This window comes from Hippoglossus hippoglossus, chromosome 16, assembly GCF_009819705.1.
Source record: "Hippoglossus hippoglossus isolate fHipHip1 chromosome 16, fHipHip1.pri, whole genome shotgun sequence".
Lineage (NCBI taxonomy): Eukaryota > Metazoa > Chordata > Actinopteri > Pleuronectiformes > Pleuronectidae > Hippoglossus > Hippoglossus hippoglossus.
Window position 1 is genome coordinate 12,914,982 of NC_047166.1, and position 63,387 is coordinate 12,978,368.

At 42.2% G+C, this 63,387-nt stretch overlaps 2 protein-coding genes across 5 annotated transcripts; one reads left to right on the plus strand and one right to left on the minus strand.

Annotated features, from left to right (window-relative positions):
• The first annotated feature begins 1,374 nt into the window (after window positions 1-1,374).
• twist1b (twist family bHLH transcription factor 1b) lies at window positions 1,375-2,761 on the plus strand. Its single transcript, XM_034612019.1, has 2 exons — window positions 1,375-2,063; window positions 2,235-2,761. The coding sequence occupies exon 1, from the start codon at window positions 1,519-1,521 to the stop codon at window positions 2,029-2,031; it is 513 nt and encodes a 170-aa protein (XP_034467910.1). The 5' UTR covers window positions 1,375-1,518; the 3' UTR covers window positions 2,032-2,063; window positions 2,235-2,761.
• Window positions 2,762-27,313: 24,552 nt separating this feature from the next.
• On the minus strand, window positions 27,314-50,931 carry hdac9b (histone deacetylase 9b). Of its 4 annotated transcripts, XM_034610395.1 has the most exons (12): window positions 50,448-50,540; window positions 50,155-50,240; window positions 43,248-43,489; window positions 42,716-42,884; window positions 41,243-41,375; window positions 41,008-41,129; window positions 35,359-35,490; window positions 34,794-34,909; window positions 33,186-33,308; window positions 32,057-32,231; window positions 31,744-31,958; window positions 27,314-29,481 (listed from the first exon to the last, which is right to left on the minus strand). In XM_034610395.1, the coding sequence occupies exons 3-12, from the start codon at window positions 43,416-43,418 to the stop codon at window positions 29,134-29,136; spliced, it is 1,704 nt and encodes a 567-aa protein (XP_034466286.1). In that variant the 5' UTR covers window positions 43,419-43,489; window positions 50,155-50,240; window positions 50,448-50,540; the 3' UTR covers window positions 27,314-29,133. The 4 variants fall into 4 exon arrangements, with proteins under 4 accessions (XP_034466286.1, XP_034466284.1, XP_034466282.1 ...); XM_034610393.1 differs by lacking the exon at window positions 50,155-50,240 and having other exon boundaries at window positions 41,243-41,366; window positions 50,448-50,931; XM_034610391.1 differs by lacking the exon at window positions 50,155-50,240 and having other exon boundaries at window positions 50,448-50,930.
• Window positions 50,932-63,387: the final 12,456 nt, after the last annotated feature.

Genomic DNA, 63,387 nt, shown 5'->3' on the forward strand with positions numbered 1-63,387 from the left:
CCAGAGGGCTTTACCCCCAGAGCTGCCCCCTTTTCTCATTCCTGACTGCAACCAGCGGGGAATAAACACGTCTTGTATTGTTTTATGGATGAACAAAGAGACACAAACTTTATATCCCAACAGTTTACATACATTTTGTGGTGTATTACAGTATAGAAAACAAATGCCCTCTGGTGGGGGGACATCATTAGAGCATGCAGTGCTCCTCCAAGGAAAAGTTTGAAACTTTGCAGCACTGGCTACATGTCAAAAATGTAAGATTGGGATCATGTGTTGCCTATATAAAAGCCTTTTGATCTGACTTGGTTTAAGTAAGACTAGATGGAAACATAAATCCAAAATCCATGTGGGTTAGGTCTGCGGAGATGTGCCAAGTTTGCATAATACTGGGCTTAAAAAAGAAGTGTGAGCTGCATGCACTTACTGGAAATTACAGCAACATAAAGCAGTGATATGAAGGAACAGGCATTTTATTTGGATCCTGATTAATGGATGAAATAATAAAAATATGCATTGAATGCACTAAGACTTGCTGGAAAGAAATGTAATCATGATCTTTTAATTTCAAATTTTATTTGCATGGTTTTTAAGGTGGTTTTGGTTCAAAAAGTAATTTTAGCACAAGTGTAATGAGTCAATGTACTTTTCGATTTCCCCTGTGAACTCATAACGGTCAGAAGTGAAAATATTTTTTTTTACTAATAAAATGTATATATAACACAAATATATAACATACATATTGGGTTTTTTTGTGAAAAAAAAAAAGTGCAATGTCAATACAAATCTTATTATAGATATAGGAGATATATTGAGTATCATTATTATAATAATATAAAACATATATGTATATATATATATATATTTATATTAGTTTATTGTAAAAAAAAAAGTTATAGTATATAAGTGCAATGTCATGTCAAAGCAATTTAGCAAGAATCTAATTGGAGTTAATGGTTATTATTATTATTGTAGTATAAAAGTATATTCTTTCTGTAAAACAGTGTAATGCCATGTTTAAGAAGTCCAACAAACTCTATATAGTAAAATCATTACTTTTATATAAAACTATATTTTAGTTTATAATGTCATGTCTAAGAAGTCTAATAAAATGTAACTGGAGTTAGAATTACTATTATCATACAAAAACATATCTCAGTTTCTAATGTACTGTCATGACAGAGCAGCATTCCCTTGTTATCTCTCCCTCCTCTGATTTATTATTAGGAGGGTTTCTGATGGTTCCTTTAGATGCTCCCACCCCTCTCCTCGCGTAATTCATCATCTTGGCCAATCCTGTCCCTCCCCAAAAAGTTTACGCCGTGCAGCCTATAAGAACTGCCTAAGTTTCTCAAGTATCAGAAAAAGTCTTGTCCTCCCAGGAACTCTATCTATGGATACTTTGGTTTCCTCCAAGCCGCGCACTGCACCTACAAGCGGACTAACTCTTTGACTCCATGAGAGGGAAATAACTCTATTAGGTGGGGGGACACTTTCAGGCCGCCATCTGCCCGAGTGGAGATGTCTGAGGAAAATATGGGCGAAGAGTCTAGCAGCTCTCCAGTTTCTCCCGTGGACAGTCTGAGCAACAGCGAGGGGGAGCAGGACAGTCAGCCCAAGAGGTGTGGGAGGAAGAGGAGGCCGAGCAGGAAGAGCGGAGAGGACTCGGACAGCCCGACCCCTGGGGGGAAACGAGGGAAGAAATCCAGCAGCAGCGGCAGCCCGCAGTCCTTCGAGGATCTCCAGTCGCAGCGCGTCATGGCCAACGTGAGGGAGCGCCAGAGGACCCAGTCCCTGAACGAGGCGTTCTCGTCGCTGCGTAAAATCATCCCCACGCTGCCCTCGGACAAGCTCAGTAAAATACAGACGCTGAAACTCGCTTCCAGATACATCGACTTCCTTTACCAGGTGCTGCAGAGCGACGAGCTGGACTCCAAGATGTCAAGCTGCAGTTATGTGGCGCACGAGAGGCTGAGCTACGCCTTCTCGGTGTGGAGGATGGAGGGCGCCTGGTCCATGTCAACATCTCACTAACATCTGGAGGAAGACTGTTCCTCCCGAAGATGGTACGAATGTCTTTGTTTAATCGAGAGAACTGATTCCACTCTGGGAGAAATAACACTATAAGAACAAATATTTCTGTGCGCCCCAATGCAGCCTGGTGTCTATTTGGCGCAATTGTGCGTGATTCTCCTGCAGAGCTCAGAGATAATTGGTGCCTCGTCTATAACCCACAGGTGACTGCTGAATCTACTTCATCACATTCTGACGGGACAAGCCTGGAGTCCAATGCTGGATACATGGGATCACTCTATTTAAAACCAAAGACGACAGGAAAGGGTCCGGGGACGGTGGTTTCTTTTTGCAGAGGCCCGACACCGTGTGCTCGCTCCACACACCTCACTCTGATGTGTTTCCCTGTTGTTGACGACGAATGTTGAAAATACCATGTGTGTGTTTTGTTTTTTTTACTGCATGCCTTTGGACTAATTTCTGCAGAGGTCAAAGTGCATTATTGAAGCAGTGTTCTTGTGTTGTGGGGCTTTCAACTGGTGGCGAAGCTCACATTTCAGACTGTGTGGATCTAACCTGTGCAAAAAAACAAAAATATTTTCAGAAAACATTTATTTATTTATTGGGGAAACGTGTAACATTGAGGAATGGATCCTGTGTCTGACAAAATGCAAACACATTCCTTATTTTTATTATCGTTTTTTTTGTAAATGTTTGTATATTGTTTTCCATTAAAGACACTTACACGAAATTGCCTTTTTTCTGTTTTTTTATGTCACTTTTTTGTTTTTTTATATATCAAAATAAATATAACAAATGTGAATTTTAAATGTCAACACATTGCTTCAACTTCTAAAACAACGTTAATGACAAAAGCTTCCACAATATACCGCCAGCAGTCACTTGGGAAAACAGATGGAGTTTTTATTGGCTCCAGTAAAAGCGTTAGGAAAACATGCAGCTACGTTTTTTTTACTTATAGTAAAGTTACACATTCCAAAAATAATATATAAACCAAGATTTGATAAAACCCTAACTCCTTTTAAATATACACAACTGTTAAAGGAACTTCCATTGTTCACACGTACGGTTATATAAATGTGAAGATTTCTGCAAAGTACAAAAATTATAAAAACGTGGAGAAGAAAACTCACAGTCAGACTAAAATTATATTTTTTAATTAAGATGAAAAAAACCCTCTGGTTTCCTGGGGTTGTTTACAGTGAGATTAAGGTCTGGGCATGAAACTCAACATTATGAGTAAATAAGTACAACTGGGGTCAAGTCAACCTGCAGTTATAAATCCATGCTGAACAACCAAACTATTGTTTGTCTTCAGTTTTTCATTTAATATGCAACGCCCCCTGTTTGTGTTTTGAAAGGTGCTATAAGAATAAAGTTTGTTGTTGTTATTATTATTATTAGTGGTGCATTTTATTCATGATACTACAGATGTAGATATTATATCACTAAAGAGGTCATATACGAATTATTTTTATTCTTGCACTTTTGCTGCAGATAATTTCCAACAATACTGAACCTAATGGGATAATGTGATAGATTATAGGACCATTGACAATAACTCCCGAAAGAGACTTTGTGCATCCGTGTATTGTTTTCATCACTAAATAAATCTTCCCCACTGATGGATCTCAGAGGTGCTTCTCACTGTCCAAATCAAAGTGTGCGTCCGTTTGAAGGTGTGTAATTGGCTTGCGAGGCATGTATGGAATTCCCAGATGTCTATGAAATTCAAGGAGGCCGTGAAGGTAACGCAGGCTGCAGAGGCTGTTCTCACTGGTGAGTTTGGAGAAATGCTGCACAAACACAGTCCATCGGCCTGAAGATCAATAAACACATTTCCTGAAAACGTTATAAGGTTTTCACTCGGCGCCACATCAACAAACAGAGGCTGCATGAGAAATAAAAGCTGCAGCATCCTCGTGATAATCACAAAAAAACAAGTTTTTCTTCTGTAAAAAAAGAAAAAGAAATTGGAATCCAGTCCTTATGCAACGCTAAATCCTTCAATAAGTTCCCTCTGCTCCTTTCTGCAGAGGAGAGGAGTTGGCAATGGACGCGATGCAGAGGCACAGAATGAAACCTATTTAGAACAGATGTTAGTATTTTTAAAAAAAGGTCACGTGAAATGAGCAGATGTTCAGACGGTGCAGGGACTCGGCGGTGCAGCAGCTCCGCAGACAGACAGAGAGCGAGCACCGAGCAGAGCTGCTCTCACACGGACACGAAGCGAGAGGCGAACCGAAAGGCCACATCCAGGATCATCCGGAGCAGGTCTGATCCAAGCGGATTTAAAAGAGGGCCACCCCGCGGGGAACAGTGTGGATCAGGCTGAGGATGGTGCTCAGACAAAGGTGGGTTATATTATGAAGCTACAGACAGTCCGTAGTGGGTCGGTTGTGACTGTGTAGGCTTTATTATTTAACTGTAAAATCATATGTGAGGATGTGTTTTAAAAGCTTCAAACACTGACAGGCCTGCACCGTCAAAGTTTCTGACCACTTTAGAAGTGTGTGCGTGTGTGTGTGTGTGTGTGTATGTGTGTGTGTGTGTGTGTGTGTGTGTGTGTGTGTGTATGTGTGTGTGTGTGTGTGTGTGTATATGTGTGTGTGTGTGTGTGTGTGCGTGTGTGTGTGTGGAGGGAGGAGGCTCAAAAGAGGGCAGTATGAGAAATGAACGAGAAAAAGAGACGTGACACGAATAGAACTGTGCATCAGGCATTAAAAGTAAAAGTTAATCGAATTAACTTATTGCATTGTGTGTAATTTTTTAAAACTTTGTTCCACTTTTTATGGCTGAAATATTAAAATGTTTGCAAATTAATAATTTGCTCTTATGTGCGGCTCAGACAGAATAAGGTTAATTTAGTACATATGTATGTTGTATTGATTAATAGTTATTTAAATTAGTTTTTGTATAAAACTGCTCAAAATCAATCAATAAACAGATGTTTGAAAACTTTTATTTAAAACATTTACTAGGGCTATTATAATATTATTATTATTATTATTATTATTATTATTATTACTATTATTATTATTATTACTATTATTAGTATTACACCTTTTTAACCACAATCCATTCACATGGCTCCTGCAGCTAACAGGTGATAGATCATTTCTCACACGTTATTCATTAAACTAGATGACAAGAACAGACTTTTCTACTAATTTTGCCCTCTTTTAAAAAATATTTCAAGTTTTGTCCTGTATTACAGTTAAAATAAATTATAATAAATACATTCATTTTTTTGTATTTATAAAAGCTGAGCTTTTTTGCAAGCACAGCTTAAATAAAACAAAATAATATTTTTACTCATACGTTATTACGTGAGAGCCCTGTGGAATGACTTTGATAAATTGCTACACCAGATACATAAAATGTTGTTTTATTTTGTTGCTTAAATTAGTTTATTTCTGAAGGTAACAGGAAAAAGGAGCAGGTGCAACCCTCACGGCCTGTTCAGTTATTTTAAATGCATTACCAGATTTTACATTTAGAATCTAAGTCCCTCCTGTTTGTGCAATTGAAATGTTTTTCGGTTTGATCCACATCTTCAACAGTGTCTCAGAAAGTGAATGTTAAACTCAGGAGAAGTTCAGCTGCACAGAGACAAGATCAGGCAGCATTGCTGCACTTGAGGCAGGGAAGTGAAGAGGGGAACTAAACAGAAACAGACAGTGCGTTCCTCCTGCATCTGGACTCTGTTGATTATTGAATACATTTGCATCTCTAATGCAGCTCTTTGTTGAGAGGGCATTTTATCCATCACACATGTGAGAAGTCAGATCAGTCGCTGCCCACGAAGAAAACTTACATCAAGCTGAAACCACTCGAGCAACACGTCATAAGGATCTAAATGTCTGTGCCTGGTCTCTCATTCTACTTATTACTGTGGGACTTTATTTATTATAGCAGCACTGACTTCTTTGCCTGTAATATAACTGGGAATTAAAGTTGATTTAATTTCATCTATTATACAAATGCTGAAGTAAATTAATTTGAATTATAAAAAACATGATTTTTAAAAATAGACCATAATTCATGAGTGTTGTGCATCTCTCTACATATGGCAGCACCTGTTGGGTCCAGTGACCTTTACTGCTGTTGTGAATGAGCAGCAACCTGCACTAACTTCAGATGACAGCACCAATGAATAACTGTCATAGAAAAAAGGACCTAGTTTTATATTCCACCAAATCATATATTCATTGATACAACACAGAAATCTTTCTAAGTTCTTGTGGTACATTTTTATTTTTCAATTAATTAAAACCAACCCAGACTTATTTCTTAAAGTCATCATAGATTACCAGCATCAGGTGATAATGCAAACTAACGGGAATCTGACTTCAGAGAGATTTTCTCCCTAAAATAAAACAAATATACAGTAATTCAGTTTAATCCGAGACAGCGTCTGTAACCTGACAGAAAACTGAAGATGTGTTCACGCCCCAAAAAAACGTTTCGGTGCAGTTTAATTTGCATTTGATGTTTAAAGACACCTGTGATACACTGACTAGGTTCAGTCAACACAGGGATGGTTGGTTATGTGGTTTGAAAAAGAAACTGGTAAAAATTATCGACTGAAATTTCTTTTATGGTTAATTTTGTGATTTCTGCTCATTATTTTCTCTTATTTCTCTCAGAAAAACTTCTCTTGATCACTTATTTTTACCTTTAAAATGTCTAAATAGATTTACACGGATGCTGCAGAAGGAAGAACAAACACACTGAATGAATTGTCTCCTTTGTTTTAGAGAAACCTTCATTTGCCAGATTCAAAGATTCCGATCCAGAGATTATATAACGATATAAAGCCTTGTCTGAAAAGCTAAATAAGCCTGGAGGTAAATAATCAATGTCAGAGCCTCAGCCATGTCAAATTATCTCGAGATATTTGGATAAAAGTGGATACGAACGATCGCACGCTTTTGGCTGTTGGAGAAAATGTTTAATGGTTGTTTAAAGCTGGTTGAAGGCTTGTGGACACACACGCCATGTTTAAATTGGCACATTGAAGATTTCAAATGAAAATGCAAGGTCAATGCTTCATCCCAGGGAAAGGTAGACTGGTCGTGAAGGATGACGCCACGAGCCCGGCATGCCATCTGATTGCGTGCAGGACCAGAACTGTTCCTTGAGACGTGTCCAAAGGGCAGAGTCGAAAACGTGTGCACCTTGTGTTTAACCTTTTGTTGCGTGTGATGCGTGCCACCCAGGCAGCAGACAAGACACGGATCAGTTTGTTTTAGAGGAATACACAATGATGTCACGGACAGGAAAGAGGCTGGGAGGAGGGCTTGGCACCTTTTGGAGTTGGCTGGATCCCCATTGGCTCGGCAGAAAGAGTGCAATAATAAACAGGCAATCAGGAGGCAGCGTGAGCGTACACAAAGGCATCGCCGAAGTTTGCAGATAATAACAGCAGGTTTTTCACTGCAGGGGGATGATTATTTGTGTTCTTCAGTTGTCCGTAAATAGAGGGCCTCTCACAGGAAGTATAAACATACAGACGGAGTGGAGGGCGGTCAGAGTCCAGAGCAGTGATTTCAAACATACCTGTTTATGTTCAATCAAGATGGAGAATATATATATATATGTGTGTGTAGACAAATATATATGTATATAACTGCAGCCCGAGCTTCAGCCTCGAAACAATAGATTATTGTCTGAGGGTCGAGGAGAAAAGAAAACCTCACTACAAAAAAAAGTAAACTCTTCGATGAGTGTCTCACTTTTTCGGGAATTTGAGCATCTAGTGAAGCTTGTCCTGCACATTTATTGACTAAATAAATGTCCTAATACACTGTGGAATTTTAAACTTATCTACATTTTGGATTATAATACTATAAACATTTTCCTGACGCGAGTCTCGATATAAAAGTTGTAGGAAACGTATTCAAAGTAACCTCCTCTTGGATGTGAATGGAGTCAGAGTACAATTTGTCCCTTATTGAGGCCCTGAGTGAAACATGCGGGTCCCTGGTTATCGCCCGGGGGCTAATAGAGCTCTAATGATGCAGGGTCCCTGCTCCTGTCCCTGAGGGCGCTCCCCCCCCCGGGTTTTAATCCCATTGCCTTCATTAACCTGGTGGCCCACTGGTCCCACCAACACTGAATACCAGTACACTGATAATTGATGTGTTGTTACCTCGTGTCACAATGATCTCCTTATTCCCCCCTGTGCCATCTCAAACGCTTTATTCTCATCCACTTAAGCCGATTCTTCTCATGTAGGGTGTTTGGCCCATCACTGAAAACCCTTGTTCTTTTGCAGACTGACTGAAGGGGGAAATATAACATTCTTCAGTTTTATGTGGATACTTTGTTTTATGCAAAAAAAATATATAGCACCACCCCCAAAAATTCCTAAGAGAGTTAAGTGTTTTCAAATGAAATCTGTCTGATGAGGTAATCATGTGGCGCGAAGTCTACAATGAACCAAATCAATGGATTTCTCAGCAGCACAGAAAATGTTTTATTATTCAAATGTCCTTCCTGCTTCTTATTCGACCTGAAGACAACGTCTGTAGCCTCAGTTTCTGAACCAAAGTCCAGAGGATCATATCTATTTGGCTGAAACAAAACACAAGGAGGTATAATGACACAGAAATTGTGTTAAAATCAAACATAGTTAAATGTAACTAATTTATAGAACTGTAAAATATTACAGGCGCAAGTTTCGAAGTTTATGCAACTAAGACTGAATCCATCTTGTATTCTCTGATCAAAATACTCGTTAAATCATCTTGTCCTCTTGGTCGTAAACAGGGTTAATTTTAGTTCGTATAACTTAATGTTCTCTCCTGGCTTTAATGTTTTCTATAAGTTATGACTCATCACGTGTTTCCTCATGTCCCAGCAGGAGCGTCGTTGCAGGACACAGACTCTTGATCAGAAATCAGCCAAGACAACGACGTCAACAACAGCAACGACAACAACAACAAGGGCAACAATATGTGTGTGTTTTTTACAATAACTTCTGATGCGTCTTATTGTGATTAACTGATAAAGGTCAGAGTTTATGTCAGTTACTGAAAAGCAATGTGTCAGAGTGAGGTGTATGTTCTAGATAAATTGTACTGTACAGTTAATATGCATAATTAGGATGTGCACAAATTAAAAAATCAAAGAACAAAAAACAAAACAGCACGTTAAAAATTTGCTGTCGTAACTTTCTTCTCTTTTTTTTCTCAAGAAAATGACTTTATTACTTAATATCAACCAGTATATTTTAATATCATAAGTAAAGTGGATAAGTAAATTCGAAAATGACGCATTTTGAAAGTTCATATACATGCAATGCTGTGACTTTCTTTGACCTTAACAGTGAAAAAATACAAAGGTTTGCAGTTCTCTATTTAACGGTCCGAGCTGTTATTAGGGTTTTAACTGTTGACAACAGCGTGTGCCTGTTTGTACACATGCTTCCAGTCGCAGACATCCATTAAGAGAGACATCCATTAAGAGAGACCCCATTAAGAGCCCAATGATAATCTCAGCGTAGGACAACGTAAACCTCCTCTTATCTGCTCTTGTCTCCGTGTCATCGTGGTGCTGGCTTCAGCCTCCTCAACAGAGGAGCGGCTGTTTGTGGCCTCAGCGCTAAATCAAGTTCAAAGAGGAGCACTGGTGTTTGACAGATAGTTTTACACGAGGGCAGAGGGAGAACAGTGTGTTTGGTCAACCTCTGGCTCCCCCTTTGATTCGCAGCTCTCCGTGACCCCCCCCCCCCCGGCAGAGCGACACCACTTAAGGCCATTCATTTAGGTCGCACTGGTCAGTCTGATAAGATCTGGGTGATAACTGACTCTACTTTCAGTCTTTGTGTAGTTAACTAAATTATTTGTATTAGTCTGCCTTTCAACACAAACATCACGTCCTTTTTTATGCACGGTTGCAGGAAAACCATAGAACAGTCAAAACAGTTAAAAGTAAAAAAGTAAAAGTTGGAAACCAGAGGACCGAGCCCACTCTGTCACTGAAAGAGACATTCACTCAGACCTTCATTAATTACAGCAGAGTTTAGCTTATGTGAATGTTAACAAGTTTAACTTCTCATAGACAGAAATAAATCATATTCTGCTCCAAATGTTGAAAGTTTGTTTGAGTTTCAATCCACTTGTACCTGCGACAACACTCCAGCGCGGCTGTATAAAACCATCCTGTGCACAACTCACTCCAGGGGCTGGCACATGTTTCTCCTGTATTTATCCCACGGATGTAAAAGAGGAAATGAAGCTTAAATCTCTGATGCAATGAATCAAATCTTTGTTTATCGTTTCAAAGACTCACTTTGGTGCAGCTGATTGGCAGCCGTTCACTTTTCCCTTTTTAAAATATATGAACAAGATGTCAGAACCACAGCGTCTCGTGTGCGAGAGCGGCCGTTTAGTCTGGGCCGTGTTCTGCTGTTTTTGAACCAAACAGTCTGGTACCAGCACACATGATCCAAAAGCAAAGAAATACATGTGGCACATTAACTTTCCACGGACACGACTGGAAACCCATCAGGAAAAACAGCTCGGAGTTTATTCTGTGTTACGAGTCTATTATCACATTATAAGAATGAGTAATGTATTGTGATTAAGCTGCTGTTTTCTCAGGAGAAAACTCAAAGTAATAATAACACGGAGGACGGTGAATTATTTCACAATGCGTGCACTTTCCTTACTGTGCTTTTTATTCACGTTTGAAAGTAAGAGAAAAAAGATGAATTTGTTGAAATCGTGCGACACTTGCAAGACAACTTAGATTTAATGTAAACCTGACAAAATGCTGCAGAGAGCTGGAGCTTACACGTCCTTGGGAACATATGTTTAAGTAAGTAATTCAAGAAATGTTTAACAGAAGAAGTGCCCATTCCATGTGTTGCAGCGAGTTTCCCACACACACACATGCATGTGCCGTGTTGTATTCATATTATGTGTTATTTTGGTTCATTTCCCTGACCTTTAACACTTGCCCCAGAGAGATGCAAATGCCCAAAGAACATAATGGCTCCCTTCCTGTGTAAAAACAAGGCCGTAAAGGAAGATAATTGGGGTTGTCATGACAACAGGGTCCAGAAGGCTGACGGTGCCGTGTTCGTTTGCAGAACTTCAAACGGTATCAAAGCTCCACCAGGGCCCGTGCGCGAGCTCTGGTTTGAATTAGGGAGTGACTTCCACAGCCTCTCGTCAAATTCAAGATCAATATGGAGCACCCCCTTCAGAAAAGGAGAAAAAGGAGAAAAGGGCCCAGCGAGACCTGGTCCAGACGGACCGAGAGATCTGGATTTCATTAGAGACAATTATCTTATCTGTTTCATCTCAATGCTGCCCCAAGGGTTGGCAGGCAGACCAGTGGGCTCTTTGCAGTTTGGGAAAGCCTGCAGCCAGCCAGAGGCCTGCGGATCAGGTCATTAAAACACTCCTGCCCCTGCTGCTAGTGATAAAATATTTTCATGCTTTTGTAAATAGATTTTCTTCTTTCAACCCCACAGGACACAAAAAACACAACTTTCCTTCTCTGGCTGTCCCGGGATAAGGATGCCCTAAGTTTTGCGGGGAGTCAGCCAAAACATTTGTTAGCTTTGCTCTTAGGTGAAGCTGCGTGAGCGTGTCTGTACTTCATCATCAATATGTAGCCTGGACGCCTTGTTGAGGCTGTGTCATGGCATTTGGCAAGGACACCTGTCAAAGCAGCATATACAGTACAGACACAGTTTGAACTAAAAAACTCTGCTGTGGAAAAAATGTCACATAGTTATGCTCACCAGGAGGCACTATTAAATTTAATTTAATTAAAGGAAAAGCACTCAGTCATTTTCTGGATGAGTATTAGCTGAAAAGATTGATCCTCGTCTCTCGTCCCTCCATTTGACATGAAGCTAGAGCCCGGTGACGATTAGCTTAGCTTAGCACAAAGACTGGAAACAGAGGGAAACTGCTAGCTTGGCCCTGTCCAAAAGTAGCAAAACGTTCTTTCCAGCCGCTCAAAAGCTCGGCCTGTCACCTAGACGTTATATTTACATAAAACACAGACTGTATGTAAAGATGGACGATGCGTCTCCACTTAAGAAACAAAGCTAAAATATCCTGGATATGAAACTGTGCAGCAGCAATCTGGGATGGCGCCACGGTAGCGAAGTCCTGTCGATACACGCGCTCCACCAATCGTAAGTCAGCCTCAGCTGTCAATCAGAAGAACCATCGTACATGATAGAAACCGTCTCTGAAAAAAACTGGTTTAATGTTTACTTTAATGTTTACATTTTAGTTTGGTTCATGTTCCATCCATTAACATGGAGGAGGAGGGACATGGAGGGGTGATTGAGACTTTTGATGCCACTTTTGGGGAGCTGCCATGTCGTCCATCTTTATATACATTGTATGATATGAAGCAACAGCAAATTGTTTGTTTTAAAGGAAACATTGTGTTGCGGATGTTATCTGAATAATCTTTTTATCAGCATAGTTTGGAAACATTGTTTATTAATGTATCTTGAAAGATAACAGTTGTCTGCTCATGAATCACCAACAGCGTATTTGTGGCTAAAGCATCATTGAATTTTGTATGGTTATATTTAAGCACTTGCAGCACTTTGCTTTTGGTTTAACACTGAAACCAACTTAGTTTAAACATTTAACCTGAGATTGTGACCTGGCAACTTTATGGAGGCGACAAGACCAGGGTTTGCCAGATGTCTCCTGCTGTTTCCAGTCTTAGTGCTAGAGGCAAAGCTACAAGTACAATCATCTCTACAAGAAGGAAAATAAGCGCATTTCCCAAAAATGTATTTAAACTACATTTTTTAAACAAAAATATCGAGCATGGTTCAGCACTTGATCTCTATGAGAGGGCAGACGGTGCAGCTTAGGTAATCTGGTACAGTTTGGCTCAAAAGAAAAAAGAAATCGCTGCTTATGCAAGGCATGGATGCCCTTTGTGGTTGAAAAGTGGGGAGGGGGGTGGCAGAGCACTCAGAGAGGGATATGAGGCCCACGCTGGACCCGGAGCTGAAATCGAGAACCCTCCTCATCAGGGGTTAGGGATCATGGGCAGAGACTTCCCTTCATCACAGCCAAGCTGGGAAATGCGGAGGACAGCATGGGTCAGCTCAGACAGCCCGCTGTGTGCTGTTACCGTGGCAAACATCCCTAGGGCCAAAGAAAATAGATGACAAGCGCAATAATATGAGGTGTAATCACGAAGGTCAGTTGCATGCAATGTCTTTGCCTCTGCTCTCAAGGCCACATATTATCCAATAGTCAAAGAAAAAAAAAAGTTGGAAAATGATTCGGTAATTTGGTCATTTTTCCTCCATCTGTGCAGAAATCAGGAAACCTTGAAGGACATGCTCTAGAGACTCTCCACGAGCAGCCAGTGAGAGATTCCAGTCCACTTCTACGGCGAGATATTTGCTTTCCGCCTCTTTGTGCCGGGTGCCCTGCAGATGGAATCTAGCATCCTCTTAGAGGGGAAATTTTATGACTTATTAACTGTCAACAGTTCATAACCTCCAAGGAGCTATTAAGCTTTCTCCTGTGGTCACACTAGAAATGCCCGTGTTGTATTTGGCCTGGAAAGATATTTGAATGTTTCTCCTCTCCTCCACCCTGCATGCAAGTGCAACAGAATACTCCTCGATGTCAGATCACGGTGTCAAGATAAGGATAATAATGTGTTCGCTTTGGTTTGGAATTACAGGAGGAATAGTGTGGATATAATAGAGAGAGAGAGAGAAAAAAAAAACCAAAATGGAGACGAATTAAGCAAAAAGAATTCATAGCGATCATCCAACCCATTAACATTTAAATCATCAATAAGCCGTGCAGCCCAAAGAGAATAGCGATAAGATTTTTTTTCCTCCTCTATAATTTAATAGTTCTCACAGCTGCAGGTGAATTACTGCAACAGTCTTATGTAAAGACTACAAAAAATTATTTTCCTTTCTAACACATTGAGCTATATCATACTTATATTTATACTTGAAAAATGGTGTCAGCAGTGTGACTAAATCATTTATCACTGGCCAAAAACAACCCGGATGAATAATTGGCTCCAGATGTAGCTGATTCAAGCGAGATACCAGGGTTCATTTCCTCTCTGTTCTTTGTAAGACAACCTATTACACCTCCCAGGCAGCTGCTGGGTATACTGGCCCAGCCTGAATATCAACACTCCTCAGGTGTCAGGGCAGGAATCACACAACACACACGCAAACGCTAGGCCCACATTTTTTAGGTCATACATTGTTGAATACGAGGGGATTCTGTGTGAACTGTGTGTCCTATTTTAGTCCATTCAAATTATACTGTGACCTCTATTGTAGAGTGCAACTAATACCTGCAAGTATGAGGTACTTGTACTTTGAGTATGTCCATTTGATGCTATTTTATAGTTCTACATTTCAAATGCAAATATTGTACTTTTTGTTAAACTACATGTATTTGACAGCTATGGTTGCTTAAATATCAAGATGTCACTAAAACATTATCAGATATAATGTATTGGTACAAATTACACTATTAAAAGTTGAATAAGGCAGTTAAACTTAGCTCCAAGGAAATGTATGTTTATTCATTTAAAAGGCACAATGCAAATTTAAATAGATACTTAAGTCCAACATGTAAATGAGCCAGAATTGGCCATGTTGGCTAGTTTTCATCTGCAGTCGCTGGCAGGTTGATGGGTATGTAGACACATGTTTACATTAATTATTAAATTAATAAATCAATAAGATATATTACAAACAGCACACAAGCCAAATTAAATATTAAATTACTGCTTACACGTTGCATAAGTTAAAGTAAGTCAATCACATCACTGTAAAATATACTTATATACTTACTTTTCATCATTATTATACAAATGCAGGATTATTATATGTAATAAAGTATTTGTGTGATACAGTATTTTTACTAGTTTTGCTACTTTTAAGCAAGTAAAAGATCTTATTCTACTGCAGAGTTTTTTTTATTGACAAAGTGTAAACTGCATTCTGCTAGAAGGAGTGTGGGGGGGGGGGGGGTCACATTCACAGTTATCATGAAAAGAAGAATAAAATACAAAGGCAACAAACAGTGACATGAACACACACTTGCAGGCAGTAGCAGTTCCCTTGTTTGTTTTATATACTAAAAGATCTGGGAGGCCATAATTCTCCACCGGCCTTAAAAGCGTCCTCTTCCGGCCCTTTGGGCCCATGTGGTAGTAATTAAGTTCTCTGGCTCGGCCTCGCAGGTGACTGACACTGAGTGACCACTCCTCAGCACCCATGCATGTGCTAATGAAGCACAGTTTCCTGGTGGACTTTTCTGTTCTTTTTTTTTTGTTGGGACTCAGATATTCAGTTTTGTTTTCAGTTGCCTGCCCCGAGTGTGGGACCACTTTGACAGTCACCAGTTATAAAAGGTCTTGTATCTGTTGAATGTTTTGGCAACGTGAACACTAGTATTTTCTTCTTCTTTTTTTCCTGGAAAAACCTGGTTATGCTCAGACGTGAAGTGAGTGAAATGAAGTTGCGATTGCAGGTGGGAACCAACCCTGCGGTCTTTCAAACTCAGCTATGTTTAAATCACGTTCTCGATCCAATCCGTAACCAGGCAGGTCGGCGGGAATCGCACGCCAGCTTCAAAACAAATAAGCACCGGCAGAGGAGGTTTCTGTGGACAAAATCAATCTGTGCAGGGATGTCAGGATTGTTTAGAGGAAAAGGTAAATAGTGAAGTGGAGTGGCCCACACACTTTAATGTAGTGTTTACACTGTAATTAGTCTTTGCAGAATGAGATTCCTGACAGAGGCTCTGAAACAGCGTGGCATGATAAAATAAACTCTAAACAGTGCCGTTTCAAGACATCCTCCACGGACCATAAACCAAGACGGCCTCCGCAGTCTACAACCACCCCTCTCTAATTTTCAGAATGGGTGGTCGGATTTTTTTCACCCTCGCTCATTCTTTGTCTTTTCTCCTCCGGCCCATCTAATGTGCGCCTTCTGTTTATACCCATCATTCTTATAATGTCTCTGCATTTGCATTTTCCCACTGATTTTGTTTTGTTCCTCTCGGTGTTTGTCCCTCGACTTCCTGCTCCCTCCCCGTCCAGTGTGATCCCAGGTTTCAGCCTCCACTTCCATCTCTCTGCAGGCCCCTCCGGACTCTGACTCGATGACACAGTCTACAGCCAATGCGTGCAGAAACGGGGGGGGGGGGGGGGGGGGGGGGGGGCGACGACTGGGGCTCATTCAGCAACTGTGTCACTGTCCACCTGAGCAAACACAGTCTTGAGGGAAACAGAGAGAGAGAGAGAGAGAGAGAGAGGGAGGGAGGAAGGCGGGGGAGAAACTGGTAGGGAGACGAGGAACCTATTGGTGAGGGAGGGCTGGCAGAGTGACAGCCAGTGTACAATAACATTAGTCTTCCGCTTTGGCCCAAGCGAGCGCTCCTTCTGGACACATCTCTGCCTCGACGTTTCTTCTGATTCTTTTCTCTTTTTTTTCTTCTCCCTCTTCTCTTTTTCTTGCGTGGAGCTCCCTCCAATGGAAACACATTCCTGTCATGCCTCACTGCGGTTCCCTGTTTAGATTTCTCATTACAAACAGCATTACACGCATGGGCTGGAGCTGGCCGGAGCACAAACCAGGGAGAGGCCGGGGGACTTCAGTCCTCCACAGCCTCCAGGAGAGAGATGAAGGAGCTAGTGGGTCTATCACAACCTCAAATCATATATATTAACTTCTTCTTCTTTTTTTTTTTACATCCATTAGTTCTGAGGGGAGAGAGAAAAAAAAAAGAAAACACGAGCTGTAATAGTAGTCCATCATCAGGAGAAAATGGTTTTAGCAAAGTGAACCTGCTGTGAACTCCAAACACTCCGTAGCCGCCTTCTGTTGTTGCAAAAAAACTTCAAATGAAACCCAACAGAAAACCTTGGGAAATTTCAAAAAAAATTCCCTTTGATATTAAACTGTCACGAGAGCTGCCAGTCCATCTTTTGATTTTGAAATTTCGCTGTTATGTTGGGATATGACGAACCCCCAATTTCCATCTCTGCGATTTATGATTATGACGTGAAGCTGCCTCACAGGACACCAGAACTTTATGGAAAGCAGACCTCCATCTCTCTCTCCCCGCAGCCTCTCATCTCCGTCCAAGTGCAGCACCAGAGGAGTGGAGCTGCCACGACTCCCCCCCTCTGTCTGCGTATCGTTGACTGACACCTGACTGGGTCCATTAGTGTAAAGAACCTGGGTTACAAGACACGCCACCACGGCTAAAATTATGCCGTTTGTGACAATAACCGCTCCAGAGCTGCTCACTGTCACTAATCACTGATGTTTTTTGTGTGTTTCTGAAGTGATGAAGGAGATTTTCCTGATGTGGCGGCCGATCAAATAAGCCCCGACCTAAACTTTTGACTCAAAGTGGGCGCCATGTCATACAGAAGCGAGAGGTCCTGTTTTAGTTAGTTTTCCACCTGTATCGCTTCGTAAAACACACACACTGGGAATCTCTCATGTCACAAGCTGAATAAGCTTTCAGATTTTGTACCACTTTGTAGAGAAAACAGTCGGAGACGGTCACGATGTGTTACCCATCTTCCCGAGCCAGAGGGAGCCTCACGGACAATCTGCTCCGAGTTTCTCCAAATCCATGGAATCGCACCCTGTGCTGCGGCCAAGATATAAGTGATAACAGTGGACGAGGCCTTTTGAAGATATGATGTGGACATTCTTTCAAAACAGACCCTCTTTTTTTCCATCTTTATGGAGTCATTTATATACAGCGATATTTATGTTTCCTTTCAACGTCAGGTATTAACGACAGGAGTTTTATTTATGGAGCTGTCGAGGATGTGCTGAGATGACCGACTCTGCAATCAAGAGTCGATCGCTCATAAAGGGTTGCGCAACTCAATACACAATAAACGGTACAGACAGAATATTTAAACTGTGTCATATGTGGTTATCTGTGCTACACAACTAAACTCCACAAGAGCCAAGGTAGAAAAAAACACTGGATTGTAGCAGACTGACCAAACAAGCTGTGACATGTTAATTAATGAACTTAAGTGATGCCGTTTCCTGTCTTTGTGCTAAGCTAAGCTAACCAGCTAATGTTCGATTCTCACTGAACATACAGATGTGGGATCGGTATTGATTTTCTCACCTAACTCTGCGTTAGAAAGCAAATAATCTTCCCCAAAATGTCAGACTTCAACTTAGAACTCAACGAGGCACAAAAGCACATAATACATCGAAACCCTTGAGTAACATTTGAGGTTTATTTTCACTTCGCTAATAAAGTGGCTTGGGAGGAAATTCCCCAAAAGAATGCGAGCTTGTCCAACTCTGTGTCCAGAAGCCAGAGCAGGAATGAGCGAAAGTGGAGGCCACCTGTTTCCCACTCACTTCTACTACGGTCTTGGCATAATGCAGGCTTGTTCATGGCAGATTAACACCAGGCCATATGAGGTGGCAGTGCCAGCTGAACTTCAAAATGCAAGGGGAGCTGCCATTAAACCGCAGTGTACCACAATTTGCGGCATCCTATGTATTTAAATCACATGATCCCCTCGTGTGGACGGCGATTTCCCACGTTGTCGAAAAAGAAAACGTTCCATCGCGACCCTCAGCGCCGGCGTGGGCACACATTCCCGTCTGGTCGGGTAACACATTCTTACATTCATTAGTGGTGCGTTATGTTCAGCCTACAGTGCTGTGCTGTTAAAACTGTGATGTAGCACCACGGATCTGTCAAAGTGCTGTTTCACAGTCTGGCCTTCGCCCACAACATGAAATTGTGTAGTTCATTATGAATGATGTGAATTACACAGTCACTCTCCGGGGCATATCGAGAGTCGACTGCTAAAACTTTTCATATATCGTGCTGAAGCGTTTTCTTCAAACGCGCTTTCCCTCAGGACGCCACGGCGGTTCCACACGGCGAAGATAAACAGCTTTTACTAAACTGAGGCATAATTTAAACACACGGCCGCATTGATTTGACTCCTCGAAGAACAGGCCTGTAATGAACTCCATACATCATTTAGCGTTTAACATTACATGAGCTCATAAATTGTGAACTGAATATTGAAAGACTTGTTTTCTTCAGCTTACTTCTTTTAATTCATATGAAATATGGAGAACAGGTGAATTAACAGTTTGTCAGATTCACACTTTTACAAAGATGACATCAAACTAATTTATGTCTACAAAGCTTTCTCAATTAAAATGTCTAAACACAACTTTACCTATATTATATAGTATTACTCACATTATCTAATAAGTTTCCAACAATGTTTAAACACAGAGAAATTCCCAGTTTTATTCAAGATAATTCGAATAATAAGATCTGCTTTACCTGTGGCTTTTCCTGTATTTGTTTTTCCATCGTTATTTCCCACGGAAGTTAGAACACACAGTTATCCAGGTCGCTTGTCGGCTGGTTTTTCCTTCCACTGCTTTTATTGGTCACTTGTTACGGACCACAACTATTTATCGCCGTCCGCTACGTAACGCAACAAAGTTTACTTCATCACCTCATCTGTGAATATGATTTACACCTGAGCCGTGTCAGGTAGATTTTGAATGGCAGTGGGGATGAAGACCAAAACTCCCATGATCCCATCTGCTCCACGACGTCAACACTTGTTATTGGTTATTTTAAAAAACATGATTCAATTCAACTTCTCAAACTAAACATGCCTTCCAGTATTAATTTCAAGTTTTGGCAGTCAACTCAACACGCGACATCCCAAAACAGGCGTCAGGCTCGACCTCTTCTCTTTTCGGTTTATTTGAGTGATGACGTTATTTGGAAATTGCACAGATGAGCAAACATGGCAGCAGCAGCATTAACGGAGCTTGGAGCGTTGCTTTTTTCTCCGACCTGCTCCTCAGTTGCACCAACACGTGCCTCATGTGTGCACGCGCAGATGTTTCCCTCAGGGATTAGCCGGTGATATAGTGTGCAGTGTGAAGGACAATCGACTCCCTTGCATGCACATGCCTCGGGGACCTTTTCAGGGGCCCTCGTTTTATTCTCCCAATATATAGTGATAATGAGAGAGCCCTTAAACCCTCCTTGAAATATATTTTCCTGAGGGGATGGCCTGCAGGCTGCATTCCTCATGCCGTGCTATCTTTACGCGCCTTAAATCTCCTGCGATGTGTTAAAATATAGAACCAGACTGCGGAATGAGAGATTTGTCAGGTGTTGAATGTATATTTGTTGAATGATTATATACTTGTTACTTAGTGGTTAGAATTTGATGTAGACAGAATATTTCTTCAAGAACAATTTTCCTTTCAGGAGTGGGCTTATTATCTGGTGTTTCATTCAGGCCATTATTATTGGCTTCCAGTGTTTCCCTTATGAGCATGTCTCTAGTTAATACATAGCATTTGCCATACCATATAGATTATAATAAAAACCCCAGTGGTTCATGGTCACAAGCCACAAATGGCAAGATTTTAGAAGAACTGAGCTGGAACTCAAAATGGTCTCTTGGCACCGGCTTGGAGAAGAAATCCCAACTCTTACGAGCCCTCGGGGTGTCATTTCGTCCCGCCGTGCATTCAAGCAACACTTACAAACACGTCCTGTCCAACTAGCTGGAGAGTGGCAGACTTGGTTTATTGGCTCTGGACTGGACGGTGTGAGGGAGGTAGGCACGTAAAAGTGCCTGGTCGCAGGAATCAAAGGGAGGAGGCGGCATCCCAGGGACGCCGGAGCCCCACTGATGGGTTTCTCACAGACAGGAGAGGCCAAGTTGGCCAGTCCCCGTCGTCTCAGTGGAGAGGCCACTTCCCAAGGCCACTGTGGTTCCTCAGTATCACCTATCAGCTGGGTCAATCAGTGGCTGAGATAAAGCAGCTCCTCAGGACGGAGGGTCTTTGAACACAGCAGGGGGAGAACTCCCCCAGGTCTCTTATCTCATTAAACTTGAAGAGGTATATCAATCCTTGAAAGGCTAAGATAACAATATGGATGACACCGGTCTGGGGGACTGACGTTAATATTGACACTATCTATGTCGGGTCATCAGCGTTTTTATCTCACGAGATGAGAGGAAAACATGTAGAATTCTTCCTCTGCTCTTGAAAGGATATTTTTTAGCTATAAATAATAAATATTCCACTGGTAAATAGACAAATCTGTGAGATGCTTACTAGACAACTCAAGCTTTATTTTTTCGAAAAAGCAGTTTAAGACACATTCTCCTCATAAAGTATGTGATTTAATGTTTAATGACAGGCAGTCAGGCCATCAAAGCAGCAAATCTTGGCTTCGCAGACGACACAGGCCGCAAAGAATCTGACGTCTGTCCTCTTTTCTTCTGAGTTGCAGTTCTTTGGTATCAACACCAACACATAAAACAGTCTCCTCCATTTGCTGCCTGCAGCTCTGCACTGTCCTACACCTCGAGCATGGTTAACTGCACATGGAAAGAAAAACACCACGTTGTGCTGCCGGATGCCAGATTCGCACAAATCTTGACATGCACACGAAGAAGAAGGTGGAAAATTTCCTTTATGAGCTATTTTTGCCACTTGTTATCTTCAACTTTGGTGGGCAAGGACTGAAATAGTATGAGTCCTACACACAAATGAAATGAAATCATGTAAATCAGCTTATAAAATGAAATACAATTATGTACTATGTTCAATTAAAACGAAAATGATGAAAACCCAAATTAATCGCATTTAGGTGCAGAAATCTGCCCAGTTGATTAAAATGAGGTGGCGAGTACAGTTACAGGCGTGTCAACTGCAATTAGCTGAAGAAGAGGATGATGAGGAAGATGAGTAGATGTTTCCCTCTGGGTCCCTTCAACAAAAGGATACAAACAGCTGCTTCAAAGAGCAAACTACTGACACCAACCAAGTCGATTCATCTTTTCAATCTCTGCACCAGATAATAGGGAAACCAGCTCTTGAAATGTCCTTGTGCACTTGGCAAATAAATGTAATTACATTTTTTTTCCTCTACACGTAATTCTTAAAGCATCCAAAAAGCATAAGGGCACTCGGAGAGCACAGACCTCTGCCCAGGCTGATTGGCCACTTTATCACCATATTGCTTTTACATTTGTTGAGATCAGATACATCTTGATCATTATCTGGATTTCACCCGTTCATAAATATCCATGACAGATTCTTTTTTTCATGAAGATCCCAGTATTATCTCTGAATTATTTCTTGAGAAATACACCATAGTGTCCAAAAGCAGCCGATCGCACAACGTTAAAGAAAGAGAAACAACATTCCTGAGTCTGTCGCCTTGATTGAATCTGCTCCAAAATTTAATGGCTTCTTGGTTGACCCAAGAAAGTTTTAAGAAAATCGGTTTCTGTAGTCTTTGCATAATCCGTCAGATAAACATGCATGTGAAGAACTTCTCAACTACCAGTGATCCTCAAGGTTTTTGCTTTGGCTTTAAAAACTCTTACATATCCACCAAATGAACAAAAAACAAACAAACCAAGGATTTCTTGATCTGCTAAGAGCCATAACTGTCGACTAGTAGATTAGGACTGAGAAACGTCTTGGAATAGTGTGGAGCTATTGTCAGACGTGAAACTGTGCAGTCATGGGGGAAATTTCCTGGTGGTTTTATGCCTCTTAGGATCCAGAAACATCTTTGGGTTTTCCCTCATCATCAATCATGCTGTACGACTTGTGATCTGAATAGTTGGGTCTGTGGAGAAGTTGGCTGCAGGAAACTCAGACACAGATCATCACGGGATTTTTTCTTTACTGCAGCTCAGCAAGACCGTCAATAAAAAGGTGTGTGTGGTAAACACGGCAGCCGAATCAAAGGGGGCATGGCCCACGTATTGACCTGTAGGCGTAACATGAGTTGACATGTATTGATTAGAAGCCACAGACAGTTGAGTTTCTACAGCTGGTCTGTGTTAGCTGGGGAAACGTTGGCTTTGCTCGGCCAGGATGACCACGGCTGCCAGGTGGACTTCATGCCTCCACATCAGCAATTTGACTCCATTATCATGATTTCATCTGCTGGTCTACTCTGGGAATTCTCCTCTTAGTTCTTCTGTTTTTAATTCAAGAAAAACTCAAGTTCTAAACTGTGCACATATTATATAGTCAGGGGATGAGAACCTGCACCTTTATGGCCTGTGCATCCTGTCATAACATTACAGAGTCAGAGAGAACCAGCTGGAGACATCACGGTTCTCCAGAGTAAACTTGAAATACTTACCTGGATGTGAGTTGTTAGAGACGAGGCTGCGCTAACACGGTCAGGAAGTGCAGGTCAGTGTCATAGTGGGTCGTGGAGGAGATGGTTCTCTGAGGAAAATGCTTTTGAAACCGAAGCTCAAGCAGAAACGAGAACAGCTTCTTCCCACAGGCCATCACTCTGTTGAACACCTCAGATCAATCGTACGGTGTCAATAACCCTCTCACACCAAACATCCGCCCACTTCCTCTTTTTATATATAGCACATGCACGGTTTCTAACATGTATGAGGTCATCATATTTGTCAATATGTATCCTGCACACTGCAAATAATATAACAATATCATATATCTATATAGAAATGTATACATGTCCTTCCCCTGTCTGCATATTAATACAGTATTTATTATCTATTTCATTGCACTAATTCTGTGTACGACTTGTAAAGTTTACAACACACAGAACCGGTTGTGTACATAGTCTCATCGTGTATTCTTCTATGGTGTTGTTCATTAGGGTTTCCAATATACTGCATATTCTACTTTCTTTTCACATGTTTTTGTACAGTTAAGTCCGAACCATCATATTTCAAATATTTTTGTATCATTCTTGAACATATTGGTTCAGTAAGTTCACTGACAGCAATGTAGAGTCACATTCTTTGTATGTGAACACACACTTGGCCAACAAATCTATTTCTGGTTGTGATGTATACGACTGATGCTCCTCGTCCCAGAGCTTCAGGACAGAATCTTAACCTAGATCGGATTTACTTTTCTAGATTTAACAACCACTCAAGGAATTTGTGGCTGTTGCCCAAAAACACTTAAATAAGAGAACTCTCGGTGCAGGGAATCAAACCACCGACATGTTTGTTGCTCTCCACGATTTATCACCTGTAGGCCAGTTGTTGTCAGGTGAGTAGCAGCACAGTAGTTTGGTGACTCAGCTTCGAGGCTGTGATGACATATGACTTGTGATAATCAGGTGAGCTGTGATTACACGGTGGACCTGGCGATTAACCACACTATTAACAATTATTATTAATATTATTATAGAGCACTTTTCAACACAAAGTACAAAGTGCTACACAACAACAAAACAAACGGATGGTCCCATGATGTTGTCGCATCGATAGATATCCTACTTAAAAGGCCACAAGAAACAACACACAAGTTACAAGAAGATACAAGTACAGAACAAATTTTTTTTTTTCTTAATAAAATAACATTTTCTCATTTTCAACCTCCACCAAGAAAGTCATTTTTCCCCATGACTGTTGGTTTGTTTGTTGGCAGGGTTACACAAAAACTACTGAGCCGATTTCCACCAAACTTGTTGGAAGGAACTGTGGACCTGGGAAGAAGCCATTACATTTTGGTGCGGATGTGGATTAGGGCGTGGATCCAGGAATTTTCTCTTTTTCTTTAATTATGTTTCATGACCACTTTCTCTTTTCTTAAGAACTAGACAAACGTGTGCAGGATTGTTTGGCCTCACAGGAGCTGGGCACTTAGTGTGTGCAGGACCCAAATGCAGAAGACAGACTGGTGTTTAATTAAATAAACTTACTTCACTGGACGGTAGGTAGATGAACTGCAAATCCAAAACTCCAGGACAGGCAAAGTGACAGCGTGGACCGATGATGGTGAGCAAAACTGACACATGAACAGAAGACCTGACAAAGACAAAGGGAAACCCATACACGGGGATAACTGAAGACAGGTGAAACACATGGGGACAGACAGGTGCAGACGATCAAACAGGACAAAGACAGGAGGTAAATGCAGAAGCAAAGAAGTTTCAAAATAAAAGAGGAAATGAAGAACTCAGATTGCAAACAAATAACCAGACACGGAACAGAAATCCAAACACAAGGTGAACATAACATAAAAAGCCCATACAACACAAAATCATTCAAAAGTTCACCAAAGGGCGGAGTCAAGAGTCACGGGTTCGTTACAGGAAGTAGATTGAACTGAGGGATGAAGCAGAAACAGGAATGATGGAAGATGTGTCAGCTGAGAGTGGGAGACCTGTGGCCTCAGGGCGTTTGGCAAACCCCCTTTAAAGACACATTTGAGGTGTCATTTCTCCTAGTTCTGATCTTACCATCTATTCTAATACTTTTATGATGTTTTATTTACTTTAGTTTTTACTTAATTTTTATTTCCGTATCTGTTCTCTGACGCTGTGTGATCTTCAAATTGCTTTTAAATGTTTCCTCTTGTTTGCCTTTATTTCTAACTTGTAAATCACCTTATAACTGTTTTTTGAAAGGTGCTTTAGTTGTGGCATTTGATTGCATTGGCTTATGAATCAGAAGTGTAGGCTACAGTGACAGGAAAAGCAGAAGGGCACGATGTTTGGTAATAATAATGAAGTGGCAGCGTGAATAATTTCCTGATTCATTTAAACTCACTTTGAATAAGATGGACTTTATTTCTTACGTTCTAAGCTGTAAAATGCATTTAGGAAATAATGCACTAAATAAATTGAAAACTGTTGACAGCAGTGAAGTGTTAAAAACACATTTTACTGAGACCAAGTTATTCTCACTCAGTAGCTTCAGAACACTGAAACACTATTTTAATGTATGGGAGGACGTGTAAATGTAGGAATTTGATTTCTCGATGGTTCTAATTTGAAATGAAGCCGTCTGAGTTGCCACCTTGAGATTTTAGACTCTGCAAAGACCTCATCGCCGTCATCCATCACTCATTCATGTACGTGCACACTGCATCCAAACGTCTATTTTCACAGCACTGTAGGCGATAAAAACTCAGGCTCCCTCACTTAGGGTCTAATCCATTTAGAGGAAATAAGTGGGCTTATGTCGTCCGTACTTCCTTACACCTTTAAAAAAATGCTTGTTTGCTTTTACAACTGGCTCTGTGCACAGCTGGGGAGGGGCCGTGCAGATGGATTCGGGCTTCGTTATTTTCTCTGCCTTTGTAACAGCTCATTTAAAATCACAAGGGCCTGAAGCCCGAGACAGATGGAATCTACTTAGGAAAGAGTCGGTGTCTAATTGAACCCAAATACCTCCTAATGTGCAGAAACATGACACCTCTGAAAGGTTCATATATGGATAAAATGTGTACTTTTATATAATGCACTATATAGAATAAGTCTTGAACCATTACGCGTATGGAGCCGTACACTTAAAGGTGCAGTGTGTGGAATTTAGTGACCTCTAGAGGTGAAGTTGCAGCTGAAAACCTCTCACCTCACCCTCCCCTTCCAAACCTGAAAGAGAACCTGTGGAAGCCTTTAGTTGTCATAAAAACTCAAGAGGTGTTTAGTTTGTCCAGTTTGGACTAATGTAAAAACCATGGCGGCCTCCGTAGAGAGGACCCTCTCTGATGTAAATATAAAGTATTTAAATATAAATGGCCCATTCTAGGGTATAGAAAGCAACACTTTTTACAAATTAGATGACACACACTGGTGAAAACATCACTAGGATTATTTTATATTCGATTTCTGACATTAGATCCCTTTCACCTGAATCTTACACACTGGACCTTTAACAGCTCACAGGACGGTCTTCTACCATCATAATTTGGCTGCTTTCTCCATTTAAAAAAATGCTCTCACAGCAACATTAGACCGTGAGTGAACTTTTCCAGTGTCATCATTGCGTGTATAGCATATCACGCACGTCCCATGACCTAAGCTTGCTGTGAAATTGCTAAAGCTCGGTTTGAAAGTCTCCGCTTAAGTCATATATCACCCACTCGCGAGCTCACCTTATCTTGACTGCTCCAATGCGGCCATGAGGAACCTTCGCTCACTCACATCAAAGAAATGTTTTGAAAGCCTCTTAAGCTCCCTTTAAAGGGTTACACAGATCCCCCCCCCCAAAAAAACATGAAGAGCCGGGGTTATAGGACCCAGTGTGGGAAAGGCAAGCCGAGCTAATGATTTGGGCAGCACACTGGAGACGCTAATTTCTAAATAAGCAGACAGTGTCGTTTTTTTGAATTTACAGGACGGAAAGTTTATTTGTGCAATTTTCGACGTTGTGTTTAGCCCGACAGTAAAATGAGACGCAAACACACAAATGACAAATCTGCAAGAGACGCTGTCAGAGGTAAATGAACTTTATTTAGAAAAAAAAAGATTTTTAATCACACAAGGCAAAAAAATAACAAGAGAAGAAAAACTGCAAACTGCTATGAACAGACCACATGAACAGGATCCCCCCCCCCCCACACACACACACACACACACACACACACCGACAGCGAAGGGGGGGTTCTCGTTGCGACCGAATCAAAGGGAGCGAGAGAACAAGACTCACATTGTTCTGATTGTGTTTACTTACACTAAAAACATTACGGCCGGACAATCTCGAATGTACAGTATAAGACAAACAGTTTTGATTTTCACATGGATCCACACACAGAACCTCATACTAGCATTTTTTTGGGGGTTGTTTTCTTTTGTTTTAACATTGAGTTGACGGTACAAATGAAACTGGAAGGTTTACAGCTATGCAATACATTTGATTGATCACTTTAAGACAGAGTATACATGTAGCAATGGGCACTTTCAGGGGGGAAAACAGGCTTTTTAAAAAAAAATAATAATAAGAAAGAAGAATAAGCAAGGTCCCATCCAGGGTGTTTTTTTTTGTTGTTTTTTTTTTGTTGAAGTAACATCAAACCTGCATATTGAGGTAACCATGCCACGAGGGAATACGAAGGAAGCGATTCCCTTTAAAAAGGACTCCCTTAACCATATCCCCACTCACTTTGTAATTCGTCTTGACAGTAAATCAATTCTCGAGCCTGGCCCCTTGGACTCCTCCAACCCTAGGTCCTCCTCTCTCAACATTCCTGCACACATGAATCACTCCAACTCCTGGCTTCTAGAAGGCATTTCCTGCCCGGCCCTCTCTCTCTCTCTCGCTCTCTCTCTCTCTCATTCTCTCTCATTCTCTCTTTCTCTCTGACTCCTCTGCTGAAACCCGGGCAGGAACCCGGCCCGAGCTTTGATTTGGACCCAGAGGGAGAGAGGGAGGAGAGCTGGGCTTAGCGCACAGGGCCCTGGCTCTACTCAAAGAGAGAGAGAGAGAGAGAGAGAGAGAGAGACATGGAGACTCGGGATGTGTTGGGAGATGCCTGCACACCCAGGCAAGGATTTAGTGCTTTATCCTTCAAATTGCAATATGAGCAGCGGACCTTATTTCCAATGGCAATATCACTCCCAAGTCTGCCATGAGGGAGCGTCCTCTGTTTAAAGGATTAAAGTATACATTCTCTCTAATGCGGACGTTCCATTATTACAGTACTGAGACCACTTAACAAGGAACATCAGCACATATTTTTCGAGAACAACAGGTCATGTAGTGTTTCAAACTCGTAAACACGCCGTCAGGACTTTGCGGTAACTCGCGACGCTGAAGTGGATAGAAGAGCGTTCAAATATTTTATGGCAAAAATGTACACGACGGGAACATAACTTGGCTCTTCGAAGCTGTACACCTGTTCGACCTTCCCTCTAGAAATCACCGTTGATGCTAAAATCCACCAGCATATGTACATGAAACGTGTCGTCACTTGATGACCAAAGCAGCTCTTTAAAAAGAACGGTCTAGATTCTCTTTCATATTATATACACAGAAAAGTGAAACGTACATATTTTACAGCGATCAATACACGAAGATCACAAACGGAGAGTCTGAGCGCGTGGGACGAGCGAGGCTGCAGCTGAGTGAGACGGGGTCGTGACAGGGAGAGTTGGCCTACTGTGCAATGGCTGCTGTGTGTGTGTATGTGTGTCTGTGTGTGTGTGTGTGTGTGTGTACAGTATGTGTGTGTGTGTTTCTCAGATGTAGATGTTTGTAGAGACTTGTTTGTCTGCGAATGTTGCGGGTGTGTGATCTCCTCCTCTTCCCTCCTCAGATCATGGCTCTTATCACCAGTCTCCCTTTGACCTGGTGGAGATAGGTGCTCTGCAGTGACTCTAAGCTCTGACCGCTCAGCGCCTCGTCCTCGCTGTCAACCGGCTCCTCCTTGACCCTGATGACCCCGAAGTGGGCGTCTGGGAGCTCGCCGCTGGAGCCACTGCTGCTGCTGCTGCTGAGCGTGTGCTTCCGGATGACTCCTCCAGGGGGCAGCCTGTCCTCCTGCATGCTCTCCATCTGCTCCGCATGCTGCTGCTGCTGCTGCTGCTCCTCCAGCTCTTCCTCCGACTCCTGCAGGTGCGCGTTGGGCTGACGTAGCTGCTCGATGGACTTGGACAACAGCTGCAAAACACATACACACACTCCACATCAGCGATGGTGTCATGCAGCCAGGGAACTTAAAATAGCAAGTTCCCGTAAACAACAATAAGCAAATAAATACACACAAAGAGCAGCACAAGGATTTGTCTCACCCTTTAAAAGCCCACGTAGAATTCTTATCTGTCTATTTACAAACATTTAATAATAATTAGCTATTTTAAAATTAGATGTCTGGACTTCAATATAAATATATATACAATATAAATAACCTACAAATGTGTCATATCTAAATGTAAATGTGACGCTGTATTTCTGCTAAATGTAATCTTGCTCTTACAATGGAACGAAACACAAAAGACCCAAACTGACATTTACACAACCACAGGAAACTGCAAACGAATATCTGCATTCAATAAAGCTACTGTAACTTTATTAATAAGACAAAGGGAAACGTCAAACTGATGCAGAGCGAGTCTCGTAGCTTTGGAAAAATATATTTTAAGGAGGTTTAAGAGTGGAAGCAGATTAGCTGTTGTTCCTGCTTTTATATGTGGGTTAATAAGCGGGGAATAATGGTGGCTGCCCCAGGTAAGTGGATTAGTGTCACTCACTTGTTTTATTTTTATAAAATAGGGGTCAGAATGTACAAGGTCTTTTCTGATGTTACTTCCTGTAAACTGTAGTTATATTCTCCAGCAAACAGTTTGTCAGCATGTCACTCTATAGACTTGTTAAGAGGATATCAAGAGAGCAAATCACACAGTGCTGCATCAAACCCAGTGTATCTGCAAGCACATCAAACTACACTTTGAAAAACATCTGTTCATCAAAAGTCTGAAAAATCCATTTAGTCTTTCAGATGCACGTGGGACTAGGTGAAAAAAAACGGCCTCAAAATGCCTTCATGAAAACTCTTTTAAAACACTGGATCGTATCTTGGGGTTGGGCTCAGATGCTAAAACACAGCTGACAGCTAGATTTTAATATAATGATAATGAGTAATAGTGTCAAATAATTATCACCACTGAAATTGTGCCGTGACACAATTACTCGACCACAAGGGGGCTACGTGAGCAGGCAGATAAACAGCTGGTAACCACAAACATTACTGTCTACAGAATGTAGGCCTTGTATAAATATCCCTTCAGCTACAAGAATTAGCCTCCTTAGTTTGGCATTAGCAAACGCTGTTCATACCTCTTCTTAAAATCCTTAAGCTCTTGTAAATTTCCATTAGTGCCCCCTACTGTTGCAGGCACTAAAGGACGTTTAAAAACAACCGCAGACAAGCCTCTGCTAGGAAATTAATTAGGGCAATGTTTTGGCGATCCCTCTCAATAAACACTGAAGGCTCATCCCTGATTAGTGGCCATTTATAACCTCCACTGAAAGAGGCTTTACTTGCGATCTCATTGGCCTGAGTGATCACAGCAGCGCGCGTTCACGTGGTCCCGGACAAGATGTCGCAATTATTCCAAAGCTCTTTTCAAATCAAGTGAACAGTGTTGAGTACTTTTCAATCACTGCAGCCGATATTTAAAAAGAACTTCGGCTGCCGTTTGACTCGCAGGGACACGCGCTGGTCACTTTTAGTGTTACGCAGGAATTCAAACAGTCGTGTCTGTACTGTACGATTCGGTGTGTGCTTGTGCTGCTTTGTGCTTTTTATTACTTCCAGGTAAGCGCGGCTCTACGGTTCCCATGGCTCGTTCAGGACCCAGCGTTGGGACACATCAGTATGGGAGCTCACACAATGCTGCCTTTCACAGTATCTGCCACCTAACACACGTCCCTCACCAGAATAATTACACTCTGTGTAAAGCGAGGTCACCTCGGCTGGCGTACAGAAACACAAATATTGCCACAGAGGAACAAAATGTATTCTGGGCACTTTTCCTTCATTTGAACTTAGCTTGAATTGAATTTCACAGAGTTAGCATGTGAAAAGCACTGATGCCTTAAGCTATGATAACAGAATTAGTGCAGGGGAAGCATTTCTTCCCCATTTGAAGTCAGGCAGAAGTTCTTTGCTTGGCAGAAAAACACCAGGATTCCAGGGAAGAACAGACTCGGGCCCGGGTGTGTAAACCCGAGCTACCACAGATGCTTTTACAAAAGGCTAAAAATAGATCAGCATTTGTGTGCTGAAAATGATTAAATCAGACTCCCTGCAGTAAAATGAGCTCTCAGGAGACCTGGAATGGAATACAAAAATGCTGCAAGAAGCAATCTGAAAGTCAAAATCCTCCCCTGTGATTTGAATATCGATGAACAGCACAATACCTTATTTATGTGGATCTGCTGCTGGTACTGTTTCTGCTTCTCCAGGAAGTGCTGGTGTTGCTGCTGGATGACAAGTTGGGCCAGTGTGTTTTGGGGCAGTGGAGCGGACTGGGTTCGGTTCAAGGGCCGGTGTTTTGGTAGTTTAGGACGACTGCTGGAGGGGCGATCCTTCATGGCCAGAGGGGACTGAGGGTGGGACGACATGGAGCCAGGGACTTGACAAAAGAAAAATATAAATATTTTATTATGTTTCACCGAATATCACGAGAACACACTGTGATGTAATGTTTGAAGACAAGGAAGGAAGACTTACCAGAGGAGAGGATCTTCTGCTGCCTCATCTGCTCCTTCTGGAGGAGGTGTTGGAGGAGAGCCTGGTGACTGGGGCTCACCTTGGACTCCAGGCCGGACTGAAGAGGCACGGGGCCCAGGAGGTTCGCAGGCAGCCCATGTCTGATTTCTGTTGATCTGTCTTTCAACATGGCAGCCTGAGAGAGGAGAAAGGAGAAAGTTATTTGTTAATTGACTTTCCACATTCTGTGCATTAGGACTGGTTATTACCTCCACAAAGGAGGTTTTAGTCTGTGTTTGTTAGTCGCTTAGTAAACAGGATTATAGCAGGATTACACAAAAAGTACAGGATGGATTACCGAGAAATTTGGAAGAAGAATGTGTTGTGGGTCAGAGAACAACACATTCTATTTTGGTATGGATCCGGATCAGGGGGTGGAACCACAATATTTTTAAACATTCTTTAACATTAAGAGATATTATCATCATTTGTCATTATTTTTGTTGATTTCTCAGATAATAATTCACGGCTCACGATGAAAAGAAAAGTTTAGCATGTTAAGGGAACTGATATCTATGAGTGTGTGCAATTTGGTGCAGATCCAAATAGTAAGGGGACTGTTGGGCCTTGGCTGAGGTATGCAGTCTACTGAGTGCCATTCTAATTTATAACAGTTTGTAAGAATTATATCTGTTCATGTTAACAAGCCAAGTTCAAATAAATCAGCTGTTATTTGTGAATGAGTTCATGCTGAAGTCCATCAATGGTGAGAAGTTGGTGCAGCTGATGAACAGGCCTCTGTGGAATGTGCCAGAGAACTAAAAAGATGATAAATCATGTGCTGTGTTATCAGGAGCTGCACTTGAGTGGCTTTGGACTTTTTAAAACCGTGATGAATGAGGTAATAAGGGAAGATAAGAACATGCTGGACACAAGACACTGCAGAGCAATATTTATCTAAGGTTGATAAAATCATTTGAGGCCACAGGTCAGAGACCTGCGGGCGTACGGAGCCCCAGACATCCACTGATGGCAGCTTTCAAACTGAGCTGAAATGCTTTGCACCAGTGAAAAACTAAACCGGTGTATTTAAGGAAATTTGAAGTAAACACACGGGTTATATGAGAATGTCTGCAAAATTTGTACTCACGCTAATGGGCGAGGTTGAAGTCGAAAGCCCAAAGGAAATGTTGGGTAAGGAGGGAGATGTGTATAAGCTCAGCATGGACACAGAGCCCTCGGGTCGGAATAATCTCGGCTGTGAAGGCCATCTCTGGATCAAACACACAGGACAAAGCACAAGAGAGAGAGAGATTTAGGAGGAGGTGACAGATTTAGAAATCCCACAATGGAGAAATTCATTGTGGCAACATGAGCAGCGGCCTAAACATTAACGCACTATGACGAGCAACAGCCGTCCTCAATGCGAAACAGAAAGGGTTGAGTTTTTATGATGGATGATAGGAAAGAGTGGCAGGTAGCAGAAGATTACTTGAGCGTCACAGAATGGCACCGCTGAGGATGATACACCATAATAAAACAACCCAAACCTCTGAATCTGCCACTCCACCCCTCAGTTCTTCAGGCCCCGATCCGCCTGCTGCCTTTCCTGACTCTGCGGTCCCCGCCCTCAGGCTACTCTCTCAGAGAACATCAGCACTGGGGCATACTTCCTGTACCCAGCAGAGCAGCGGACCAGCATGTGGTTTTGGAACAGCCATGTTTATCCTTCCAACCCCTACCAGTACTCAGTGACCTGTATGTGGATATCCGGCCCATATTTGACCCGAGGGACCCGTTCCCTCTGAAAAAGGATACCTAATGTAACGGTGCATAAACACGCCTTGCTTTTGCAACAGGCATGAGGTCCACAGGCAGCCCCGCGGTCCACCAGTGACTTTCATGAGAGCCTCGGCTTGTCCCGATACAATAGCAATCCTGTGTGTTTATGTTGTTAGCATGTGGGTGTCTTTGGCTACCAGCGCCTGGGATATCAATTAAACTCCGCAGTTCTTCTGTCTCCCCCAGCCTCAACCCTCAGCCCGGTGTCAGGGCGTCTCACCCTTCTCTGTGTCGCTGGAGGTCTCTGGGAGAGTAAACAGCGATGGCTAAGGAAAACACAGCTGTTCTGTTAATATTGTTCTGAGATGTGTCATATCTGCCACCCTCTATAAGGCTCGGCTTTGTGAGCTCGGTCCAAAGGGAGCTCTAGTCTGTAACTCAGCCATGAATCTATTGGGAAACGCCTCAGAACCACTCAGTACGGGCATGCAGCCAGGCCAATGACAGAAACACCACTACAAGCCAACAGCAAACTTATAGCCAAACTAAAGATATTTTCTTTTTTTCTTTTTTTTTGCAAAACATAAAACTGATTGTACTGCACATCTGGAAAAAGAAAAAACTACTGGATAAAAAATGTGCAGGATTTAATTTTTTTATTGTTGCCTCTTTTTTTTCCCGTCTGTGTTGAGAACCCTAACATTGTTAGAGTCCATTTATTTTCCTGCATAATGTGTCATCTTTACGCAAGTGATCAGACATGCGGGTCAAGCTGTGCCTCTTTAATGTCAGTGTGGGGAGCCATTTTCATTGGAGTGTAACACACAGAGGCTGTTTTTATAGCTGCGAGCAGAAGGACAGACAGGCATTTACTGCCCTGACATACAATTATAGCTTTGATATTACACGATGCCCGTGCAGGACGGCAGAAGTGAAGCTTTTTTGTTGTATTTTCGCTGGTGATTTACAAACATACCTCAGTTTTTGTGGTAGTAGGCAGAGAGGAGGGTCCATTTTCAGCCCCCAAGGCACTAGAGGCCCCTATGGGAGAGCTGGGGCCGGAGCCAGGGGCACTGTTAGTGGGTGTAGAGTCTAGGAAACATCAAGGAGTTTAGACACAGTGTGAATGCTCACTCTCCACACACACACACACACACACACACACACACACACACACACACACACACACACACACACACACACACACACACACACACACACACACACACACACACACACACACACACACACACACACACACACACACACACACAGAGGTTTGGCATAACAGCTGCAGCCTCACAACAGTTTAATGTGTGTCTGTCTTAACGCTGAAGTGCGATGACCATTATATTTTACTGCTTTGCAAAATTGCTGATTATGGTCCAGTTCTGCAATAATAACACTAAGATAAAGGCTCGTTTTGTTTACAACGAGCATTTTAAACACCAGATAATGAGATGGAGACAATTTTTATGCATTTTGACGCATGGAAAATACTTCTCAGAAAGAATATAATTTTATCTTTCGACTGTACACACCCATTAGCTCCAGGGCCCTCTTCTTATATGGAGCCATGATGTTTCCTTCACTTCTCTTCAGCATGGGACTGCTCCTCCTCTCTGCGACTTTCTGCTTCAGTCTGGATCGCACCTTCAGGTTGGGCTCAGAGGCTAAAAACATAAGGAACAGATATTTTTACTTCAAGTCTCATATTACAGTTTTAGAGTATGAGATATATCTCAAATGGAGATAAATTATCCGATCATGTGCGTGTTCTGCTGCTATTTTTACAGAGCTGAACCGTATCCTTTTATTCAGCCCGAATGAAATCAAACATTATCAAGGAAAACAGTAACATCGTAAAAATAAGAGGAAACTAGACGAGAAATAAAAAAGTCTATAAATCAGTTAAAACATAAGCAACGTCGTCGCACTCTGACATGTAACGATTTGAGTTTCAGTAAAATTCGGGGCAGGTCTCAGATAAATTAAATGAGTCAGGATTGGGCCCATTTCCACCTCATCTGGACTAAATTAGGTTGAGCAACACACAGGCTCTAAGTGAAGGAGTCCGCTACCTGCCGCCCTGGTGACCACAGTCTGATACAGTAGCAACAGTTAAACTAACACAAAAACATGGCAGATGTTTCAGGCTCTCCCCACGCCCCCCCCACTACTCCTAATGCAAAACAGAGATACCCGAATACACCGTCCAAACACACTCCTCCTAGGTCACACACACACACACACACACACACACACACACACACACATACACACACCCTGGCCTGAACTGATCCAGACTTACAAACTCAGTCCGTCAGTGTTGACAGAGAAGCTGATGTAATATTCTGCCCAACAGACATTTTGTTTTTCAGACTTTTTAACTGGTATTAACGATTGATTTATGAGCTGTTATTGTCAAATATTGGCACAATGTCTCACGTAAGATAATTTAATCACTTTTAAACTCTTATTTTACAATTGGTCAATTTCACAGAGTCCTTCGCCCAGTTGCACACTAACTGATGAGGTTACACCCAACTGATTATCACAATCCCTGAAGTTTGATGAACTGTCTTTTGCTCTCAAGCTTCCATATTATTATCATGATTATTGTTGGTACTATGTTGCTTGCTTTGATCCCAAAAGATATGAATTACTTGTTCGTTGTTGTATAGGGTATTTGTTTTTGATATGTTTCTTTTTTTAGTTTATTATGAGGAGCTCTGTTAGCTTTGACACATTTCAGAATTTTTTGTTGTTATTATGTTCTTTATTTTGCCTTTATCAAATTTGATTCAAAAGTATGTGAAGAAGTAAATCCTAAAACATTAGATTACATCTAAATATGAGACAATATCACAGACCATTGATTCCCTTGCTAAATAAATATTCACTTGACATTAAGGAAATCATTGAGGACATGACGTCTGAGAGCTTAATGGTGGTTACATGTCTAATAAAAAATACATTTTCAATAAAATCGTCTAAAGATGTGTGTGTGTGTCACTGATGAGATGGGGAAATTATATTATGCAAATTATTTGGCAAAGGCTGGAGGTTGAATCAAGTCGCTGAATGAATTATAAATACTGGGAGCATCAGTTATATAAATACAAGTACATTCTTCTGTGCCTGGCTGCCGAGTCGTGCTCCCGTCTAGTCGCAGTGACAGTGAGTCACTGGGTCAGGATGTCTCATATGGACTTCCCATCAACCCTTTGGACATGGAATCCCACAGCCAGCTTTACACACTCAAATAAAGAGGCAGAATGGATAAGCTGCTCCTCTGACTGAAGAGCCATTGCACAGAGCTGCATTCAAGTTATGTAAACCTGTTGTTACACAATAGCCAACCTGTTTCAATTATTTAGCTCCAATCAATAATTAAATAAGTCTCCCTCGCAATGTGTACAACATACAGCTTTACATACGGAAGTGGGGGCTATGACGTGGGTGCACTGCAGGGAAGAGAAGGAGGGAGCAGGGATGGGGCACAGCGAGGAGAGTGGGCCAGATGCTGCTATTTCTGGCTTTTGTCAAAAGCAGCGAAAACCTTCTTCCCTAATACGTGGCACAGACCTCTAATCCTGTGGGTGTGAGGTAGAATGAAAGCGAGCGAGGGAGGAAGAAAGGAGGCAGGAGAGATAAATGGAGAGAAAACGCTGTTGGGAGTCGTATGAATCTGCTTCACGCCCCGCTGCCTTGATTGCTTTCTATTTTTACACACTGCTGCCACCAAGCTACGCATCCCAATTGGTCGCCACGGGAACGCCAGACAGCAGCGCAGGAACAAACACTTTCTCACTGGTCTCCATGGAAAAAAATGCTCTGGTGCACGGTGCAACAGGAGGCAATGATGGCAGCGGCGAAGTACGTGCCACAGACACAGAACACCTGGGTCACCTCTGCTGCGGCTTCTCGGTTAATAACAAAAACACACAGTGATGCCTGCACCGCAATACACCACGCTCATAAATCAATCACCTTGTTACATTGAGAAGTGGTGCTGCAGGACTGGAGGCTTTGTCAAGTAATGTGTTAGGTTATCTCCACTTAATCAGAATTGGAAATCTGAAATCTGAAAACCTGGACACACGGCTGATGTGAAAAGCTGAGGTGTGTGTTCTTGGAGGCCTGCAATGAATTTTAAATGATATTATTATGTAACATGAGCCTGCAATGGAGGAATTAATGCTCGCTGGTTGCAATTTATTTTAACACAATTTAACATTTGTAACCAAAGCTATTCACAGCTCCTCATAGTTTAGATATTCTCTGCCATAAGACACGAGTTCTATTCTTTAATTCATGTTTCTGATATTCACTATATTACAGTTTTACCTTTGCCGAGTTATTTTTGAAAATATTCCCTGCACCTGCTGAACGCTCACATTTGGCAACTGGGTCAAGACCAGAGAGGGTGTCGCACGTCTTACTGCTAAGCTGCGACTATTCTGGGCACAAACTACGGCGCGGCCTTGGTCCACTCTATTCTGGTTTATGGAAGAGAAACGAAGAGGATATACCAAGTAAACAAGTTCATCACGTGAAATTCTTCAAACAGCTTTTTGTTGGCGAGGGGAAATGAAACCAAGGCTGTCCCAGCTGTTCTGTGTATTTAAAGATCATTTCACTGTTAATAGGACGACTGATAGTATAAAGAGATCACAACACGTATTGTGTCTTTAGATTTGTATTTTCAGAGCTGGTTCATAGTTGTGTCATCTCAAATATGTGTATTCTGTGCTATTATATTGTCCTCTACATGTGCATTCTATATTAATGTGCTTAACATGGATGGAATAACTTCAGCCACTAGGGGTCTCACAATCAAAACAATACATCTAGTCTGATGACTTTGTGAAACTGTGGAATCATGGGAGTTGTTGTATTCACCATCATTGCTGATGAAAATCTACCTGTTATGACTCAGGGGCAAATCATGAGGTAATGTATTCACGTTTTATTCACTTTACGCAGCAAATGGCAAAGAATAATCAAATATGAGTGACCATTACAAACTGTGGAAGGAAAAACAGCCGGACTGGCAAACTGGTTAGTTACAGCAAAGCCACAGGTAAAGCGGATATGACGCGACTAAACGTCCTTTTACCTTAAATAAAATTGTGGATTTCTCTGGGAAAGAACATTGTTGGACGCATTTTGGATATAAGTTGACAAGTCAACAACATATATATATATAACATAGGTGTAGTAATTTTTTGACATTTTAATGAAGAATCCTTACATATTATGTCTTTAAATTATCACAAAGGTTTTAAAAAAAACTAAGTTTTAATTTTAGCAGGAACAGAAAAATGTGTCCTCGTTATTTCCTGTTTCCAGGGAAAATGATGGAAATACATTATACCTATTTGAATAAAATTTGTATCTGTCAAACCTAGATTTCATATTTAAGCCTCAGACACAGGACATCATAGACCTTAGTGTGAACCTCAAACTCGACCTGAGAGAGATGATTCTTTGCCCTTTGGCCAAATGAAGCAGTGGGACTCTTCACGCCGGAGCACTCGAGTCATCTCCACTTTGTTTTGAGAGGACTATCTTTGCTTAAACAAACAGTCCCGTCCAGGTTCATCCTGCCCGTGCCAATCCTAACTCGGCAAACACCTGCCAATCAGCTATCAGCGACAGCCAGTGGCTCGGGGAAACAACACTACCTTTGTGTGTCCCCCCCCCCCCTCGCGTGCCAAGCTCTCAGAGGACTTTAATGAAGACAGACAGGAAGTGGGGGAGGAAGGCTGGAGCAGGAAATGACCACATATAGATTCAGGAATTCAAAGAGCAAGAAATAGTTTTTTATCAGTGCAACAGAGTCGGGCGCAGACACTGGGGAGATGAGTTAACCACGAATGAAAGGATAAAAATGTTGTGTTTGAGGAGAAGAGAGCAGTTGTTTGTTTAAACCTGCTTTTTTACAGTGTGAGACAAACAATGCTGCAATACACAGTCTCTCTGTTATTTCATAAAACTGTCTTCAACGGGTTATTACACTTGTGAGTCTGAAGGTAGGTTTCAAAAGTGTAAATATATATCTTTAGACGAGGTATTTCTGTGGCAAAATGGTATGATTCAAAGAAATTACAATAAATAAAAGCTGCCACAGCTTTCATTACCTTTCTGATATTTAGTCTTGCCATGCAGTTACTTTAATTTACAAGATATAATTCCTTTGCCTGATCCTTAAATTGTGTATACACGCAACATGACAGGCCTGTAGTTAAATAACTCAACAAGTATAATTGTTTTTCACTGTAATTACAAGAGACACAGAAGGGAAAGGATCATAATGCAATTTGGTGACCTCACAGCCCAATTATGAAGTTTGGAGCTTGGCGAGCACTTGCAAACCAAGAGAGGCGGGAATTATTCTTATTTACACAGTCGTCCCCAAAGGGTTCCTCCGACTTTAAACCAACAAACCGGAGCTGCTTTTTGGTGGAAACCTGCGTCGTTTCAAAATAGTTTTTAAAGCCCATAACTCAGGAGAAATTAATCTGCTTTAATTCTCTCGTTCACCACCGAGGAGTTCAAAGGGGCCTCGCAGCCTGGTTTGTTATTGCAACATAGGGACAAATGTGGTTTCCTTTAAATAATGGCGAGATAATTTCAGTACAAATAACAGTAATTAAAATGTTAACTTGTGAAGCGAAAACACGTGACTGGACTGCGTCGCTGGCCGTGTTCAGCTGGTATGTTTAGGAATAACCCAAATAGGAATAAGGCAGGTTTAGGTTACGTTCCTGGCATGCGTCACCTCTTATGAAAGTTTTGTGTCGAGCCCTGGAGGAATGAGTAGGGAGCACGGGGTCATAATGAGCCTGACTGATGTCATTAGCAGGTCATCAGCAACCTCAGGAAATACTCGCGGAGGACGCCGACCTTTTGATTGACACGGGTCAAATAAACATTCACCATATTAAAAACCCAGCTAAGTAAATGGAGAATTAATAATACACAGCATCATTTAAAACACTTATAATGAAATACCTTACCGTGTGTCTGTGCACATTAATGTATGGAGGTGTTTGAATTTTTGTCTGTGCTGTGTGTGTGTGTGTGCTGTGTGTGTGTGTGTGTGTGTGTGTGTGTGTGTGTGTGTGTGCGTGCGTGCGTGCGTGCGTGCGTGCGTGCGTGCGTATGCGTGCAAATTAACAAACCTGTCTTCCTCAAGGGGAAGTCGTCCTTGCTCTCCATGGGTGATGGCAGAGTGTACTGGCAGTTGGGGGATGTGCCGCCCAGAGGAGAAGAGCTTTGGTCCAGTGATGTGTGGTGAGAAGACCTGATCACACAAATGACAACGATATAATATTATAATAAAAACCACAGAATATTTCCATGTGATTTAAATACAGTTTGTTTTAATTTACTTCCAAAACAACTAAAAGTACTTACGTGTACCAGAGTTTTGGGTGGTGCATGAAAGAATGACTGGCTCCATTAGTGGCAGAGTCCTTGGCTGATTTGCTCAACAGAAACTCTTGGAGTTTCTGCTTCACTTCGGTACTGGCCACTGCACCTGTGAGACCAAAAGACGGAACCAAAGGGATTGGGGTCACCCTAGGGCTATGACTCATGACATTTTATTTCCAATATAGCTTTAAAAATCGAATTTTTACGCTACTGTAACTCACAGATTTCATCATCTGTTTCCCTATTTCACTTTTAAATCACTGCTGGAATTCAAAACTGTCCTCAATCCCCCAAAATTCAGTTTTTTCCCTCTATAATCTCTCCTAAAACAGAACCCACCACTTATGTAGGGACATCTCCCCCTAGTGGCCTAAAAGCACCATATAAGTTTCAAGCTGCTGAAGTGATACTGCCGAGCGATGTTCTTTCCCACTGGACGGCTACAGTTGCAGGGCACGGTTTCACATTACCTGACCTGACAAAGTCCTAAATCTAGTCTATTATTAGCTATAAGGTAAAAACAGATATGAATCACTCTCTGAATCTATTTTGATCAGCTATTGAGAGATATGTTCTCCTAAATTCAAGGCTTAAATGTCACCGGCCAACCTTATGTCATCAGTTGAATGTTCCAGTTCAGTACCATCGTGTCATCATCGTACTTTTACCCTTGTATATTTCTCTTCACCTGATGAGTTAAGTTCATTTCAAGTTTGTGGTTTGCCTTGTTTCCAGGTTGCCTGCAGGACAGTTACATCTACTATTGACACGCTTTAATATTGACAAATTTAATATTCTGTACTGGGAGAATTATTTACCGTTCATTAATTTATTTATTTATTTACAGCTATACTGCTGAATATAATCCCACTGAGACTGTAATTAGTCCTGGTCAGGGAGAATAGGTGGTCTTAAAGTGCTGCCAGATGGCAAATAAATACAGTGATTAAAAACACCCCTTTTATTACAATACTACACAATATAATTTCATGGCTCAATTATAGCTAGTGTGCCAACATAGGCCAATGTGGACCTCAGTGATAATCCTAATATATGACTGGAAGACTGTTTTATATACTGGTTGCTGCATGAGAAGATAAAAAGTGGAAATCAGTTGTTTTTTGGTGCTGGCTCCCAAAACTTAAGTAACTACCATGTCTGTCGATCTTTACAGCAAAAAGATCTCTGAATATTCGTAACTCATCATGAACTCTGTATGAATACTGCATATGTGTATTTTCTCATTCAGTGCAACATCCAGCTACAGGACGCCATACTTAAAGCTGCTCTGTGCATATTTCGCTCAGGCCCCACTCTAAGAAAATGCATTAAAAAGATGATTGAAAGGTTGAGGGTTAGGATTTCGAAGCCTCATGCTTGCTGTTGCCTCGGGCTGTCAAAATCACTAATTCCACCCCTGATGGTGAAGAGATGGCGGCGGTGTCAAGCTCTTACTCTCTCTGGAGCGCTCCTTGCCCCTGAGGCTCAGGCTGGAAACATGCTGCTCTCGCCGATGCCTCTCCTGCTCCTTCTCCTGCTGGTTCTGCTGCTGCTGCTGCTCCATACGACGCTCCTTCTCGGCAAGTTCCTGCTGCTGCTTCATGGCCTGGAGCTCCTGCTGGAGCTGAGGAAACACGCAGCCCTCGAGTCAGCAGGAAGCACACTGATAAATGTATTTTTAAAACAAAAGTGGCTCCTAAGAACTTCTGCAGTCTCTGTTTTGCTGTGATGGACGGATCTGTACTTGTCTGTAAAAACAGAGCTCATGCTGTGCTGTAATGTATTTCTCAACACCCTGCCTTGCTGTGTCGAGAGTTTTCTTCTTCTCGACACTGTGTAATGTTGTCCTGAGCCATGATGTTTTCCACTGATCTGCACTATGCCATGCTGTGATGTGCTCTGCTGTTTTCTACACTGCAGTGTTGTGTTGTTCTGCCATGTTCGCTGCTGTGCTGTCGTCCGTACAGCTGTTCAATGCAACGCTGACCTTAAGGTGCTCCTGAAGCTGAGCCTGATGCTGACGGGTCAACTTCTCATGCTGCTTCTGGAACTCGCTGATTAGTAACTGCTTCTGGATCTGCTGCTGCTTCTGAATGAGGAGCAGCTCCTGCTGCAGCTGCCTCTCCCACAGTCCTGGGTCCGAGCCTGGCCCCAGCATTCTCAGGTCTGTGCGCAGGTCCAATGGAGATAGGGGATCCACAGCCAATGGCACGTCTGGCTTAATGTCCACTGAGGGAAAAGCAGAGGAAAAGAGATTTGTCAGTCTTGCATCTTTATTTTTATCAGTCCCAATCACGCTACAAATTAGGTTGAGTTAGGAAGGACAGGAAAAAACAAACATGGAGTTTTAAAAAAGTAAAATAAAAAATGAAGGAGAGATTGAAAGAAAGCTCAGAGATAATCGCTCTCTCCCATGATCCTCAGAAACCTGTAATTATAATGTCTACTGTAAACACACTCAGGATCCCATCATTCAGAAGAGTCCACTGGGAGCAGCTGTATAACAAACTCAATGGACATTTGGCACGAAACGTTGGAGTGGTCATTTAAGTATTTACATAAATCCTATCTTTCCACTGTTTGATAAATAAATAAAGGGAGTCCTCAGAACATCATGCCGACATCCCTTCTCAACATAAATGATTTAAGGCCAAGTCGTTTGTGAACCCGCGTGTGTTTATGAATTCATGATACTGCGATGTTTTCGTCTCGGAGTGCAGATGTGTGCATTGGTAAGAGCTGCCTTTGTCTCTGACAACTACCTACATTACATATAATTGCCTGACACAAAGTGAGAGGGCATCCCTTTGGTCTCTGCGCTCTATATATAGCCTGTTCCACAGAGAAAAATCGATTTCCAGTTAAGAGCAACAGAGACAGGGCTACTTCATCACTCAGTTCCACCGAGGATGATCAGTACTTGTACATTATTCTTTTGTGTGTTTCACACATCTGTGATCAGCTGAATTTGTCAACTGGCTTTAGTACGCTTTTCTTTTTAAGCATCACATCTTTGAATCACTTTTACATATAGAAAAAGCTATTTAACCAGTCATTGAACAAAATGTCCAATTCTTGAAAAGAAAATGACATGTTGGTTATGCCGATCATGGTGTGACATTCAAGGAAGGGTAAGCACTGTCCAGACTGTAAAATGTCTCATCGATTCGGAGAACACAGAAATATTCAACCCTGCTTAAAATTCCAGTGGCTGGAGGGAGATTTATTGAGTGCATTCATTGCCTTAATCTTCTCAGGGGTCACATTTAAGAGAGCAAACACAAGCCTTGTTACAACATCACCTGCTCTTTGGAAGCACAACAATGAAGCAACACATCACACTTTACATGTGAACAATCTTGTGTACTTTGTCCTGTTATGTACTCATCCTCATGAACTATAATAAAAGTACCAATTAGAATAAGAATCAACGCTGGGTGTAGCCATCAATTAAAACACAGCGCCCTAATGCGTGCTGATGCCGTGAAGCTCCCCGGCGCCCGTTTGTTTTGTCGTGTAGCCTGTTTTTCATTGCCACCATTCCATGTGTATGCGGCGGTGATGATTATAAATAGAAGCATAAAAGCAAGTGGCGCAATCCTGGTCTGTGACAACCCCCACACCCTAGTATCCACCACCCTAACTTGCCGCTGCCATGGCAACGGTGGCGACATAATTACGTCTCCCTATCCTGCAGATATCGAGTCTCGCTGCATGTCATCTCCTGCCTACAGTGGCAATGTGACATGTTGACTATTATATCAGCTTTTCAGCTCTTATATAAGAAAGGAGTCCCCAGCAGAGAGAGACGTTACAAAACCCTCTAACACACAGACACACACACACACGTAGACACACACATTTTTTGGAGAAATTCAGCTAAGTGATGAGTTTTGATGAGTTTTCTTAAAACACCTTCAAAGGGTGTAGACAGCTACAGGGGACTCCCGAGCTGTAACTCTTCTCTCTATGTTCTATAAACAGCTCCAATCAAATGACAAGAGGAGGGCAGCGGCTCGGCAGGCGCAGAGAACAGGCACCTGTAGAACAGACCCTTCTCTCCTGACAGGGAATATTAATCTTAGCTTGTAAGTACTTGACAAAGGACTCTTTTCTCGCTGTTCCAGGGGCAGCCATGAACCTGTGAACCGTTGAGGCCCACGGGGAGTCGGGCAGCCTTAGTGATACTTTTCCCTAATGGACCTAAATATAGCAACAAAAAAAAGAAAAAAAAAAACACATACACACACCTGCTGCCTCGGAGAATTCACCACCGTGATATCTAATTAATCTCATATTTCATTCTGTACCCTCACTGTGACTGGCATTAAGGATCTCCACTTTGATCGGCACATCAAGCTGAGCCTCCATCAGAAAACCACAGACAGTGGTTTAACAGGATGCGGAGGTGGAGGAGAGGAGGAGGAGGAGGAGGAGTGTGGAAGCTTAGGCAACCTTTGATAGCCAAGGCTGTATGAAATGGCCCTTGAGGAAACCACAACAGCCTCGTGGGTCTGTTCTATTCTTGTCCGCTGTCTGTCCACCGTGTCGGCGAGAATAACACTGGATGGGATGTCAACGTCGAGGGAACATAATAAGGTCCGAAAGCTAGAGACTAGAGAGACAATTGTTCGGGGTCTGGTGAAGCCTCTAACCAACATATCATTTACAACTTCCATTTTTCATAATTTACATTATTCTTCATGCTGGTTGAAACACATGGAAAAGGTCAAAAAATGCTTTATTATCTGAACTGTACTCAGGACACATTAGAGCTTCATATCTGCTGCCACAAATTTACAATTGATGCATTTAAGTCAAATGCACTGTAAAACTACGTGGAACTGAAATCTACGGTGTCTTTACTACAAAAATACTCCTCAGGCAGAGGAGAATACGGAACCACCAGTAACTAGGGCTAAATATAAATGCTTTTCTGAGCAGGGTCTTAATATAGACAATGTGCGAAAGTCAGTCAGAGTTGTGAAGCCGCCTGCTTGATTTAACACGGGCAAAAATATAAGCGCAGTGTTGCATTTATGTTACTTTTGGGTCAATTCTGAGATGATCACTCTCGAAGAAGAAGAAGAAGAAGAAGAGGAGCCAACCACTTCTGGATCGGCGATTATGTCCCGTGATCCGACTAGTTTATTCCGGGTGAAAGTGAGACGTCTCCTGATTGGTGGAAAGTGCACAGAAGTGTCTTCAGGCACTGGTAAACAAGAGATTTATGAATGACAGGTCCCAAATTTGTTTTTAGCACAAGGGTGCGACAAGCACCCTGCCCCATGCCCAAATTCCTCCCTGTGGAGGGCCAGCCAGAGGGGGATTGAGTGACTCACGGCCTGTGACCACACTCCCACTGCAGCGTCGCACCGCCAGTGTCCCCAAAGTGTTTATAACCGATATGCCTCTCATTAGCCTCGGCGGTTGTTAGAGTGACAATCACAGCCTTAATTTGAGATGTTGGATGGCGGTCTTTTTTTGCCTCAGGCCACATTAGCAGTCTTCCCACCCTGAAGGGAGAATAGATGCACATCACAGTGACATTACTATGACACGTGAGGTGTCTGGAATACAGAGACACATACAGTAAAACACCATCAACACGAGGCATCACACAGACTCAAATTGGAGCTAACCGGCTTTAAAAACAGAAGTGAACATTTCAGTGAAATCTTTTTTTATCCAACTAACACAGACTGACAACTTGCAAGAAAGAGGAAATATTTATATTATAAACATTGTACCGCTGGATATAAATGGTGCAGCTATTCTTACACTCTAACACGTCTTGGTTGCACCTGGAGGCACAATTTGATGTCACTGAATAAGTCAAATAATATTCACCTCTGATTCTTAAAATGGGGAAAAAACGTGCTTAGTGGTGAAAAGTAGGTGTTTAAACAAATGTGCTATTTTAATTGTTATAAAAAGCTATATACAACAATGTTTATTTAGGCAGCTGGGCTCAGTAGAGTTGTTTTTCAGGAATAAAACTTGTGAAATGCATAACACACTATTAATAATGTACAGTGGGAATGAAATAAAACAAAAGTATACCTGGAAAATTATCAATTAATTAATTACTAGATAAAAATATTTGTATCCCTGCTTTGCAATAGTTACATTTGCATTTAAAGAATTATGTACCTGAGCTTATTCAACTTTTCATTAGGCTCAGTCTAAAATCTTTTGCAGTAAATACAAATTATAAAAATGCATATAAATGCTGTGTTACATAGGCTACCTGCTTTTCTTTTGAACAAATTAAGACCAGTGTAACTTCCAAAACATCATCTTAACCACAACTCAACCTTAATATACGAGGACCCGCTGCTCCATCAGTGAAACATGTGAATCTGAACCCATCATGACACTGACCATAGATTAATATTCCCTTAGTTTTACTTTCAATCGCAGGTGCCAGTCAACATAATGGCCCACTGTGTGTTGACACTGTTAACATGTATGTTGCGAGCACATTTAGTGTGCCATAGAGACGGTTGTTGATCTAAATTCCCTGTCTGACAGTATAAATAGAACCAGAGATACAGAAGATGTTTGAGGGCAAAAATAAGCTGATGCTTCGAACTGCAATGTGGTGCTGGGTCTCTCATTAAGTGCCTTGTTATTTTGAGCAGCTGGCATGTCTAAAGCAGGAAACAGGTCTTTATTTTTAAGACTCAGGCTCGTCCTTGCAGCTGAGCCAGAGCTGTGCCTTTGCAGGCTATCTGCTAACAAAGAGAGCGGAGCTGAGACCACCACAGGTCTTTTCACTGAGGGGAGCCAGGGGTCCGACTGTTACCTGCTCTGCCATCATGCCAAATAAAATGTGTCTTACAACAACGACACACAACACACGACATGTCCTAAATCCGTATCCAAGCAAAACAATGGAGATGACATAGTGTCTATTGGTGTCCCTCTGTCCGGACTTTTCATCATCATTATCCAAATACTGGCACCAGATCCCCCAGTCAATACAATTCCTGATAAATCAAACAGGGAGAGTCAATTGTCTCCATTACCCTGAGCAACAGCAAAACCCCCAACCAGAGGAAAAGCACTCATTACAATATACTAATAACACAAGCTGCGCTTTCCTGCAACAGAAAAAAACGTGCAAAAAGTACAATGTATTTTTATTTGGACTTTTTGTTTGATATGCTCTTTGTTTAATGGTTTATAATAAATTACTTAATTCTTACAATGATCAGTCAGTAATGAGAAAAAATCCCATATTCTTTTGTATTATTGTGGACATGCTCCTGAGCAGTGAGCACTTCAAACACGGACGATAAACAGATACAGGACACAGACAAGAGGACTTGAAAGGTGCAGCATTGTCACCGTCTCTATTGAAGGGAGCTTGCGTGATATTTTACATGATATTTTGCTCTCAGGGGAGAAACTAATTAGATTTCCCCGCGTTGGAGAGCTCATCTGAGGGCCGTATTTGTCAGGACTTTAATGTTACTGACACTGATCAAAACATTGCGCCTTTTATTTTCATGCTCCTCTTGAAATGCAACAGCAAAGGGGCACAGCGTGACATAAATGTCAAGAAGCTTTAGACAACAATGCACAAATATTGTGTTTAGATGGAACAAGGATCACTTCACCGAAAAAATATTCATGGCAAAAGACGGATACCCTAAACCACGGATAATAATCAGCTCAAACAACACTTACTTTACACCCAGTAAACAGCATCTTTTACAGATCATGTTAGGCACTGTCAGGTGATTGACTATAAAGTGGAAAGAACAAATTAAAACGGGCGAAGATTTCTATTAATACCTGTTCCAAACTGCGGGTATATCAGGAGCATGCTGAGATGGAATGATAACGCACAGACGCCTAATCTTAGCAGGCTAATGCCATAAGCTGAAAATAACTCACCTAAGAATAGCTGACCCACAGAATAAGCAAGGAGTCCGGGTTCAGGAGCTCGGTGTGGAAGCTGTTGTTTGGCTCACAGGCCGCTGAGACACAGTGCAGCCCAATAGTCAAATAACCGGTTCTATTGACAGAGGTGGAATGTGTCATCTCCCTGTCATCCTCCTGCTTTATTTTTTAAATCTCTTCACGTTCAGCCCACTGCCTGGAGACATTTTCAGTCACACACTCTGCTCGCCTGAAACCAGACTTAAGGCTATGTTTTTTTTTTTTCATTTTAATGGTTGTTTTTTTTTGTGAGTTTTAACTTATTTTTCACATCAGAAATACTAAAAACACATTGAAGAAAATCGGTTAAATTGGTTCAATAACCTTTTTTGCCCTCTTGCTGCAAATTGGAGATAATGAAGTGAGAACTCATATTTTTCAGTAAATTTAGCACTCACATGACGCACTTTGTCGTTGAGCATTCATCTGAGTGGCCCACATGACTTTTCTTTCACACAACACAATGCTTCAACTCTGAAATAAAAGAAATATTGATCAATAGCCACATGCCAGGAGAAAGGGAAAGATCAAAGCAAATAAGGTGTGACTCATCTTGAGTCAATACAGTGAATAGACGTTACTCATACTGATGTCAGTCGTGTCCTCTTCAATTCAATTCTCTGGGGCAAAAAATAGAACAGCCGGTGTCTATGGTGAGAGAAACCTTTCAGTTGTCCCCTCAGTATTTTTCTCACAGTTTTTTTTCCTGTTCGCTGAAAAGTGTACTCTGACATGGGAGCTCGCAAAACACAACACCCCTTTCATGTTCACAGTGACTCATTTCAGGCAGGCAGAGCATGGGAATAGTGTTAACACATTTCCTCCCTCTATTAGAAAAACAACACTCTTTGTGCATGTTGGATTAGGATAAACAGAACTTTTGTGTCAAATAAAAGCAGCCATCCCTCTGAGACACACACAGTTCACAAAGCAGGAGTAAATACCTGGATTCAGGAAGAGGAGCCTGATCCTACCACGTTGCTGTGCTGAGGAGGTTTGAGTTCCCTTTTCACACAGAATGAGAGACCAGCTGAGCGCAAATAGTTGAGAGGACGTGGGAGAGCGAGGGAGTGAATGTGTGCGAGAGAGGCACAGAGGATGTGAGACAGCAGTGAGAAGTAGGAACGCATTCAGCACTGGAGGAAAAGACAGGGACTGGAATGCAAAGAAGGGAGGGAGGGAGAGAATGGGAGAGAGATTCCTCAAGAGGAGCAGGAACACCGGGCTGTGTGATCACCTGAGTTGTTCACGTTGTGCATCTTGCTCAGGTTGAGGAGCTGCTGGTGTCCAACGCGCCCGTCTGTTGTGGAGAAACTTGACTCGCCCTCGTAAATCGTCTGCAGCATACTCCACTCAGCGCTCAGGTCTCATCGCCAGCCTTGCGTTTCCTGTCACCAAGAGCCACCCCTCAGCCACTCAGGGGAGAGACCACGACAACAGGCAACTCTCTCTCTCTCTCCCTTCCTCTGCCTCCTCCTCTGAGAAAACCACTCTCGCTGTGGAGCAATAACACCAACTGCACACTCCTCTCAGCAGGCTGCCCCTTGCCTTTAGTCTGGTCCAAAAAACACTAAACACAGTGTTAGGAGAAGAGCCCGGCTTCTTCTTTTTGCTTTCCTTATCTGCCTCCCTCCACTCTGTGGCTTTTTCCTCTCCTCAGCAGTGTGCCTGAGCAGAGACTGAGGAGAAATGCAAAAGCCGGGTTGCTAGGAAAGCCGTGTAGCACGTACTGAGCACCTCACTGAGGCAAGCAATGCAAGCTGGGGAGGGAGCGAGCTTCATTTGCATGTGAATCAACAACTGCGTGGCCCACAGGTGACAGAAATAGAACAATGGCCAGCCCTGGCTAAAAATAGGTCAGGCGAGGCACGGGGATTGGAGCAGCATTGATGCGTTTAAAAATACCACACCAAACACAGCTGTCTTCTTCAGCTCCTGCCAGAAGGCATGTCTCCTGACTCCCTCTCTGCAGATGGAGGCTTGATTCCTCCATCTCTCTCTTCTCTGATTTGTTGAACCAGTCTCTCTCACTCGCTCTATTTACGTCTCGGGGTTTTGTTCTCTCAGGTACACGGGTGGAATGATCCATATTTGCCTTGATGTAGTGAAAGGAGACAGCACAAAAACATGGCTGTTGTATCTTATGTGATTCACAAAACATGAAAATCCATGTACATCCAATTTACAGTATAATGGGGGAAAAAATGTATGGAAAAAATATAACGCTGCATGTATATTTTAAATAGCAAATGCAACACTATTTTTGACAACTCTGACAAATGAGACAGTGAAGGAACACTGTGTTCATTTAAGTGTAACCTCACTGCATTAGCTCAGTGTGTGGGGGGGGCAGTGTGTATCCAGGGCAGTGCTGCTACTCAGGAAGCATGCTTTCAGCTAGCTAGCCGAGGAAGCCAACGGTATGATGCCTTAACAGCATGATCCCAATTACAAAACCTCTCAAACTCTGTCAACAACACCTCCAGGATTACACAGCCCGTTTCCTTGAAACACCCATGGTACTGTTTTTTACGGTGGACCTGAGAAACAACAAACAAGACACCACAGTGCACCAATTCATAATTCTCAGCACCCAGTGGGACTTTTTCAATTAATATGACATCCCAAACATGGCCGAGATCCACGGTTAATATAATGTGACTCCGGCCCATAAAAGTCAAGTCAACTGTTCAGTCCGACCACTGACGTAGGGCTGGGTTTGTGGCCAAGCAGCCTGTGCCTTTAAATTTTTCATCTTCCTTCATAATTTGACCTGTCCCCCAGCCAGAGGCGTGGAGCCAGCGCGGCTATTTTTAGGTCCTGAGCTCTGACGACTGGGCTACAGAGTGAGAGAGAGAGGGAGAGAGAGGGAGAGAGAGAGAGAGGGAGAGAGGGAGAGGGAGAGAGAGAGAGAGAGAGAGAGAGAGAGAGAGAGAGAGAGAGAGAGAAGGAGTTTTACTGTGTTGTTTCAGCTGGACAAACATTTAACCCCTCAATCCTTTTATCACAGCACAACCAAGAAGCCAAGGAGGAAATGCACAGCTTGCAGGCTCGCCCCAGACATAAGACAACTCTCTCTGATATATGATATATGTTGTGAAACCCATAATCAGAGAAAACAGGGACTATATATATATTCATTTTTATTCTGTATATCTATCTTAGTTATAAAAAAAAAGCTCAATAAATAATCAGAATAATTAATTTTCTTCATCTTTATTTAATCAGTGAAAAAAAAACGATTTTCACAGAACCGTGTGAGCTAACCAATACACAAATTCAAACCCAAATCCCCCCTCAGTGACACATTACGGATTTAGCAAACCCCTGATCTTTGTGAATTAGGTTTGGCACAAGATGGTGTGAGAGATAACAAGCTTTCAAGTCCAAGGTAATGATGGCTAAAGACCCAGAGCTCCATCTGTCACAGTATCTGTCAGAGCAGGCGAGCGCTGACCCTGTGCGGCGATCTCAACATAGGCTTAGGCATAATTGATCAAAAGAGGAACGAGGGCTGTCAGATGAACGAAAATTATCATGACCGTGGAATCTCTGTTTATATAACATGACAAAGTGATTTTGTCTGAAACTTGCCCTAAAATTAAAAGTTAATGACCTATTTTGCATTTTCCCATTCATGTGCTTATTCACAAATGCACAATAAAACTACGAGTTGCAAACCTAGCGGCTAGCATTCAATACTGACATATTTCTATCTGATTTGGATTTATTTATTGTCTTGTTTTGTTGTTGTATATTATGTACATGATACAAAGATTTGTGCTTTAATTTGTCTTATAAAACCATAACAAATCAAACTAATTCCCCTGCACTTGTATGTAAATAATTACTTTCCTTTATCCTTGATCAACCTGCCCCACTGCTCCCTTGGAAGAAAAAAAAACGACATTTCACCGGGACATGTAAGCAGCGATTAACCTACACTTTTTATTTATAACTGGCTTCCTGGGGCTGATGAGGGATTGTGGAATTGGAAATAGCTCTGTCCAATAGGCAGGGTCCAGTAAACCTGCAATGTGGCAAGCCCATTATAGCTCAGACTGCGTCACTGGCGGCCTTTGTCTACTTTAGTCCTATTAAAGCATTTAAGTGTGAACGTCAGCGTCCCTGCTGGAGAGCCACTCCGCTCAGCTCTCTCCGAGGCCGGGGCTCAACTCACTGTCACCTCCCTCGTATCAAACACAAACTGTGCGTGTGCAGTGTCTGTGTACGTGCATGCGTGCGTGTATGTGTGTGTTATTTGACATCAGAGCACCGACATGTTTGGTGGGGGTTGTATTAGAGATGAGGGAACAAGTGGGCCAGAGCAGTGAAGTGCCCCTAGCACTTTCTAAATTTAAATCAAAGGCCATTATAGCCTATATTAAAGAGCAAGAGGAACATACACATGCATCCAAAACAGGCATCACTGTTATGTTGTTTACTCCGACTTGTTCAATTCAAGTGATGTAGAGGGACTAGGAATATAACAAAGATATACTTCCCGCTATGGTGCTTCAGCCTTTTCCGTTCTATTTCAAGAAAGTGTGGTCATAACCTGGAGACTTGTGTGTTTTTTTTACATTCGACTCACAGTACCACAATTACTGTGCCAGTTCCAAATCAACTCCCAAACTTCTGCGGCTTAATCACCACAGCACTGCTGCCTTGTGACACACTGTGCATGATGAAACCCAGCGGGGAGGCGGACCGGAGAAGGAAGGGAGTCCAACTTGAGTGTTGCGACAGATATTACAACTAATTTGATCTGGCTAGAAAATGTTTTGTTCCCCTTAATAGCGGATGATCCATGTGTGGGAGGGAGTGAGTCAGCCATGTTTTGTTGTTCCGTGTTCTCTGAACTTCAAAGCCCCCATGTGGCGGCGGTGGTGCCGAGGACAGAGATGGGAGATGGAGGTGGGGGGGTTTTCTATTGTAAAATAAACTGATCACAATGAATCCCAGACCCCATTAACACAAGCTTAATTGATACAAATGTTTATTAGGATTTGTTTTGATGGAATTCATTCTATCCACCTCTCTGCCTTTGCACCTATTGCTTGTCTTCCTGCCGGTGTGTGTGTGCAGGGTTTCATCATGCCTGCCCAGGAGCACTGCGGCGGATGTGATCGTCAGGTGCTTATTCCTCCAGTCAGAGGGGATCTTCTTCCCCCCAGAGAGGGGCTGCATACTAACAGCAACTTCATACGTAAACATGCTCCTTCTCCCTCTCTAGTGGCCACCCCGCAGCTCTGAGGGCAGCCCTGGTACAGGAGGGAAATTACCTCTCCACACCAATTACCTCAATGTCTGCCATCCTACTTACATCAGCCCCTGATGACTCACCGTCGCCAACTGTGCAAGCGATCCTAGATCAATTCAGGGAGTGACGCCATGACACGTTGCTGCTCTATAGTCTCAGTATGTGAAATATAGCATGCACTGTTAGTCGGCGAGCTCAGCCTTTCTGTCTGCTGAGAGCCTCAGGTAACGTTTTGTCACTTCAAACACACCATTTTCCGTTTACCTTGCGGTCAGTCTCATAAAAGCACAAAGGCACTATGGCTGTTGATTTGATGGTAAAATCCAATTAGCCCATACATCTGGATGCGTTATGTGAGCGTGTTTCCCCCACTAATGATTTGGGCGCTCTTGCTTTTATTGGGTTACTCTGTCTGGCATCCTGTGGTATTTCCTGTCGGACTTTCAGGGTGATATAGAATGCACTTAACAGGTTGGATCAAGTAACATGAAAAAGCATAGAGGCAAGGCATGTTTTGTACTTAATCTTGAAACACTGCCAACAAAGTTTTGCAATGCAGCAAATAATGAGACAGAGCTGAAGCCCAGAGCCAAGGCCGAGGTGCTATTTAAAGTAGAGCCCGACCGATATCGGTTGGCCGATATGAGCCTTTCACAGACACATCAGCATTTATGTTTGCCGATATGCACGAATATAAAAACTTTAAAGAATAAACAATGCAGAAATGTGCATTTATGTTTATATTTTACATTAAAAAATTCTATGTTTTATATATCTGGTTGTATTTGTGTTTTCTTTTTATTGACAGTTATTTATAATAAGGTTTATGGTAAAACTGTCATACGGTTTTGATGACATCTTAGGAATCACTGACATTTGTTTCCATTATGTTCATTGGCTGTATATTATAGTATCTGCTCCCAAAATCCATATTTGTCAGTCTTCATTCAAAGAGAGTGTTGAATTGACAAATATCCTTAAAAGTAAAGAAAAAACTTTAAAGAAAAATGTGTTCATTCACTTGCTGTGAACTTTCAATCTGATGTAAGAGACTGGCTGAACTATAACAGAATTCCAAAAAGGCCAAAAACACAATTTCAAAGCAATTTCAAAGCTTCCAGTTATTGTGTACTGACCTTGAGGTCAGTTTACTTTCTAACTTTGAATAGGTCCCCGATGCCCTGCCTTCATCTGCTGCCACAGGCTTTCTAAAAATAGACGCAGAGCACAAAAGCCAACTGGAAACAGAGGGCAGCGCCCAGTATTTTCACTGATCAATGTGCTCATCTCTGCTGGAAACCATTGATTCACTGTTTGTATCAAATTGACCATGTTGTTGTTGTACAACTTCCACTCTACATTAAACCACGACAAGCCCACTTCATGTTCCACTTTGTCCTGTTGCCCAGCACCTTCTCTCAAAGCAACACAAACTACTGATCCACTTGTGACACCAAAACAGGCTTAGCATTGATTAGAGTCTTTGGACGATCATTCTTAATGTCAGCTGGTAATTTAATGAACTATTAACCAATGAAAAAGGAAGGGAGTTTTCTGCCTGAATCCACAGTGTGCATTGCATCAGTGTCTCTTTGGCCTACATCAGTGAAACGCCTGCAGAAGTCAAATGCCTCATCCCCACCATACAAACACACTAGCCCAAACAGACACATGTGACTTTGATGGAATCCAGCCAAGCTGAGCTGACCTTAGAAAATCCCTGAGGGATTAATAAAAACAAAGGTTCTCTGTTCAGAGGCATCCTTCCAATCCACATCCTGCTCGTCGAGACCATTTATGAGTGGACAATCATAGCATTATTCTCCCCAAGTGACTTGGAGCTATTATCTTAATATGATAACAAAATATATATTTTGTAATCACCACAGATTTTGAAAAAACTTTATCGGTCTTGTTTGTCCTCTGGCAAAATACCAGCATTTTTATTTCAGTCACAGAAAAAGTACAGGCAGTGAGCAACACTGTGACCTGAATATTTTTGAGCGCTCAAACCTGACAACATAACATAATCAAAACTATATTTTATAGTTTAATAACAGGGTCCGTTCACTGCTTGCCTGCTATTCTGGGTTTGTCAATGACCTTTAAAGACTCATGTAAAACTCCATTCATGGATTTTAAAAGGTCCACGGTAAAAAAAAAATGAAAGAAAAAAAACTGCAACAGGAAATCAAGTTTACTATGGGAAGGGTGGGCTGATGCTTATTGTCCAGGCCACTTCCACCTACGCCAACACTTCTCGACTCAACCACAGCACAGTTGCGGTCCTCTCCTCCTGTGGTGTCTCAAAGGTCTACAACACAACAATGCCTCTGAAAAACAGCTCTTCCTCCGACTATTAAGGCAGCGCTATGCATACCAGGAAATGTCCCACAGTGCACCCGCAACCTGTTACAATGCTAATGTCTGGGCTGCTCCATATGCATAAACCTGGAGGGGATTTTTCAACACTTTGCTTCGGTGACCTTGAGCCTCTTGAGATCAGATTTATATATTTCCTTTTTTCCAACCGCGGTTACAAATTCACCCCCATGAGCTGCTGGATTTTTATGCAGTGGAAGTTGGTGGCTTGTGTTACACAAACTCCCAAGTACAAGACAATGTTCTACTTTTGTGATTCCTAAGAGAGTTCCTAAACAAGTCAAACACCTCCCGGTTTCCCTTGTCCCCTGAGAGGCATAGGAATGGTTCAGGGGTCATCTGACTTGTTTGGTGGGAAAACAATAGTAGAGCTGCTACAATCACATGAAATTCTTGTGTGCAGTAAATATTCAACCTCTTATGTTTTTTCACTAAATATGAATCTCCTTGTCTCGCTCTTTTTCTCTCTATCGCTTTACACACTGACCAGTTTTTGCTGTATTATGATTGTGTCTTTGCATAGGTTGTCGTAATGAAGATATTATAAATCCCTTTTCTCATTATTTGCTTCGACAGTCGTTACTGCTATTTGTGAGTTTCATTAGTTGGGATGATACAGGAAAGCGCGTAGCTCTAACTAAGGCAGCAGGGCTTGAAATTGTGGGACAGTGTCCAATGGGGTAAAGCCCCCGACGGATCCTTCAGCAACAGCGCACCCTGCAGGTTGATGAAGAGCAGGAAGAAGAGAGGCTGCTTGAGATGCAAGTGATATAACTGAACTTTTCAAAAGCAAACTCCAAGGACCAGGAAGACAAACACTGAACAAACTGTGCTCGAGCAAGTGGACTCAAGAAGAGAAAACAATGCAAATGCCTCCAAAGAGCACAGATACTGTAGAGGAGAAAAAAATCAATACCGTCACTCTGAAAACAAATACACACACACACACACACACACACACACACACACAGGCCAACACACTCCTGCATGCACATACACTCACACGTGGATACACACGCACACAGCAATGCCACCATGCTGTGCTTGGGAGTGGCTGCAGCGTTCCTGACCTCTTGTCTTTCATCTCGGCTCCAGTAACCAAACAGATTTTTCAGCCCAGCCTCCTCAATAACACAGCGACTAACAAGCTTTGGCTCCCTCGTTTTACAAAACATGGAAGAAATCACCAGCACAGAAACAAAAACTGTTACAGTTATGCAACCTCCTCAAAGCTGTCAGTTTTTTCTTTTTCCTTTAACGATGCTATAAGCAAACCCCTTGTGTGAAATATCCAAAGATGAAATGAAGTTGACAACGTGGATGTTTCCCTCTGAACAAAATATGGAGATTCCTACCTTCAAAAGAGCAAAATAATAAGAGAGAGAAAGAAAAAAGCTCCAGGCGTCATCTTTTTTTGTTTTCGGTCCCCTCTCTCATACAATATGCAATTCAGTGATGTTATTCTTCTTACATCCAAGTCAAGAGTAAAGCCTCCTTTTCCAGATGACTGACATGTTTCTGTTCTAAAGAGAACAGAGAACGTGATGTAGCTTTCAAGCCTCCCTTTTTGCAAAACCTTAAATGTTGTCAGCAGCTTGACTGAGATAAAGCCACTCAAAGCTCAGGGAGAATTTAGACTATGCTCCGAGGTTGTCACCTCAAAAGGGGGTAACATTTTCTGTTTTTGGAAACAGATGGGCTGGTAAACCTTTCACACCTTTATGGCCACAAAGACCTTTACGAGGGCTCCGCTCTTAGATATCCCGCCGGTGTGTCCAATCTCTGTGTAATTCCTGGATCCGTTTGTTCTGCACATTTCACGCCAAGTGGGGAGGGGTTGCGGCCATGACCTCCTGCAGCCCCATAACTCACAGGATGGACTGACAGAGGTGGCAGATACGCCCAGATGAAAGGTAACAACAAAGAGATGTTTAGCATGACGCACGGCAGCGCAGTCCCGGGCCCCAGAGGATGATGGGATGGCAAGGAGTGACAACTAATGGGCCTCTGAAGTTTGTCTGTTTCTGCCATCAGGGGGGAAACGGCCCCACCCCTCCACAGTTAAGTGACAATCTGCCCGTCAGACCTGGGCATACCAAGACCTCTGCAGCACAGCTCGTTTATCACCTTCACTGATCACACCATGCGGATTTGACAGGCCAGGAGGGAAGGGCAGGGGCGCTCTCCATGACGCTGGTCAGTGGGCGTACTGACAGACAGATCAGCAGATGGACATAAGTAAATATGCAAGACAACGACACACACATAATTTAGTTGAAATACACTGTGAAAAACATATAACCTTATAAAAATGACTTGTCTTGAGAATTAAAAAAAACACAAATGGAAGGCATGAATGTTGCTTGAGCAAAAATCCAAAAAAGTGGTACACTGACAAAAAGCATAGAACACTAATCTATCTTAAATACTCCAGGCAAGAACTTTAACTCTCCCCATTTTTCATCCACACAAGAGGCCTCTCAGAGACATGAATGATTCATCTCTCCAACTCCATTTGGACAGGAAGTGAAAACAAATGGAAGCAGCCCCCTCGCCGCCCCCCAGAGAGCCCAGGTCTACACTGGGGCTGGATGAACAACACTGAGAACACCAGGCTGAACCGACCGAGCTCTGCGTCTCAGCTGCAACAGGAGCCTGATTCTCCCTCTGGGCCACTGCCCTCCTCCCACTATCTATACAGAGAGAAAATATTTCCTCACACACACACACCACTACCTACTCCTCTTTTCAGCAACAGCACCAACTCTGCAGCAACACCTCTGACTTTCCAACCGGCAGATGTTTGGAGTTAAAAATAGGATGCATTGTATGCGATGCATCATCGGTGCGGTTGAAGGTCTGATTAAAGAGTTTTCTGTGCACGCAATCCAGTTGGACTGAATAGAACTGATGTTAATGCCTTACAACGCCAAGAAATAAACAGAAACAGAAACAACAAACACTGAGGGTGTGAGAGAGGAAAAACTTAGTTCTGTAAGAGAACAGTGTTCTGGCACCTGGGTGTCGCTGACATTGTCTGCACAATGTCTTCAGCCCCACTACCACATAGGGCAGCAACAGCCAGAAACGGGAAAAATAAATAAAGGTGTGAACACGACTTTCCATTTCTTTTTTTTGTGACAACACACTGAGATAAAGGCCAGGACTGAACTCCATGTGCTTCTGTTTAACCTCAAAACATGTACAGCACACGCAGAGGAGCATAATCAAAAACAGAACTCAGGGGCAAAATAAATGATGAAGTTATATTACATCACCTGATGCAGATTGGCGTCATCGGTCCGCAGCTGCTTAGCAATGGCTCCAAGACAAATGAAGTGATCTTCGCTGACTGACAACACCTGTGAACATGTTGTGTCCCTGCCAGATCAATGAGGCCACCCCAGGGATGTTTGCTATAGACACCAAGCTACTGTTAAATCGGAATTTGTCAAAACCTGTTATTGTCACTTTCAAATGTCTTATTTTACGGTTGCTAACACTATGTTTTGAAATACATATTCTTGTAGCAGAGGAAAATGATGCATGTACAAAGTTTTATCCAGTGACAGCTCCTGGCGACCTGTGCAGATTACAGCAATGTTTACCTGACAGCCTTTTACGTAAACGCCTGGGCTGCATTTCAACACATGTAATTGCCAGATTCGTCATTTAAGCTCCCTGCACTGTGAATATGAAGAGAACAAAACAACCCGAAACAGAGACCAGCACCTTCCTCTGAGCATCAACAACAACCCTCCTCCCACCCAAAAAAAACTCACTGACCCAAACCCATTTTTTCCAGTCTAAGAGAAACGTCAAGTCCAGACCTAGAACTCGTCTCTTTGAAGGGAACATAGCAGCCAAATATAGCCCGCTGGCCTCCAATGCTGCCTGACATACATCAGGCTCTACGGGTTCTGCTAACAGTGGTAAATTTTGGCTGACCGCCATGCAGTCACTTACTATTAAACATCATAACTGTACAAAGAAAATTATAACCAAGCAGTGGAGTGTACACTGTTGCCTGGTAACCTAATGCCATGTCGGGAATTCATCTTGCTATGGAACAGAGAACACTTAGAGCCAGAGCCAATAATAGATCCTAGACCTCACAAAAAATAGTTTCAGGGTGTCAACAAGCATGGCCAACACACACGGAGCTGAGAAACAGATCACGAGATGTATGTAGAAGAATCAAATCTCACTCCTCTGTGCGCCTCTACACCAATTTTTGTAAGTGTTGCTGTATTTGCAACCACTTGTGAAATTATATAACTATTATTCATCTGTCATTTTGCAAGTGAAATGATGGATAGAATGAGGGCTTGTTTCCAAGTGTGAAATCCAGCTAAAGAACACATTATGTCGGCAGGCAGTGGATGCTGGGAACTAATCACCAAAAGTATTTCTTTTCAATGTTTTGGATCATTAAGAATTACACAGATTGCTCCTTCCCAAGAAATATATGCATCGTGACAACATCTAATGATATATATATACAATTTTACCAATCACAGCATGGAGTACAATGCTGCATGCTCATGGTTGGTTTGCTCTAAATGGTCTGTATGAGGGGCTTTACAGTACAGGTTTTCACACAGTGCATCTATGAGCAGCACTTGCTCTATCATACATTGGGGCAATTTAGTGTCTGTATCTTTCCCAAAGAATCACACACAGAATGGGGGAGACTGGGATCGAAATTCCAACCTTCTGGAAGACCCACTCTACCCCCCGAGCCACAGCCACCATGATATATAGCCTTTATGCTTCCAATAAAAGAAGCTAGACATCCTCACTGTATCAGAAACTGCCACTTGCTATAATGCATTAGTTATAATTAATATAGTTACTTTGCACATGCACTGTATTTTAAACACATTGTACATGTGGTCCTATAGAATGTATTGCACAACTGCCTTACACAACTCATTAAATTATAAGCAGCATCAGACAATCAGTTATAAAAAAGGGTCATGTCATCAAACATCCAGCATTTACTGTGAAGTGTAAAGGTCTGGTTGGTACAACATAATATCATCATAATAATAATTACTACATTATTGAACCTGTTTAATACGTCACTCGTAAAAAACCATAACCTGGTCACAGCGAGCTCATAAATGTAGTTTGTATCTCTGCTGTGCTTTTATGTGCTTTGCGTGTGGTGTACTCAAATATAGAAGCTCCCCGTGTTAAAGCAGCCTGTCCATGTCAGAGTCATTACACACTATTAATGTGTTATGACATTCCTTGTCATAAATGTCAAATAAAATTGAAGGCAGTTTTATTTTGGCACAGCATCAGATCGGCTCCTTAATGTGCGCTCAATTCATTTACAAGTTATATTCAGTATAATAAAAACCAGCTGTCGCCCATCCAAGTACCGCAGGTGTTAGTGTTACAATGACATAACTGTGCACAAACTCCCACATATCGTACAACTCCACACACACACATGCAAACACAGGCTTACAATTGTGTTTGCTCGACAATAGCCCGATTGAGGCAGAAGATTGGCTCAGTCATTTCGGCGTGTCATACTTTTCCATCACCCGCCACAGTGTTCTCTTTCTCCGCTGTTTCATGACATGAAGGCAGCCATCCCACTGTCACAGTCAGTGGAGGACGGCACACAAACACAGGAAATAAATCCAAAGTGACAAAGCGTAATTCATCACTTCAGCTGTGAAAAAAAAAAAAAGAAAAGGCATTGTATTCTCTCCACTTTGAGTAACAAGCTCACTCTCACTTCTTATGTCATCTCTGCTGGTCGCTGACTGGTGACTCTGTGGTGTCTTTACAACATTTTTACTATTACAAATCTGCCACACACCAACTTTGGGACAATGAAAAGTCACCATTCATTGCACAGCATGGATGCGCCACTCTGCTTCTGCGAAATGCTGCGTGCCAGTTCTATAGCTGAATATGCTAACTTATCAGATCCAGTGAATAATTCACAGATGCCTGCCAAGATTTGTTCTATCGAAAAAACATTTTGTCTCATTAACACATTCCCTGGTACTATGAAATTATGTGTGAGGCTAAGTGTAGGGTGCTGTTGAAATGACTTTCTCTCCATGACACAGCTCAGATGGTACCTGCCCCCTCATGCCATCTGAGCAGTGCAGACATCTGTGAGCAGCAACCTGCCAAGAACAAGTCTAATGTAAAAATATGATAAATATTCTGAAATGGAAAGACGGCTGAAGGGTCATTCGGAGTGGCTGTGAAAGGCTTTCATGTCAAGTACGAGCAGTGTTTTTCTTGTGTCTAAGTGAAAATGTCATGTGTACACTGGAGGGTTTGTGGTTTGTGTGTTTTCCTATTACCTTGCTCAAAGAAGATTGAAGTGCCCTCACGGTGTGACAACTGTGGAAAGCTAACCAGCCACTAAGACATCTGCTACAAGTTTTTGTTGGAGTGACAGGGCCTTCGGCAAAACAACCGAGGACCAAACTGACATTATAATAAATCCCTCAACTACAAGTCAGTGAGCTTTCATGTACTCACTGACGATGAAAAA

What these genes read in the sequence shown, in the direction of transcription:
- twist1b (XM_034612019.1), top strand. Translation starts at nt 1,519, where the DNA reads ATGTCTGAGGAAAATATGGGCGAAGAGTCTAGCAGCTCTCCAGTTTCT.
- hdac9b (XM_034610391.1), bottom strand. Translation starts at nt 50,556, where the DNA reads ATGCTGCAGACGATTTACGAGGGCGAGTCAAGTTTCTCCACAACAGAC. An exon ending in CAAGGAGCGCTCCAGAGAGA is followed by an intron (nt 41,376 to 42,715) that starts GTAAGAGCTTGA and finishes TTCCGTCTTTTG; the next exon opens with GTCTCACAGGTGCAGTGGCC. An exon ending in GAGGGCCCTGGAGCTAATGG is followed by an intron (nt 34,910 to 35,358) that starts GTGTGTACAGTC and finishes GATGTTTCCTAG; the next exon opens with ACTCTACACCCACTAACAGT.